The sequence below is a fragment of the Sinohyriopsis cumingii genome, chromosome 5, assembly GCF_028554795.1.
Source record: "Sinohyriopsis cumingii isolate HCF-2022 chromosome 5, ASM2855479v2, whole genome shotgun sequence".
NCBI classification, from domain to species: domain Eukaryota; kingdom Metazoa; phylum Mollusca; class Bivalvia; order Unionida; family Unionidae; genus Sinohyriopsis; species Sinohyriopsis cumingii.
The window spans coordinates 129,490,679-129,562,767 of NC_142965.1; the positions used below are offsets into that span (position 1 = coordinate 129,490,679).

General features: G+C 34.5%; 1 protein-coding gene across 1 annotated transcript; it reads left to right on the plus strand.

Moving 5' to 3' along the window:
- Positions 1-6,240: 6,240 nt before the first annotated feature.
- LOC149800230 (malignant T-cell-amplified sequence 1-like) lies at positions 6,241-35,022 on the plus strand. The gene is made up of 6 exons (XM_089959799.1): positions 6,241-6,340; positions 14,809-14,961; positions 22,883-22,983; positions 23,529-23,662; positions 30,627-30,694; positions 34,807-35,022. Exons 1-6 carry the CDS (start codon positions 6,330-6,332, stop codon positions 34,886-34,888), a joined length of 549 nt encoding a protein of 182 aa, XP_089815925.1. The 5' UTR covers positions 6,241-6,329; the 3' UTR covers positions 34,889-35,022.
- The last annotated feature ends 37,067 nt before the right edge of the window (positions 35,023-72,089 follow it).

Below are 72,089 nucleotides of genomic sequence, written 5' to 3' on the forward strand. Positions count from 1 at the left end.
TGATGTTCTATATAAAATACCATCCACTGATGTTCTATATAAAATACCATACACTGATCTTTATAAAATACCATACGCTGATGTTCTATATAAAATACCATAGACTGAGGTTCTATATAAAATACCATACACTGATGTTCTATATAAAATAACATACGCTGATGTTCTATATAAAATACCATACACTGATGTTCTATATAAAATACCATACACTGATGTTCTATATAAAATACCATACGCTGATGTTCTATATAAAATACCATACACTGATGTTCTATATAAAATACCATACACTGATGTTCTATATAAAATACCATCCACTGATGTTCTATATAAAATACCATACACTGATCTTTATAAAATACCATACGCTGATGTTCTATATAAAATACCATACACTGATGTTCTATCTAAAAGAAAAATTCTTTTTTAGTAAGTGGCAGCCATTATGTAATGATGTTGTTAATAACAAGGTCCACGTGATCCAACCAGCCTTAGGCGAATGGCCATCTGTCAACATAACCATCTGTAGAGTGTGACTGCAAGGATCAGAGAATTGGTCATGTTACTATCACCCACTCCAACAAATTAAGGGCGAAGACCCACCTGAGAGCGTTTCCTTCAATAAACCCTTCTCCGTGAAGCACTTTATATTAGAATGTTTCCATCTCCAACCTACACACGATCGTTACTGTAATGTTCAGCACAGAAGGAACTTTTTGATACGATAGTGTGTTTTGTATTTTAAATGTCTTGAAGGTAGTTAACATTTGTTCTAAAATATAACTTGTGTGCAAATATATTTCCTTTGAGTATTTTTAACCAACATGTGCACTGTTAATCGGCCTAATTTCTATTTAATCGGCCTAATTTCTATTTAATCCTAATTATCCTTTATACACATGATTTGTATCCTCCATTGATCGTGAACCTTCAGATATTATCCTCTCCATTGCATCGTTGTGTTTTTGTACTTTTATCACTCGTTGGTAATAAACGTTTCTTATATATAAGTCTGTATCGTGCTTTTGTGGTATTATAGTCTTGCAGCACAGGTGCGCCGTAAAATCTACAATCAACCAACCAAAAGAGATAACTGGAGTCTATGACACTGTCCAGGGCTATAACATGGCACCTGATCAGTACTCAGTCGATACTGTACATGGTATTCATCACAGTGATCCTATGCCAGAATTTCCTTTTCTCTTTAAATAATGGGGGTGAAATGCAACTTTATACACCATCCACTTATTGTCCAATCTTTGGCAGTCAGTTTGCACAAGACTACCCTAAGAACTTTATTTAGGCTTAAAGGAAGATAACTCAGCACCACAATGAACCAAAGGCCTCAATAATGCCACAAAGAACCAAAGGCCTCGATACTTCTGCAAAGAACTAAAGGCCTCGATACTTCCGGAAAGAACTAACGGCCTCGATACTGCCACAAAGAACCAAAAGCCTCGATACTGCCACAAAGAAACAAAGGCCAATATACTGCCAATATACTGCCACAAAGAACAAAAGGCCTCAATACGGCCAAAAAGAACCAAAGGCCTTGATACTTCTGCAAAGAACTAAAGGCCTCGATACTTCCGCAAAGAACTAACGGCCTCGATACTGCCACAAAGAACCAAAAGCCTCGATACTGCCACAAAGAATCAAAGGCCAATATACTGCCAATATACTGCCACAAAGAACAAAAGGCCTCAATACTGCCATAAAGAACCAAAGGCGTCGATACTGCCACAAAGAACCAAAGGTCAATATACTGCCTCTTCCCTTTGTGTCAATAGTATATTTTGGTTTGATATTCTTCTTCCCTCTGTGGTGTGTGTGTGTGTGTGTGTGTGTGTGTGTGTGTGTGTATGCGTTCGCGTACGTTTGTGTTGATAGTAGATTTTGGGGTTTGTATGCGTGCGCGTACGTTTGTGTGGATAGTAGATTTTGGGGTTTGTATGCGTGCGCGTACGTTTGTGTGGATAGTAGATTTTGGGGGGTTTGTATGCGTGCACGTACATTTGTGTGGATAGTAGATAGTGGGCTTTTTTGATAGTATATATTGGGGTATGTTTTATAGTAGATATTGGGGTTTTTACCCTTCACTTCTGTGTGGGTAGTAGAGTATGTGTTTATAGGCGTGCGTGTACGTTTGTGTGGATAGTATATGTTTGGGTTTTTGATAGTAAACATTATGGTATTTTTGATAGCAGATATTGTTTTGTGTTTTACCCTTCCCTTCTCAGTGGATAGTAGAGTGTGTATTTGTATGCGTGCGCGTACGTTTGTGTGGATATTATATTTGGGGTTTGTATGAAAATAGGAGAAACCCAAAGGCCCTTTGTAAGGATAAACTCATATGCCTCGAAAAGATTTGCTTTCTTGCCTATTTTTTTTGTTGTCGCTTGTATAGTTGTTTGTGTGATAGATTGATGTTCATCAATCTATGTCTTATGTGTTGTATATGTCTGCTTCTCTACTGTATTTGTCTCTACCTAGGGTAGCACGTTTTCGGGTCAGCCACTTGCAACATTGTTGCTAGTTTTCCGCCCAATTGACGTCAGCCACTTGCAACCTTGTTGCCAGTGTCCACTACGGTAACGTCAATTCCTACTGAGTCTAAATATGTTCAATTCCAGTTTGAGGCTATAGTGCCCGGACCCTTTTATAACATAGAAATCTACGTGAGGCTAAAGTGCCCAACTTAACAACTGTCGTGTATGGGGACGCATGCCACGCTTGTTCTACCAGTTGATGTTATTTACATATTAAATTGCTGTTTTATGACAATCATGAATTTAAACAGGGCCGCAAATGATCATGTATGTAATCAGGAGTCTTTAAAATGGCATTGATCACATGACGTTAGTGTTTGCAAGTATACATCCCTTACCTGCATTAATTGTAGACTCCATAAATTTGTTTTATTATACTTTCATTGCAAGAAAATAATAAAAGTTGTAATTTAACATCGAAACGCGTACGGCTTTACAGCCAACAGGATATATATATATATATATATATATATATATATATATATATATATATATATATATATATATATATAATTCAAGAGTATTGAATATTTTTAAATTTCTTTTGTAAATGCAAATTACATGTGTATCTGTCAGACTGCAAGAATCATTTCTTTTGGAGAATTTAGAAAATAAAAAGGAGTCCAAAAATTGCAAAATGAAACAAAATATTCATGTTTTATTATTTTGCAAGGGTGAAATTAAGTCTGGCATGCTGTCACCTGGAGTGAAGCAATTACCGTCATCCCTTTTAGTGTTATAATGGTGTCAGTCCATACATTAACATACTTCTCCCGAATCCAATTTACCCTAGTTAAAAATATAATTTAAAAAATCTCTTCAGGTAAATGAAAGCAAATTGATTAATATATTTATTTTCACATGCAAATCATTTAATCAATGGATTTTCAGGCTATTTAAACACTTAAGGATGAGTTATTAGTTTGTTTGTTTTTTTTATAGCTTTCACACCAAGCCTTTTAGCAGAAATTGTTAGAATAATGATACAAACCTGCTTGACCTTGACTAATTATTTTAGGTAAACATATTTATATGAAAATATGCAAGTGAGCTGTTATATTTTAAATTATTTGATTCAATTTTTGAATTTTTTAAATTTTGCATTTGCAATTTTCAACCTAAATTTATTGCAAACTATATATGCACTATTTTTCAGAATCTGTTCAATCCATACAAATTAAATTTGGTTCATCTATATGCACAAGTATATGACTTGCTTATATTTAATTCTGTTTCATTATTTATTTATTTTATCAATTTTCTGAAAAGGTTAGGGATAAACTCTATTCTAGTGAAGACTTTGCCTATGCTATGCAAATGAATGCTTTGCCTGTGCTATGCAAATGAAGACTTTGCCTGTGCTATGCAAATCAAGACTTTGCCTGTCCTATGTAAATCAAGACTTTGCCTGTCCTATGCAAATGAAGACTTTGCCTGTCCTATGTAAAAGAAGATTGTGCCTGTCTTATGCAAATGTAGACCTTACCTGTCTTATCCAAATGTAGACCTTACCTGTCCTATGCAAAATGAAGACTTTGCCTTCCTATATAAATAAAGCCTTTGCCTGTCCTATGCAAATTGAAATATAGAATTCTGCATTATATAATATGTTATATCTTTAACCATTCAAATAAAATTTCTTATTTTTATTCGGCTTTGTTATCGGATAGGGTCAGTATTTATTACTTTTTATGGTCGCTGACATATACGTCACAAGGAAACGTACAATTTCTTTCATTATTGTTTAGTCTGTACAAATTATGTTGATTATGTAAGATAGAATTAACATCAACGATAAATTGATTATGTTAGATAGAATTAATATCAACGATAAATTGATGATGTTGTATAGAATTGATATCAACGATACATTGTTTATGTTGGATAGAATTGATATCAACGATAAATTAGATGAAACACGAATAAATATCATAACTTGTTTTTTTTATATATAAAATCGAACAGATACAAATTAAACGCTTCCGTTGTACACAAATTTCACACCGCGTTTCATGCGTGACATTTTGCCTGTTTAGGACGATAACTGGGTAAGTCAAATAGGGGCACAAAACAATACTATAGGGCCAACGGGACTACTTTTAGGTGAGCCTAGAAATGGCACGAGATTCAGTTTATACCAATTTAATGTACAGAACTTCCAGTTTAGTGTTCAAAAGTCTGTCCCACATTTAAAAAATAAAACGAAACTCTCAGTGGATCTATTTCCTACAGATTCATAATTCCATGATAGACTGTATATTATTCTTTCAACGTCAAACACTGTGGGATATGTGCTATTGTAATTGTATCCATAAACACTGTGGGATGTGTGCTATTGTAATTGTATCCATAAACACTGTGGGATATGTGCTATTGTAATTGTATCCACAAACACTGTGGGATATGTGCTATTGTAATTGTATCCATAAACACTGTGGGATGTGTGCTATTGTAATTGTATCCATAAACACTGTGGGATATGTGCTATTGTAATTGTATCCATAAACACTGTGGGATATGTGCTATTGTAATTGTATCCACAAACAACGTGGAATGTGTGCTATTGTAATTGTATCCACAAACAACGTGGGATGTGTGCTATTGTAATTGTATCCGCAAACAACGTGGGATGTGTGCTATTGTAACTGTATCCGCAAACAACGTGGGATGTGTGCTATTTGTAATTGTATTCATAAATACTAAGGAATGAAGCACTATGGGATGTGTGCTATGAGTAATTGTATCCATAAACACAGTGGGGTGTGTGCTATTTGTAATTGTATCCATAAACACTGTGGGATGTGTGCCAGTAGTAATTGTATCCCTAAAAACTGGGATGTGTGCTATTTGTAATTGTATCCCTACACACTCGGATGTGTGCTATTTGTAATTGTATCCCTACACACTCGGATGTGTGCTATTTGTAATTGTATTCCTAAACACTGTGGCATGTGTACCTTTGTAATTGTATCCTTAAACACGGTGGGATGTGTGCTATTTGTAATTGTATCCGTAACATAAAAATATCATTTTTATCTTTCTCGCATTTCTGTTGATATGACTTTGTTACAGGTAAAAGCAGTTGGGTCAGTGGAATAAATTAATAAATAACAAATTTAGAGACAATAAGTTACCACAACAAATAATAAAAATCCAACAAATGAACAGGATGAAAAACTGAATCTTTCCAATGATATAAATCTTAATGGTTTTATGGCCCATGAATTTTAGTGAAACCAGAATTGATACAATTTTAGATTTAAAAAAAAAATACACTGCTTTGCTGAGAAAAACCCCTATTCCCCTGATTTACAAAGTCTCGTGCAAAAATTAGCAGTAACTTATATTCGAAGATACTTTTTAGACTAAAAATCATTATTCCTTGGGAAGCATGCAGCATTTATAAATCATTTGCTTTTAACAGGTATTTGTAACAGTAGACACCATCATTTTATTTTTAAATCGTATATCTTGTTTTTAAAAATTAAAATTAACCGATTGGGGGATCTGTACCTTTGTTGCTCATGTAATTTAAATAAAATCAGATCTCCACAGTCCTGCGTACAAAAAGAAGGATATTTTAACGCTTTAACATGTGGAGATCTGAATTTCATCAGATTGGTTCCGCCTGTTGTGGAGCGTTCTCATCCGTGAACGCATTTCACATGATGTTTTGTCGCCAATAGTGTCCTACTCCATTTACGACAAACAAGACAGTTTTCGACAGGAAGTAGCATGCTGTTGATATATGAAGAGTGCTAAACTGTCAAAGCCAACATGTTTAAAAAGTATATTCTGTTCATTTCATTTATTTACAGCCTATAAAACATGTGTCAAAAATCTAATTAGGTTTTGTAACAAATGATTGAAAAATAAGTATCACAGACGATCACTTACAGCATCTCCCTATTATCGATATTATGGTTTGTGACACATCTTCAACAGAGCTCAAGTAATGTTCATCATAAAAATTCGTTAATTACACTATGTATTTTTGACAATGTTGCAGCAGAAATTATAAATTGTACTGAATTCTAACTGCACCTATATGACACTATGACACGGTAACCTGTCTTTAGCGACCACTCCTTCTACCAACAAATAGCGGTCTCTAAAGACAGGTAGTCTCATAATAGGTCTGTGCAGGACGGAGAACGTTTTAAGGTCGAAATTAAAATGGTTTACGAAGAGAAAATACAATTACTGTCCATGTGTTTGTTGGTTAATTCATGTTTCTTTTAGAACTATTATGCATTCATTTCAGAATTATGTTATTTAGCAACAGATATCATAACATTTATTATAAAGCATTGACATTTTTTATTTCTGAAGATGTAAATGTGTCCATTATAAGTTGCAAAAATGAATGTTGTAGTCCTATTCAGACTATATGCAAATATGGAATATTTAGGTGCCATTTAAATCAAACGACATAGCTGATCCAGAAACAAAATAAAAATATTTATTGTCAAAAGTCAAAGACTGACTTTACCAGCCTATAACTGCAGTAACTGAATACAAGGTATAACCAGGATGCTTTGGTGAATAGATGATGGTACTTTTGTGATTTTGTTTGGGTTTTAATAGCTGTAGAGTCAATAAAGCAACAAAACAGTATGCACTTTTACAATGACAACATAATTAACTCTTCCAGAATGTGCTGTTGACTTGAATCATTGAGTTCACTCTATAGAACCATTGCTCTTGAGTGTATTTTGTGTTTTGGATTTTAAATGTAGCTTTAACAATTTTGCAGTCATATCACTGCAATGTCTGCAGTGTGGCAGTTTATAGTGATGTCTTGCACTGGGGCTTCTTGACACAGACATGTAGCATCATGTCCCACCTAGTCACATTATCCTGTTATCCTGACACCAGGCCAACCAGTCATAACACTAACCTCTTAATGTTGAATGCCTAGTGAGGCAGCTGTTGGTACCATTTTAAAAGCATTTGATATGACTTCGCCAGGGTTTGAACCCACTGCCTCCTTCTTTTGAGGTGGACACTCTAACCACTAGCCCACCAGAGCGGTCCCATGCTCTTGAGATGCTAAAGTGAAAGCAGGGTGAAACATTTCAATATAACATTATTATCAGTGTGGAAGTAGCACTTGTTTTAAAATTAGGGTAGTTAGGTAGGTTTTAAAAACAAATAGCATTTTATTTATATATATATATATATATATATATATATATATATATATATATATATATATATATATATATATATATATATATATATATTAGTATATGTAATGTACTAAGTGCTTCAAGTTTAGTGCAGACCTGGCTCAGTTAGATGCCTGATCAATTTCTGTTTTGTTTTGTTTTTAAATTATTTCTTTTTACCCTGGAGAGAAAAATTGCTGGGGTCAGCAATGAAATACAGGGATGGTCAGCTGACCATACACATAATTTGTTTTGCCTAATCATAATGGGGATTTACATGAATTACGGCACTACAAAAGCAGTTTAATGGCATGTATTATGGACATGTTAACAGTGTGTGTAGCCTATGCATACGTGTAACCAAAACAGGATTTCAAACCAGTAGATTAACAAGGTTTGATCAGTAGATTGGTTTATGAACCAGTACATTTTTTTTATCGGCATATATTTTTTGTTTCAAACGGATTGAGAAAAAAAAGTGCAAATTTTGCTATAATATATATTTTCTTGATGCTTTAATTCAAAAACAAGTTTTGAACATGAATTAGATTTAAATACTGATGGAAAATGTTTCATTAATAATTAATCATAATCAGTACATTGTCATTGAGAAAGGAAGAGCTCATATCTTATAGTTCACTGCAAAGATATATTTTTGTTTTTATGAAATCCATTAATATTTCCCATTACAAGATCACTGTCTGTTGATCACTGATGCCATTCATTGTGATTATTAGGCTGCACACTCAATCAGCTCTCAATAGTTCTCTAGTCCAAACTCCCCCTTGAATCATATTGTAAACGTATTTTGTGAAGAACGGAGAAAGCCCTCTCTGTGCTACATGTACCTTTCAAAATTAAGTTTTCTAGTTGCTTGGTTTGTAAGGTTTGCTGACTGCTGTCCTCAAAGCTATGTTCTTCCCAAGGAGGAAGTTCCCAACTTGGACTTAAAATGTGTTCCTGAACCTCACCTATACGGGCTTCTTCTCTTCATGGATGAGATCCAAAGATCTGTTGGCGAGTTTCACCACTGTAAATAAACGAAATATTAAAATTGATTTAGACTTGAAATAAACAACTAAATAATACATGATTTATTTTTGTTATGAATAATTTATCCCATCTGTAAAATTAATTATCTTATGATATATTTATTAACTAATATATTTTATCTTGAGCTTGAACTTAATTTACATGCATGAAAACATACAATAATTTATGAAATACAGAAGTTGCATACCTTTGAAAGATAGTGAAACCCAGGACCTTTGATACACACCTGATATTCACTTAAACTCAGATACCCAAGTATTGTTGAACTTTGTTATAATATTTCCTTGCCAGTGACTTCATAGCATTGGAAGAAAACAAACATTTTGGCATTTTAACTTGAACAAGAGCTCCTTAAATATAACTCTACAACATCTTGAACAATACAATAACAATTAATGAAGCCAAAATATTATCAAAATATTTACTCTAGTGTGTCTGCTGAACAAACTTTTTATCACTTAAAATATTTAATAAAGTCTCACTAAAACTATTGTTTTGTTGTGTCTAAAATTTCACCTAGAATTGACAAGGTCAGAAATATTGAAAAGTTATTTTGATACAACCACTAATGCACACTGCACTGACTGACCCAGATCTCTCTTTGGTAAAAAATGTACAGAGAGCGCAAGTGCAAATGTTTTGACACCATAATTGTCGTATATTACTTACGTATGACACTATAATTGTCGTATATTCAGGACTTAGTCCTCATTAGATTTGAGTAACCCCAGCTTTAAATCAAAATGTTTAAAAGTTCAATTCAAAAGTGTATGCCAATGTTTTGGACTTCCATATTATCTTCTTGTTTTCATATGACACAAAAAATACAGTGTCAGTAAAGTTGCTTTTTTTGTGTTTTTTTTTCTTCGGGGGTAATGCCATTTGTCAGCACAGGATAAGCTATACATGGCAGCCAGTACATCTGGTGGAGGAAGAACCAGGAAAATCAGGAAAATTCTGGGAAAGAGCCACTGACCCACAGAAAACTACTGACAAGATTTTTTCTCACATGCCCACACTGGCTGGGTCTGAGACTTGAGTCCACACTGGTGGAGATGATATGTCAGTGATATATAAAGGCAAGCCCCTAAGACTACTCAGCCACTGAGGGCCCCATCTTAAAAGTAAGAAATAAAAAATCTAAGTCTCAGCAACCAAACACATACATACAATATTAGGCTATTTCTTAAGTTACACAGTAATCACACATACATACAATATTTGGCTATTTCTTAAGTCACACGGCAACCAAACACATACATACCATATTTGGCTATTTCTTCAGTTACACAGCAATCACACATAAAATATTAGGTTATTTCTTAAGTCACACAGCAAAATAATAGCATGTTACATGTAGATCAGTGAACGAAAATCTATTTTATTTGTCTAGATCAGTGAATGAAAATCAATTTTATTTGTCTAGATCAGTGAATGAAAATCGATTTTGTCTAGATCAGTGAATGGAAATCAATTTTGTTTGTCTAGATCAGTGAATAAAAATCGATTTTATTTGTCTAGATCAGTGAATGAAAATCGATTTTATTTGTCTAGATCAATGAATAAAAATCGATTTATTTGTCTAGATCAGTGAACGAAAATCGATTGTCTAGTTTCATCTAGTGCATGACCAGGTGCAGGTTTTACTATTATCCAGAATGAAATGTAAAAGAACATTTTTAAGAATAAAAACTGATTTAAATGGTTTACTCTTTCACTCAAGGGTGACATATTATAATATTTTTAATATTGTAATTTTGGTCTTTACATGTGAGTAATATAGTATTAAACAAATGTTATTCATTATGTCTGTTTCAGCCATTTCATGAATAGTGAATCATCATGTAACTTGTCAAGGCTATTTCAAATGATAAACCTCATGTAACTTGTCAGGGTTGTTTCCAGTGATAAGCATCATGTAACTTGTTGATGCTATTTCCAGTGATAAGCATCATGTAACTTGTCGATGCTATTTCCAATGATAAGCATCATGTAACTTGTCGATGCTATTTCCAATGATAAGCATCATGTAACTTGTCGATGCTATTTCCAGTGATAGGCATCATGTAACTTGTTGATGCTATTTCCAATGATAAGCATCATATAACTTGTTGATGCTATTTCCAATGATAAGCATCATGTAACTTGTCGATGCTATTTCCAGTGATAAGCATCATGTAACTTGTCCATGCTGTTTCCAATGATAAGCATCATGTAACTTGTCGATGCTATTTCCAGTGATAAGCATGCCATTCCTCTGATTTGTGTGAAAATGGTAGTAGTCTGTCTTGCTTGTTTTATTATTGTTTAACTACAGGTATGTTTGAAAACATTTGTGTATAAAGAGGGCGCTCACCTGTTATTATGTACTTTTGAGAGGGTGACGTAAGTAAGGTGAAGTTGTTTGCATTTGAAACATGCACAGTGGAGAAAATGTTCACATAGCTTTATGCTACTTTGATGAAATGTGGCTGACATTGCTTTGGATATTGTACTTATGGAAATTGTACATGATATATGCACACTGCTAACTAAAATGCTATTAAAATAGGGAAAATGAATTTTGCCGCACTAGACAATACTAGCTTCTGAAAGTACAATGAATGAATTACCAAAAATATAAAATGTAAAGAAAGTTATCAGCTCTTTTATACAATTTACCTCTGAAGTTCAGGAAGTGAAGTTGACCAAGTGGAGCTAGCAGTTTTTTTGAAAGTTAAAAGTTGCACATCTTGAGTAAATCCACGCTGTACACTCTCTAAACCATATTACACCCATCAATCATACACCAAAATAAAAGGGAATTTAAGGATCTTTCAACAATACCTGAGAAAACAAGGTCTTTTTTAATTAGCCATTATAACCAGTGAAGCAGCCTTGGGAAAATCTTTTTCTTTAGAATTCTAACCCTATGCAAAATATGAAACTGTAGAGCGCCACCAAATAAAATTGTTTTGAAAAAATGTTGTGTCAGAAAACATTAGTGCATAAGTAAGGTGTTTTAATGTCCAGTCATTACAAGGCATGAAAAATTATTTTTGGCAGCAGAATAACTTGGTGTCCATAAAGAAACCATGCAAGGACATGTAATATGGTAGTCACTGTTTGGTAAAGTTGTAAAAGCTTGCAAAAAATAGACTGTTTGTTTTAGTGACAGTTTATTAAATATTTTTAACTCCTAGCAATTACCATGCTATTGTATATATACTGATAGTAGCTAGAACCATCACAGTGTTCTCTAAACACCATGTTTATTGCAATCTGAGTCCAGAACATTGGAAATTCCCCATGAAATATCAGGTCTACCTGTTGTTTAAAACATTTTCAGTTGTAATTTCAGTGACAAACCTTCTAATTATAACTAAGATTTTATCTTGTAAACATTTGGAACCTTCCAGAATGAAACTTCCCATTAAATAATAGTTTGTTTTTTTAAATAGAAAATGCTCATTAATACCTGAGGTCAAGTGGAGGACTGTATAATCTTGTTTATCTAGAAATTATTCATTTGTACTGTAAGATCTTTGGAGTATTTTGTGTCCATGTGATCATTTGGTCTGGAATTTATTTATTCAGATTATTTAATTCAAGTTATTCTTTGTAAATACAGAGTGCTCAAAAATAACATTCTTGGAAATAGAGACATGGATTTATAGTGAAATCAGCGAAGGATATATTGTAATTCAACGAGAGACTGTTTGCATATCACTATGACAGAGGTCATCACAGGCACATCAGCACTTTTTTCCAGAATTGGAATTATTTTGGAACATCACTAAAGTTTATTCAAAACTTTAATCATTGAGACTTGTGTATGAAAGTCTTAAGATTATTTGGGATTTATTTTGCAATACCATAAGTTCTTTTTACATATTTGATTTGTATTCAAGAGAAATAAATATAATTTGTTGCATTTTACAAAACTTGTTGGTTTCTGTCTTTTCCATTACTTTGTTTAACACCACATAGTCATGACAAAATGATATCAGTCTTCTGTCAAGTATGGCCACCATTACTAAAAACAGAATAACTTGAAAGAAATTCTTCTAAAAATACATTAAATAGAATTGGCCCAAATTTGACTAAAAGCATGAAGGGCTTTCAAGTTTTTATGCATAATGCTCATCTTCTAACAAATATGGTCACCATTGTTAAAGGTAGAAAACTTTTTAATAATTTTGCAACAACTGCCATATTATAGAATGTTATAAGATTTGAAAGGAAGTCTTTCTGCTTTTTAGAAATGATGTTGATCCACCATTGGATTTGGCCAACATTACTTGAAAAAAAAAAGAGCAACCTTTAAATGATGTTTTAAAAAATGCTTGAGACAATTTGATTAACTTTCGCAGAAAGCATTTAAAGTTTTTCAGTATTGGAAAAATATACAGAAAAGCATTGAAGCAGTTTGTTTCCATAACACATACAGGGGCCCTGAGTGGCCAAGTGGTCTAAAGCACTCTCCAGTACGGATCACTGCCACCTCACCTCTTTCTGCATGGCTTCGAGTCTCGGATTCAGCCAATGTGGGTATGTGAGAAAGCTTGCCAGTAGCTTCTCGTGGGTCGGTGGTTCTTTCCCAGGTTCTTTCTCCATCATTATTACTGGCCACCATGTATAGCTTATCATGTGCTGAAAAATGGCATTAAACCCTACAACAACAACAACAACATAACACATACAACGAACAGTACTGGAACAAATTTCCAACAAATATCCTTCTGCCTTAGAATCCTTTTATTCATGAGGCTGTTATGCAGATGTCATAAGGTGAGTGATCTCACTACCACCTGGACCTCAAATTTTTTAAATATAATTTTAATTACATGCATGATTACATTTAACTCGACATCTGCATCATAAATGGATGTTTGTAGGCACTTATGCCAGTGAAAGTTACTTCCAAGATGACTACTTACCGCTCAGAATTATCAGGGGAGATTACTAGTGAAGAAAAACTGTTGGTCTAATCTTCTGTGTGTTTGACATCCAAGACTTCCTGGATTTAACTTTTGTTTGTACTACAGAGGTAGAATTATTTATGTATGAATACAAATGTGTACCATTGTGTTTATTTTAATGAGGGGTAACTATATGCAAGTCATTCAACTTCAAATGCCTGTCAAAATTGCAAGCACAAAATGTAAGCATCAAATGGCAGAGAGAATTAATGTAGAATTTCCTTCTGTTATGTATATTTAATTTGTAGTATTTGTTGGCTGTTCTTAATGGTTATATGTGATGTACATCTGTGTTTTGTACTTGACCTTGTCCCAAATCAAGTTAATGGTATTCCTAACCAGTGACATTTATTTGGTAAACAATATAATACATAGCTAATATTTCTCGAAGGTCATAGATTATATATTCAGATCGTTGTCAATGGAGGTAAGCATGTTTATTTGAATCAGAGTTTAGGACATCAGTTTTTCACTTAGAAATTCCTAAACTTGTTGATAATTTTGAATGTTTTAGAGAGGAGGCTGACCTACATCCTGGCTTTATTATTATGTCTTTGCATTTTATATATTGTTGATTACTTGAAAAATTACTCGTTCTTGCTTTGACATCTGATGCAGAATCAGTCTTTCTGTTTTGTGTTCAGTTTTTCATTTGGGTGGATTTATTTATTCAAATTATTATTTTTCACTAGAATTACAAAGCGCTTAATAATATTCTTAAAAACATTAATTTGGAATTAGAGTGAATTCATACAAGGGCATTTAGGATGATATTATTATGATAAATCAATAGTACTATCCACACTTCCTCGCCATTGGCACATTAGCACAGTAGAGACTACAGGCACATCAACACATTCAGTATCATATTTTATTTGGAATAGTACTGTAATTCAGTTGGAATTTCATACATTTGTCCATGTGATAGAACTTTTAGGACTATTTGGGATTTAATTTACAAAACTGTAAGTTGTTTTTAAATTTTCACTTTTTATTCTCGGGAAATGAATTATTTGTTGAATTTTACAAAACTTGTTCTTTGCTTATTCTCAAGCAGCCTCCTTTTTTCAGATTTGAGGACAAGGAGATGGTGTCAAATGTCAACAATGCCAAGTCTTCTGTCCAAAGAGGAATCCGGCATGCTGTCCTGGAACAGTTTCCCCACATAGACGACTATATAGAGCAGATACTGCCCAAGAAAGATAACCTCAAAATCGTAAAATGGTGAGAGTGCCAACTATATGGATGCAGTATGCTAATCTGCTGAATCACTTAACACTAAAAAAAAAATGAAACAAGAATTAAAAATGAATAAACAGTAATGGAAAACCTGGCATTGAATAGACATGTGACTTAAAGTATTGTAGATGACCATGAATACAATATCAAGGCCATTCTAACAGTCTGGCTGGTTTCAGTTGGTTTGATGCACATAATCAAAGGATAATATACAGGGCTCATGCTGCTAAGTGTAGTGGACATAATAGTTGCACTTATCCATGACATTTCACTTAAACAGGCTGGGTAGCAAAACTGACTTTGCCTTGCCATGAATATGTGCTTATCTCCCCATCCATTCCCCATTAACATTCTGCCCAGAATGTTGGACATTGTTTTTTTTTGTTTTTTTATAAAGTCGATGTTTGTATGAGTCACAGAAGAAAAACATTCTATGAAATCAACTTTGAGGTTAATTTAGTCAGTGCATTTAATCGTGACATGGATATCAACCATACAAATGTGGAACTCAGAAGTACGTAAAGGCCAACCTTTTTACACCCCAAAACCAAAACTTGTATCATTCAAGCAGTTTCAAAACTAAACAAGAGATTATAGAATTTTCCCCATTTTTTTAAATCTGAAAATATAATGATAAAGATAATTTGCTTTCTGCATGTAATAAAGTACAAAATGAACAGGTCATGTAGGCATGCTGTACTATTTTAAATATAGGTGTAATAAAGTACAAAATGAACAGGTCATGTAGGCATGCTGTACTATTTTAAATATAGGTGTTATAAAGTACAAAATGAACAGGTCATGTAGGCATGCTGTACTATTTTAAATATAGGTGTAATAAAGTACAAGATGAACAGGTCATATAGGCATGCTGTACTATTTTAAATATAGGTGTAATAAAGTACAAGATGAACAGGTCATATAGGCATGCTGTACTATTTTAAATATAGGTGTAATAAAGTGCAAGATGAACAGGTCATATAGGCATGCTGTACTATTTTAAATATAGGTGTTATAAAGTACAAGTTGAACAGGTCATATAGGCATGCCGTACTATTTTAAATATAGGTGTAATAAAGTGCAAGATGAACAGGTCATGTAGGCATGCTGTACTATTTTAAATATAGGTGTAATAAAGTACAAGTTGAACAGGTCGTGTAGGCATGCTGTACTATTTTAAATATAGGTGTAATAAAGTACAAGTTGAACAGGTCATATAGGCATGCTGTACTATTTTAAATATAGGTGTAATAAAGTACAAAATGAACAGGTCATGTAGGCATGCTGTACTATTTTAAATATAGGTGTTATAAAGTACAAAATGAACAGGTCATGTAGGCATGCTGTACTATTTTAAATATAGGTGTAATAAAGTACAAGTTGAACAGGTCATATAGGCATGCTGTACTATTTTAAATATAGGTGTTATAAAGTACAAGTTGAACAGGTCATATAGGCATGCTGTACTATTTTAAATATAGGTGTAATAAAGTACAAAATGAACAGGTCATGTAGGCATGCTGTACTATTTTAAATATAGGTGTTATAAAGTACAAAATGAACAGGTCATGTAGGCATGCTGTACTATTTTAAATATAGGTGTTATAAAGTACAAAATGAACAGGTCATGTAGGCATGCTGTACTATTTTAAATATAGGTGTTATAAAGTACAAGTTGAACAGGTCATATAGGCATGCCGTACTATTTTAAATATAGGTGTTATAAAGTACAAGTTGAACAGGTCATATAGGCATGCCGTACTATTTTAAATATAGGTGTTATAAAGTACAAGTTGAACAGGTCATATAGGCATGCCGTACTATTTTAAATATAGGTGTTATAAAGTACAAGTTGAACAGGTCATATAGGCATGCTGTACTATTTTAAATATAGGTGTAATAAAGTACAAAATGAACAGGTCATGTAGGCATGCTGTACTATTTTAAATATAGGTGTTATAAAGTACAAAATGAACAGGTCATGTAGGCATGCTGTACTATTTTAAATATAGGTGTAATAAAGTACAAAATGAACAGGTCATGTAGGCATGCTGTACTATTTTAAATATAGGTGTTATAAAGTACAAGTTGAACAGGTCATATAGGCATGCTGTACTATTTTAAATATAGGTGTAATAAAGTACAAGTTGAACAGGTCATATAGGCATGCTGTACTATTTTAAATATAGGTGTTATAAAGTACAAGTTGAACAGGTCATATAGGCATGCCGTACTATTTTAAATATAGGTGTAATAAAGTACAAGTTGAACAGGTCATGTAGGCATGCCGTACTATTTGAAATATAGGTGTAATAAAGTACAAGTTGAACAGGTCATGTAGGCATGCCGTACTATTTTAAATATAGGTGTAATAAAGTACAAGTTGAACAGGTCATGTAGGCATGCTGTACTATTTTAAATATAGGTGTAATAAAGTACAAGTTGAACAGGTCATGTAGGCATGCTGTACTATTTTAAATATAGGTGTAATAAAGTACAAGATGAACAGGTCATGTAGGCATGCTGTACTATTTTAAATATAGGTGTTATAAAGTACAAGTTGAACAGGTCATATAGGCATGCTGTACTATTTTAAATATAGGTGTAATAAAGTACAAGTTGAACAGGTCATGTAGGCATGCTGTACTATTTTAAATATAGGTGTAATAAAGTACAAGATGAACAGGTCATGTAGGCATGCTGTACTATTTTAAATATAGGTGTTATAAAGTACAAGTTGAACAGGTCATATAGGCATGCTGTACTATTTTAAATATAGGTGTAATAAAGTACAAGTTGAACAGGTCATGTAGGCATGCTGTACTATTTTAAATATAGGTGTAATAAAGTACAAGATGAACAGGTCATGTAGGCATGCTGTACTATTTTAAATATAGGTGTTATAAAGTACAAAATGAACAGGTCATGTAGGCATGCTGTACTATTTTAAATATAGGTGTATAAAGTGCAAGATGAACAGGTCATGTAGGCATGCTGTACTATTTTAAATATAGGTGTAATAAAGTACAAAATGAACAGGTCATGTAGGCATGCTGTACTATTTTAAATATAGGTGTTATAAAGTACAAAATGAACAGGTCATGTAGGCATGCTGTACTATTTTAAATATAGGTGTAATAAAGTACAAGTTGAACAGGTCATATAGGCATGCTGTACTATTTTAAATATAGGTGTAATAAAGTACAAAATGAACAGGTCATGTAGGCATGCTGTACTATTTTAAATATAGATGTAATAAAGTACAAGTTGAACAGGTCATATAGGCATGCCGTACTATTTTAAATATAGGTGTAATAAAGTACAAGTTGAACAGGTCATATAGGCATGCCGTACTATTTTAAATATAGGTGTAATAAAGTACAAAATGAACAGGTCATGTAGGCATGCTGTACTATTTTAAATATAGGTGTTATAAAGTACAAAATGAACAGGTCATGTAGGCATGCTGTACTATTTTAAATATAGGTGTTATAAAGTACAAGTTGAACAGGTCATGTAGGCATGCTGTACTATTTTAAATATAGGTGTAATAAAGTACAAAATGAACAGGTCATATAGGCATGCTGTATTATTTTAAATATAGGTGTTATAAAGTACAAAATGAACAGGTCATGTAGGCATGCTGTACTATTTTAAATATAGGTGTAATAAAGTACAAGTTGAACAGGTCATATAGGCATGCTGTACTATTTTAAATATAGGTGTAATAAAGTACAAAATGAACAGGTCATGTAGGCATGCTGTACTATTTTAAATATAGATGTAATAAAGTACAAGTTGAACAGGTCATATAGGCATGCCGTACTATTTTAAATATAGGTGTAATAAAGTACAAGTTGAACAGGTCATATAGGCATGCCGTACTATTTTAAATATAGGTGTAATAAAGTACAAAATGAACAGGTCATGTAGGCATGCTGTACTATTTTAAATATAGGTGTTATAAAGTACAAAATGAACAGGTCATGTAGGCATGCTGTACTATTTTAAATATAGGTGTTATAAAGTACAAGTTGAACAGGTCATGTAGGCATGCTGTACTATTTTAAATATAGGTGTAATAAAGTACAAAATGAACAGGTCATATAGGCATGCTGTATTATTTTAAATATAGGTGTTATAAAGTACAAAATGAACAGGTCATGTAGGCATGCTGTACTATTTTAAATATAGGTGTAATAAAGTACAAGTTGAACAGGTCATATAGGCATGCTGTACTATTTTAAATATAGGTGTAATAAAGTACAAAATGAACAGGTCATGTAGGCATGCTGTACTATTTTAAATATAGATGTAATAAAGTACAAGTTGAACAGGTCATATAGGCATGCCGTACTATTTTAAATATAGGTGTAATAAAGTACAAGTTGAACAGGTCATATAGGCATGCTGTACTATTTTAAATATAGGTGTTATAAAGTACAAAATGAACAGGTCATGTAGGCATGCTGTACTATTTTAAATATAGATGTAATAAAGTACAAGTTGAACAGGTCATATAGGCATGCCATACTATTTTAAATATAGGTGTAATAAAGTACAAGTTGAACAGGTCATATAGGCATGCTGTACTATTTTAAATATAGGTGTTATAAAGTACAAAATGAACAGGTCATGTAGGCATGCTGTACTATTTTAAATATAGATGTAATAAAGTACAAGTCGAACAGGTCATGTAGGCATGCCATACTATTTTAAATATTTGTGTAATAAAGTACAAGATGAACAGGTCATGTAGGCATGCTGTACTATTTTAAATATAGGTGTTATAAAGTACAAAATGAACAGGTCATGTAGGCATGCTGTACTATTTTAAATATAGGTGTATAAAGTGCAAGATGAACAGGTCATGTAGGCATGCTGTACTATTTTAAATAAAGGTGTAATAAAGTACAAAATGAACAGGTCATGTAGGCATGCTGTACTATTTTAAATATAGGTGTTATAAAGTACAAAATGAACAGGTCATGTAGGCATGCTGTACTATTTTAAATATAGGTGTAATAAAGTACAAGTTGAACAGGTCATATAGGCATGCTGTACTATTTTAAATATAGGTGTAATAAAGTACAAGTTGAACAGGTCATATAGGCATGCTGTACTATTTTAAATATAAGTGTTATAAAGTACAAGTTGAACAGGTCATATAGGCATGCCGTACTATTTTAAATATAGGTGTAATAAAGTACAAGTTGAACAGGTCATGTAGGCATGCTGTACTATTTTAAATATAGGTGTTATAAAGTACAAAATGAACAGGTCATGTAGGCATGCTGTACTATTTTAAATATAGGTAAAGTACAAGATGAACAGGTCATGTAGGCATGCTGTACTATTTTAAATATAGGTGTAATAAAGTACAAGATGAACAGGTCATGTAGGCATGCTGTACTATTTTAAATATAGGTGTTTTGAGAATTTGATTACATAATCTTTAATGATGGCTATTCAGTTGTTGTTTCTGCACATTAATCAAAATTCATAGAATCTTTGGATGGAAGGTTTTCCTGCTTAGATGATGGGTTTCTCCATTACCCCACATCATTCATTGAGATCTCCCATGTACACAAAATTACTTTTTTCACACCTTGCGTCCAGAGTAATATATTCATCGTGATGTGATCATCTGACCGTCTTAAGCAGGGCAAGACAATTTAGTTGCTAATTTCAAGCCGACAATGAACAGCCTTTTGATTCAGTAAGCAAGGTTGGTTGGATTCAGTTTTTGAAGTTTGTTGACATCGATCATACTATGTCTGAAAGAAATGAATTGATTATGGTTCGATTATTTAAGAGATCAGTCAGCATAAAACAGATTTGGCTTTGGTGTGTAAAGTTTATCAATGTCAAAGCGTGCATTATCGTTCCATGGTAATATACTAAGATCTAAGTAACTGAAATGTCCCACATAATTCAGTGAAGGATGAAAATGGCAGTTGCATTCATTGGAATCGAGTTTTTTTGCTGATATAAAAGTCTTGTATGTTGGCAAGAGTATCATCATGCAGTACATTAAAAATGACAACAAATATACCAACACTGAAGGCCATGTTCACAGAATCCGTATCAAATGCAGATAAAGATATACAAGTCGTGACGCTGTTTGCTGACTTTATAGTCAGACATAATCTCCCATTTATGGTAGCAGATCATTTGTCAGATCTATTCCCTGACTCAGTAATCATATAATAGCTCCGATACAAGCAGACAAAAACGGAAGACACTACTCACATATTGACCCAAACTTTGGGTCCTAATTCAGATTGGAAAGTTGAAGACGTGCTGCAGTGAAACATTTGCCATTTCTTATTGAAAATTCTCCCACTTTTTGAGTCAAAATGTGAAGGCATTCTCTCACATCTACTGAGGTTGTCTAGTCACCTGCTGTCCCTGAACAGTTATTCTTTATCTTTGTAACTCATCAGAGGGAATAAGTTTTATTGTAAAAAGTTTATATACCCCTAGCTACCATTGCAAGTGCTTCTTGGGTCATGTGACATCAGATTTACCATCAGTTTATGGTAGGCTACAGTATCATAACATTGTATTAGCAGCTGTTCCACTATTTTACGGATGGCATTAATGTTTAATGCAGCAAGGATTCATATGACTTTATTGTATATTGCAGCCAGTAATCGACTTATGTAATGGCCGAACATAAAAATCATAAGAAGTTGTTGCAAAAATACAGGAGTAGAATATGAAGTGGCTAGAAAATCCTTTTGACTTACTTATTTAATAATTAAAAGTACTGTTTTTCTTGTGTCAACAAAGATAGCTAATGTATGAAACATAAAACTGCTGCTGTCAAAACTTGGGGAACACAGGACAACCAGTTGTTGACAAAAGTTATTTTCCATTAAATTTTGTCCTCTGATTATTTTCCCATCATTTCTCTTATATAAACAGAAGGGAGTAGTCACTTCACCGGGAATACTTTTGTCATCTTGTACCATTACTTCCCCACTCAATTTGACTTTTTTGTTCAATTTTATGACATTAAACATGGTATGGCTTAGCAACCTAAAAGTTCAAATGTCACCAAAATTTTCAGGTAGGTTCCCTAATGGCTTCTGAATTTTGAAATGTAATTGGAGTACTGGTTCAGCTTCTGTGCAGGAAATGATTTGTAATCCATTAGTTGGATGATCATTTGTGTAGGTGACTGTCACTGTATGATTTCAGTAAAGTTCATTTAATAGTGAAAGACTAGATTTGAAATAATAGAAAACATCAGTTTGATCAGACTCAGCAAGGAAATACTTGGTATACTTGATCAACTGAACCTTCATGTAGACAATTCAGTTCACTCAAAATGATCTCTCATTATGTCGAAGTATTTCAGATACCTTGCAAAAAAAATTGTTGGTGGATTGTTGTGTTGGAGACAAGGAACTTAATAAATTTTGAAGTCACAGGTAAAGGTCACTAACTAACCATAGCAAAATGGTTCCTGTGCAAGAACTTTTTGTACTGCTGTACACACCTTATCAAATTTTGAATATTGCTTGCCATATAAAGAATGCAGAAATCTATTGATTTTGAAGTCTAAAGGTCAAAGGTCAAGGTCATCATACAGTGAGACAGTAAATGGTTTTGTCCAATGACTTGAGTTCCACTAAAGATGCCATCTTCAAAACCTGCAAAATATGTTTGTTGCCATTGATGATGCTAAGAAGCCAATTGATAAGTTTTGCATCAAAAAGTCAAAGGTCAGGGTCATTGTCATCTTACAAAAAGAAATAATATTTTGCACAGGGACTTCGCTGATGCTGAATATATCTTTACATAATATTAGATGTGTTGCCCTTGATTTGACAAAAAATGAATTAAGATCGGTAGTTAGTGTATTGTGTACCATTAGCGATATTCATTTACATTTCAGTCATGAACACATAGAAATATTAGCCAACTCGAGTGGTGAGGCTATGTTCTTCAGACAGAGAGATGGACCTTACTACCCAGCACTAAAGCTTATTCACAAATGTAAGTGTCATTCTTATTATAATATTCATAGTGTTTTCTTTGTTTAAACTGTGGTTGTGACATATTTATATGTTGTATATTCTTACATATAAGTTGGATCTACCTGCAGACTGGATAGGCTCAGATCTGCCATTGCATAATGTGCTTGAAGGTCTGGGTCTGTGCAATTTGGGAGGAGTAGTCAGCAGAACAAAAGGCATAGACCCAGATCTGCTGGTGCACTATGTAATGGCCGATCAGGGTTAATGTTGTTTGAGTTGAACCCAATGTGTACATGGATATATATATGGTATAGTGTTTCCTAAATTTTAACTATGGTTGTTACATATTGAATAAAAGGAAAGCAGTTCCTGCCTACAGGCTAAGCAACAATAATGATATGTGTACTTCTGTCATAATTACTGTTAATTATTATGACAGATGCAAATTAGTTTTAAAATTTGTAAATTAAGGAGAAAATCTGAATTTATTACCTTTGTTATCCTGAAATTTAAGGAATAAGTTTTTCCTTTATAAATTTAATATTTGTTTATTTTCCATTTCAGATCCATTTATCCTGCCTCACATGCAGGTGGATAAAGGTGCCATACGATTTGTGCTAAGTGGAGCCAATATCATGTGCCCTGGGCTGACATCCCCAGGGGCCAAAATGACAAAAGTGGATAAAGACCAGATTGTTGTATCCTTTAAATTGGTTTTCTGTTTGTGTTTGCATTGATCCAGAAATATTTTAAAGTGGAATCAGATTTATATTCTAGAACTGGCTTTTTCATAGCCAGTGGACTTAAGTACTGCATATCAACAAATATCATTCAACACTTCAACTCCAAGAATTCCTTATTTAAACTGACAAGACATCTTGTTAGCAGCAGATACCTTGTATATAAAAACAGCTTTGCAGCCCCCAGTTCTTCATCTTGTTGCATGGCACTTCTGTGAAATTTTTTAAAAGATGCCCATGGTATTGCTGCTTTTACACTAATTTTAATGCATTTTGACATAATGTTTTATAAAAAAAACTTCTTTGTAATTTAGTTAGCATGTATACTTGCATAGCTGCCAACCCTCATGATTTTGGCGTGAATTTCATGACTTTTTCAGCGATTCATGGATTCACACCACATGCAAAAAATCATGAATTCCCCAATTCTCAATTATTTTAAATCTTTAATAAAATAACCAATTTCCTGTTAAGCACTAGTCATGATATTGGCATGTGCCGAAATGGTCTGGTACTGCTGGTCACGATGTTAGTGGAACTATAGCTGATTGGTACAGTTGGCCCAGTAGCAAGCATTTTAGAGTATTTTAATCTGTATTTATAAGAGTAGTTTTACAAATGCTTTTGACAGAAACTGGGGCCTAACCGGATTTTTGCTCCGCGCATGTGCTGCAAACACTGATTTGAATTACCATTCAGCATTGCATCTTGAAAATGTCTTCACCAACAAGGAAAAAGAAATGTATTGCACAAAAAGTGAAATTTAGTTTGGAATATGCCAAAAATTGGCCGTGCATTCTGCCATCAAACACCAATGTACATCATGCTTTTTGCACACAGTGTGCCACAAATTTTAGCATTGGGCATGGTGGCAGAGATGATGCGAGGAAGCACATTGGTAGCAAAAAGCCAAGCGATGGAAGACGTGCAAGTTACCAACTCTGAAGCATTGTTTGTGAGTTATCTTGTTGAACACAATCTACCTTTATCAGCTGGAGACCATGCTAAACAATTGTTCCGACAAATATTCCTGGACTTGAAGATCGCTTCACGAATTAATGTCAAAATTCACTCATTTTTATCCCTATTTTCACTAATTGTGAGTCTGGAAGGTTGGCAGCTATGTACTTGCTCAGAAGTCAAGTCCGACTCCAAATTGCAAAGGCCCAGATCTGCCATCGCATAATGATAGGAGTAATCAGTCAAATAAACAATATTTAGACCCTGACCTGCAGGCGCATTATGTGACAACAGATCTGCATTGTTCAAAGTTGGATCCTTTGTCCTGGAAATTAGTTTTGCTGACAATATTTTCATTTTGCTTCTTTTTAAAGTTATGTCCCTTTCACAACTTTGACAACAGCATAGAAACTTTAGCATACTGCATCACTCTGTTGAACTTCATATTGCAGTCAGATAAGGTTAAATAGTTGACCGATGTTAAAAATCAAACTGCAACATGTTAGGTCATCGTAAACCTACTTTTCTCAGAAATCATTGATATTTGTTATGATTAGTCAATAAATGGGTAATGTGAGTGGTGTGTTGAAGAGTGAATTTAATTTTTAAAGCTTTGATTCAAGTTTATATAATAAAAAGAACATTCTTTTAACCTGCAATTCTGGATATATTTAATCATGTGATACAAAAATGATGATTGTTTTTGCCACTTGTTAAAATACACAGTTAAATTATATGGTATTAACATCAGAGAAGAAAATATCCTCTGTTTTTTAATGTTACCTCATAAATTGTACATGCTAGTTGAAATTATTGTGACTGTTAAACTTGACATGTTAACTCATAAACTGTACATAAAATGCTAGTTGAAATTATCGTGACTGTTGAACTTGACATGTTAACTCATAAACTGTACATTTGATTCTAGTTGAAATTATTGTGACTGTTGAACTTGACATGCTACCTCATAAACTGTACATAACATGCTAGTTGAAATTATTGTGACTGTTAAACTTGACATGTTACCTCATGAATTGTACATGTAACATGCTATTTGAAATTATCATGACTGTTGAACTTGACATGTTAACTCATAAACTGTACATTTGATTCTAGTTGAAATTGTGACTGTCAAACTTGACATGCTACCTCATAAACTGTACATAACATGCTAGTTGAAATTATCATGACTGTTGAACTTGACATGTTAACTCATAAACTGTACATTTGATTCTAGTTGAAATTGTGACTGTCAAACTTGATATGTTAACTCATAAACTGTACATAACATGCTAGTTGAAATTATTGTGACTGTTAAACTTGACATGTTACCTCATAAACTGTACATATAACATGCTAGTTCAAATTATTGTGACTGTTAAACTTGACATGTTAACTCATAAACTGTACATAACATGCTAGTTGAAATTATTGTGACTGTTGAACTTGACATGTTAACTCATAAACTGTACATAACATGCTAGTTGAAATTATTGTGACTGCTGAACTTGACATGTTACCTCATAAACTGTACATATAACATGCTAGTTGAAATTATTGTGACTGTTAAACTTAACATGTTAACTCATAAACTGTACTAGCTTCTCGTTGGTCAGTGGTTCTTCCCTGGGTTTTCCAGGGTTCTTCCTCCACCATTAATACTGGCCGCCATGTATAGCCTATCTTGTGCTGAAAAATGGCGTTAAACCCTAGAACAACAACAACAACATAAACTGTACATTTGATTCTAGTTGAAATTATTGTGACTGTTGAACTTGACATGCTGCCTCATAAACTGTACATAACATGCTAGTTGAAATTATCGTGACTGTTGAACTTGACATGTTAACTCATAAACTGTACATTTGATTCTAGTTGAAATTATTGTGACTGTTAAACTTGACATGTTAACTCATAAACTGTACATAACATGCTAGTTGAAATTATTGTGACTGTTAAACTTGACATGTTACCTCATAAACTGTACATATAACATGCTAGTTGAAATTATTGTGACTGTTAAACTTGACATGTTAACTCATAAACTGTACTAGCTTCTCGTTGGTCGGTGGTTCTTCCCTGGGTTTTCCAGGGTTCTTCCTCCACCATTAATACTGGCCGCCATGTATAGCCTATCTTGTGCTGAAAAATGGCGTTAAACCCTAGAACAACAACAACAACATAAACTGTACATTTGATTCTAGCTGAAATTATTGTGACTGTTGAACTTGACATGCTACCTCATAAACTGTACATAACATGCTAGTTGAAATTATCATGACTGTTGAACTTGACATGTTAACTCATAAACTGTACATTTGATTCTAGTTGAAATTATTGTGACTGATGAACTTGACATGTTACCTCATAAACTGTACATAAAACATGCTAGTTGAAATTATTGTGACTGTTAAACTTGACATGTTAACTCATAAACTGTACTAGCTTCTCGTTGGTCGGTGGTTCTTCCCTGGGTTTTCCAGGGTTCTTCCTCCACCATTAATACTGGCCACCATGTATAGCCTATCTTGTGCTGAAAAATGGCGTTAAACCCTAGAACAACAACAACAACATAAACTGTACATTTGATTCTAGCTGAAATTATTGTGACTGTTGAACTTGACATGCTACCTCATAAACTGTACATAACATGCTAGTTGAAATTATCATGACTGTTGAACTTGACATGTTAACTCATAAACTGTACATTTGATTCTAGTTGAAATTATTGTGACTGTTAAACTTGACATGTTAACTCATAAACTGTACATAACATGCTAGTTGAAATTATTGTGACTGTTAAACTTGACATGTTACCTCATGAATTGTACATGTAACATGCTATTTGAAATTATTGTGACTGTTAAACTTGACATGTTAACTCATAAACTGTACATAACATGCTAGTTCAAATTATTGTGACTGTTGAACTTGACATGCTACCTCATAAACTGTACATAACATGCTAGTTGAAATTATCGTGACTGTTGAACTTGACATGTTAACTCATAAACTGTACATTTGATTCTAGTTGAAATTATTGTGACTGTTAAACTTGACATGTTAACTCATAAACTGTACATAACATGCTAGTTGAAATTATTGTGACTGTTAAACTTGACATGTTACCTCATGAATTGTACATGTAACATGCTATTTGAAATTATTGTGACTGTTAAACTTGACATGTTAACTCATAAACTGTACATAACATGCTAGTTGAAATTATTGTGACTTGAACTTGACATGTTAACTCATAAACTGTACATAACATGCTAGTTGAAATTATTGTGACTGCTGAACTTGACATGTTACCTCATAAACTGTACATATAACATGCTAGTTGAAATTATTGTGACCATTGAACTTGACATGTGACCTTATAAACTTCAAGGAATGTGCATAACATATTGACAAAATTATCCTAAATATTCAGACCCACTTAATTTCTAAACACCCTATTTTCCGAATTTGTAATAATATTTACCAATACAAAAAATTTGTGCACACCAAAGTACAGTTTCTTAAAGCTTTCAGAAAAATAAAACATTCAAGTTCGAATTTAAGGTATGGAATGTTTTAATCATACTCAAAAACATGGTTTTGAATAGATGACTGTCAAACCAAGAAACAGCTTTTGAGTAACCATATTATCATGTGGATTAGCTGAAGGTGTTATTTGTAGAATCATTGAAAACAGCTTTAGGCAACCATATCATCATGTGGAATAACTGAAGGTGTTATCTGTAGACAGCCTTGAAAACAGCTGTAGGTAACTATATCATCATGTGGAATAACTAAAGATGTTATCTCTAGACAGCCTTGAAAACAGCTGTAGGTAACTATATCATTGTGTGGAATAACTTAAGGTGTTATATGTAGACAGCCTTGAAAACAGCTGTAGGTAACTATATCATCATGGGAAATAACTGAAGGTGTTATCTGTAGACAGCCTCGAAAACAGCTGTAGGTAACTATATCATTGTGTGGAATAACTGAAGGTGTTATCTGTAGACAGCCTTGAAAACAACTTTAGGTAACTGTGTCATCATGTGGAATAACTGAAGGTGTTAGTTTAGGTAGTATTGAAAACAGTTCACATTCTCAGTAAAGTGGATTAACTTGTTTGACATCATTTTAAAACATGTATGTGGATTATTATCCTTGTTTTCCCATTTTCCAGTAAGCTAAACTGGGTTGACATTTATTTGTGATAAAGCAGTCAGCATCTCTGACATGCGAGTTTTTTTTAACAATGTAGCAATGCAGCCATTAATATTGGCATGATATGAAAGAAAATAATCCATGCAAATCAATGGATTTTACTTTCAACAATAAGTAATGAAAAAAATAAGATTTTCTTTTTACTAGATATGAGTAAATATTTAACTCATGCAAAACATATTGTTATGATGTTTCCATTTCATTAGTGAAATTTATACTTGCATCTACTAAAATATTTTGACATCCTCTGTTTATCATTTAGGATCAGTTTGTTTACATTTATCACTAATGGCAACACGTGTACATGATGAACAGACTGACTTAGTTTTTCAAACAAAAAATAAACACCAGAAGTGCAACTTGAATTCTTGATTCATAAAAGAAAACACTGAAATATGATCATGAAAGGTTTTCTTTATGAGATGGGAACGATGTTGGCCCAGTGGTTTGTGAGCCAAACTCATGACTGAAAGGGTGCATGTTCGAGTCCTACCATTGGACCAGCCTAGTTCAGCTACTATGGTGTGTCCTTGGGCAAGGCACTCTATTCCAATTGCCTCAGCAGAAAATAACCTACCTGTGTTGCTGTATCATATAGCACCAAACAATCACATAAACAAACTTACTGATATGCAAGGATACAATGCCTAGACTACTTCTGACCAGGACACAAATCTAGGCAATGAAGATATTAATTTTCCAAATGTTCAGATTAATTTATAATTTTCATTAATATGGAAATATTTTGGACACAGAGGAAAATAATTATTTTTTAATGTTCATTTATTTTGGTCTGTGATGATAGTTAAAACTGTCATGATTATTGTATTTAACATGTTATCTTTTGCCAGAACTGTGCATAACATGATAGTGAAAACTGTCATGATTATTGAATTTGACATGTTATCTCAATATCAGTACCAGGATTGCTCTGGTGGCCTAATTGGTATGAGAGTCTTCCTCGGATGGGAGATTGTGGGTTAGAACCCTGGCCGAGTCATACCAGAGACTTTTAAAAATGGTATTAGAAGCTGCCTTGCTAGGCACTCAGCATTAAGAGGTTAGTGTTAGGACTGGTCCGCCTGGTTTCAGGATAATGTGACCAGATGGGACATGATGCACCATAAGAAAAATCTCCCCCTGCCATGAAGTAAATATGCACCATGAGACAAACATCTACCAACCAGAAGTAAGTATGCACCATGAGACAAACCTCTACCAACCAGAAGTAAATATGCACCATGAGACAAACCTCTACCAACCAGACGTAAATATGCACCATGAGACAAACCTCTACCAACCAGAAGTAAATGTGCACCATGAGACAAACCTCTACCAACCAGAAGTAAATATGCAACATGAGACAAACCTCTACCAACCAGAAGTAAATATGCACCATGAGACAAATCTCCCCCTGCCATGAAGTAAATATGCACCCTAATACAAATCTCCTCCAATGAGAAGTAAATATGCACCATGAGACAAACCTTTCCTAACCAGAAGTAAATGTGTGCCATGAGACAAACCTCCCCCAGCAAGAAATAAATATGAACCATGAGACAAAATATTGAAGGTAAAGATGTTGCAACAACCTTCCAAAAAATCATGCTAAACAAATAAAAAAGGGTAAATTATTTAAAATACAAGCTCAGAACTTTTCTGTATTTCCAGTTAACATATATAAATAAAATCTGTAACGATTTTAAATGCTTCTCCATTTTCCTCAACCAGTTCTCAGGCAATTATGGCGGAAGGGAAGCAGCATGCTTTGGCTATAGGAGTAACCAAGATGAGCACTGAGGAAATGTAAGTGTTTTTCAGAAGACATGCTGGTTTGCGTTAATATTAATAGTTGTCTTCTTTTTCTGTTTGTGATCTTATCATTCAAGTACAGTACACACAAAGTTTACTGCCCATATTTTATACATTGCCATTGCCCATATTTTATACATTGCCATTGCCCATATTTTATACACTGCCATTGCCCATATTTTATACATTGCCCTTTGCCATATTTTATACATTGCCATTGCCCATAATTTATACATTGCCATTGATGAGGGAAGTTAAATTTAGTTGAAAGCAGCATCCGCAAGAGTTCCCAAGAAAGTTTCTGGGTATTATACCTTTTCCTCAACTGGGTGAACAGTTCACTCAGTTTCTCTTGCATTGCTTTTAAGGAGGTACAAGTTCTCTGGCTTTCCTTAAATCATGCCTTACTATAAAAGCTATCAACAGGTTAACACATTATAGGCACCATGGTATGAGTTGACTGTTGTATAGTAAACATTGTACCTATATGAACAACTCTGCTAACTAAGCAATTATTTATTTAGTGCTGACTAAACAGGCTCTTATTTAGTGGTGATTAAGCAGTGTCTTATTTACTGATGGCTCCGGTGGTCTAGTGGTTAGAGCATCCGCCTCAGATGCGGGAGGTTGTGGGTTCGAACCCTGGCCAAGTTATACCAAAGACTTTAAAAAATGGTACTAACAACTGCCTCACTAGGCGCTCAGCATTAAAAGGTTAGTGTTAGGCCTGGTCAGCCTGGTGTCAGAATAATATGACTGGGTGGGACATCATACTACATCTCTGTGGCATGATGCCCCAGTGCTAGACATCACTATAAACTGCCACACTGCAGACATCATAGCGATATGACTGAATTTTTTTAAAGCTACGTTAAAAATTGAAATCACACACACATTTACTGCTGATTAAGCAGTATTTTATTAAGTGCTGACTAAGCAGTCTCTTATTTACTAGCAGCTTTTACCATGCCAATAGTTAATGATGTTCAGAAATGGCAGGACTTCTTTCATAAAATCCAAAGAGAGGAAACCATTGCTAAACATAACTATTTACATATAACTACCACTGTAATGATTATAAATGTTCATATGCATGAAAATAAAATGAAAAACACCTGTTGGCTTGGGATATATATATATATATATATATATATATATATATATATATATATATATTACCAGGTAACAGCTCATTTAATTAGTATCCATGAATCCATGAGGTGGCCAAAGCTGCAGATATCTCTGGAGATTGCTGAATTAATTAGCTACATATATTTGTGGAATTTTATAAACTGTATTGAATGTTCATTTACACTTTATGTATATGATGCAAAACTTTTAAAGGCTGAAACCATTTTTAAGTATTTTTATTAAATTAAAGCTAAATCAGGATGTTATTTATGTTCCATAATCATTTATGAACAACTTCAGCATTAAATCTTTGCATATTAAACAGACCTGCCAACTCTTATGATTTTGCCGTAAGTCTTACAAAAATTACCCTTAAAATACATTCTTATGGCATAAAAGCAAAAACGGCAAGAACATGATCATTGCCAAAAAATCCGGAAAATTGGTTCATCTGTGTTTGATTTGGATCCAGGTTTTATATTAGAAAGAGTGAAATTGGTCAGGGAACCAGACTAACTTTACATCAGCACATCAGACGCTTTAAACTGTACCTATTTGTTCATGCAAAGCGTCTGCATGATCAAACTGTTGATCATAGAATAGCGTCCAGCAAGCGATGCATGTTAAAAGACAAAAAGGAAAATAAGCCTCATGAAAAGTGTTAATAATGAACACAGGAAAAGTAAAAATAAATATTCAGATACTTGTGAATAAAAGCTGGAAGAGACACAGTTATATTTATTGGACATCAATTGCCAATTTGAGTATGACTCGTGGCGGGAAATATGATCACAGTCGTCATGTGAAATGGAAAAAGAATTTCCAGGAATTACGTCCAAGCTGAGAGACAGCAACAAGCCATTGAGCTGCATAGGGTTTTGAACTAAAATTTGTGCACTGTACTAGTGGCAAATAAAGTCTATGCATGCTTTACAAACTTTAAAGTTGAACATAATGTTTATTGTTGCTACACACTCTGAATACCAAACATTTATGTTTTCCAGCTTTATAATAGCAGTTTATGATATTTTGTTACATCTTACTGAAAACTGGCCGAACGTACGGAAGAAAATCAACTGCCTTACTGAGATGGACTCGTCAGGGTTTGCAGGTCTGATATTAGTGTATTGTCTAGAAGGGCTGTTGTTCTAAATATTTTTTAGCTTCAGTAATTTCAATAATTTCTTCAGAACCTTTTAGTTCTAAATATACGTCTTCATTCAGTGTTACAAAGTAAATGGTTACTCAATCACATACAGGTGCATATGAAGTGAAATATGCCTGATGCCAGAGAATGAAATTCATCACTCATTTGTCAGGACAAATAAATGGGTTACATTAAGAAAAAACAGCTACAAATTGCTCCCAGCTGGTCTCACCATACAATAAGTTTTATAAGCAGATGCTATGTGTGAATATGTTGACTCTTATGTGTTGTTTTATTCTTGGACATCAGATAGCAACATTTTCAAAACATTAATGCATGGACAGTTGCATCATTTCAAAATATAAAACAAACCACAGAAACAACAAAATGTCAGCTTTACAGGTAAAACATTATTAATATATATTTCATGCAGTTGTGTGGCTTAACTCCATGGATGTCATTGTGTCATGCTCAGTTCTGTTGACATAGGCATGTTCTTCATACAACTGTACGGCTTAACTCCTTGGATGTCATTGTGTCATGCTCAGTTCTGTTGACATAGGCATGTTCTTCATACAACTGTACGGCTTAACTCATTGGATGTCATTGTGTCATGCTCAGTTCTGTTGACATAGGCATGTTCTTCATACAACTGTATGGCTTAACTCCTTGGATGTCATTGTGTCATGCTCAGTTCTGTTGACATAGGCATGTTCTTCATGCAACTGTACGGCTTAACTCATTGGATGTCATTGTGTCATGCTCAGCTCTGTTGACATAGGTGTGTTCTTCATGCAACTGTATGGCTTAACTCCTTGGATGTCATTGTGTCATGCTCAGTTCTGTTGAGATAGGCGTGTTCTTCATGCAACTGTACGGCTTAACTCCTTGGATGTCATTGAGTCATGCTCAGTTCTGTTGATACAGTCATGTTCTTCATGCAACAGATATGTAATAAGGGGGGGATTGATGTATTTTTGAGCTAATTGCTTTCATCCAAAGGCACAGAAGGGCACCCATTTTCAACAACCAGGTCTCCGACAATGGCATTCATTTTATAATGAAAAAGAAGAGTGTAACTTAGTGACTTACATGGTCACTAGTGATACTTGGTCAGTAAACTCTGTAACTTACATGGTCACTAGTGATACTTGGTCAGTAAACTCTGTGGCTTACATGGTCAGTACACTTTGCAACCTAAATGGACACTGTAGATGCATAGGCAGTATGTTCAATGCATATTGTATATGCGCATTTTAAATTTTAAAAATCATCTAATTTAGTCAATGTTTTAATCTATTATTTTGGCATTAATACTATATCTTATTTTTATATGGGTGTTTATCAATTCTATCTATCCTTATGTATTTTGTCATTGAAGGTATATTTCAGGTTGTACCTTTTTACCATGGGTGTTGTATCAGTTCTCTCTAAACATGTATTTTATCATCACAGGTATGTTCAAGTTATACCTTTTTACCATTAATGTTGTATCAGTTCTATCTAAACATGTATGTTATCATCGCAGGTATGTTTAAGTTGGACCTTTTTACCATGGGTGTTATATCAGTTCTGTATAACTATTTGTATTTTATCATTGCATCTTTATGTTGAGTTGTATCTTTTTACTGTGGCTGTTCTATCAATTCCCTCTAACCATGTGTTTTATCATTGCAAGTATATTTCAAGTTGTACCTTTTTACCATATGTGTTGTATCAGTTCTATCTAAACATAAATATTTTAAGTTAAAAACATATTTTACCATTATTAATTATAATGACATACAGTATGAAATATATTATGTTACTTCTCTCTTTTTCTTTACAGAATTTCAATCAATAAGGGTATAGGTGTTGACAATATCCACTACCTCAATGATGGCCTATGGAATATGAAGCCCGTAAAGTAACATACACTATGATACATCAAGATGTCATTAATTTATCAGTGCCAGCTCAGTTACTTGTCTCATCTTAGATTAGAGGATGCAAGATTAAGTCAGTGACTTATTTAAACTGTCAGTAAATAAATACTGTATAATTGCATTGTTGTTAATTACTGTCTTCCCTGCATTAGTGGATGGCAAGACGTTATTTATCACTTTCACATATCAATGACATTATTGTTAACAAGATTAGTCTTGTTTATTATGATAATGAAACTATTCATTATTTTTTATGGGTATCCCCATTTATATTGATTTCATGGTTATACAAATTACAAATTTAAACAGCCAATGAACAGTGATCTTTCTGTAGAAAAAAATAGGACCTATTGCTCAGTCCATGAATTTAAACATCCATTGACCAATGATCTTTCTGTAGAAAAAAGTAGGACCTCTTGCTCAGTACATGAATTTAAACATCCATTGACCAATGATCTTTCTGTAGAAAAAAAATAGGACCTCTTGCTCAGTCCATGAAGTTAAACATCCATTGACCAGTGATCTTTCTGTAGAAAAAAATAGGACCTCTTGTTCAGTCCATAATTTAAGTACCCATACAAATATCATTTTTCATGGAACTTTGAAAGTTGACACCAACAAAAATAATTGAAGTCATTGTACTGTATTATTTAATATGTAGTTGGAGAGTTTATTTTCAAATCACTGTCAGGGAATTGGATTGTTTAACATGAAAGTTTATTTTTAAATCACTGTCAGGGAAATGGATTGTTTAACATGAGAGTTATTTTTTAAATCACTGTCAGGGAAATGGATTGTTTAACATGAAAAGGAATGCTGTACCAGATAAGAACACTAATGTAAAGTTTTTCTTTATATGCTATATTTTAGGTTTTTGTAGTAGTAGATTTCCAAGATCTTGTTAAACATGCCTTTACAATATTGTTAGTGATAGGAATTGGTCAGAATTTCATAATCGATAATTGATTCCACTTAACCAACTTATAATCGGTTATTAAGAGCAAATTTTACTTTTTGTTTGTTATACAGTTATATCTTGGCTTAAGAGTTCAGAATGTTAATAAATGTAAAGGAGTTATCTTTTTTAATGACATTTATACTTTAGTCTGATAAAAATATTACATTTTCTTCTAATATGTTATTTTTGTTCCATAACTTTGCTAAATGAAAGCAACTTATGGCTGATTAGTTTTATGTATCTGAAAAACTGTTGCAATCCCCCAAAACCCTTTCATTCATATATATGACGTTTCTATCATTTAAAGAAAAGAAGGACATGGTTTTCTTTTTTGTCATTATTTACAAATACATCAAAGGATTTTACATTTAAACTGAAACAAATCATATTTTTAAAACAATTTATTAACTCTACAATTTAACAGCAAAATTAGATTTCCAGATCTTGTTAAACATAATCATGGCTATATGCTCTTAATTAAGTTTGCAGAGTATGGTATGGTTTTATATTTGTGAGTAGTGAAGGGAATAATTAATTCAGATTGATGGTAGTAGATTGCAAGTCCTATAGGAGGTTTCACGGTTGCAACAGAGTTACTGATCGTAGCTCCTAAAATTACCTCCCTTAGCTCCAATGCACATGCCCACAAAACATTTCCAGTTCTGGATAGTTCACGCTTGGTTAGCAAAACATAAAGTCAACAAAGGAAGGAATCTTAGCTGTACTACAGATCATTATGGTTAAGCCAATTAATCAACTATATATGTCAAACAACTTTTGTTTATACTAGGAGAATAATTATAGACATTAAATCAGTAAATAGATTCAGTGTCCATAGTTTCATTATATCAGATAATTAAATAATATTTACGTTCCATACTTAAATGATGTCAAATAATTAAATTAAATACACTGTCCATACCTGATAATATAGATTCATTATCCATAATTTCAAATACATTTGCAGGAACATTACACTTTGCTCTCCGATTTTAAACATTTATTGCACATTTTTGGCTATATAACATTAACGAAAACAATCTCAACAATTTGCATTTTTCATATGTTGATATATCCTTCTTTCTCAGTTATTTTCGCAAGGCTAATAGTTCATTTATAACATGAGTTAAGAAAGTTATAACACAAGTTCAATAAGAAAATTATAACACAAGTTCGATACACCAGCTGATTTGTAATGCTGAATATTTTAAACCTGAAAATTTTTTTTAAAAATGGAACACGATATTTTAATGTATTCAGAGGACCTTGACAAAGCAATAATTACATTAGCTATCATAACGATAAAGGAGTGTAATTAATGCAGGCAGAATATTTATTCATATTTGGGTGTATTTTGTTTCATTTTCTTTTTGACTTTTGAAACATCAAGTATCGGACGGTACATGCAATAACTTTCAGCATGATTTTTCTTTGCTTATGCTGACACGTAATAACTCTAAAATTTGCTGGGGTCTTTAGACAACATTTCTGATTGCCACCAGCAAATTCATCTGGAACAGCCTTCTTAAAATTAGTTTAATTCTGTTTAACTTTCCTTGCATCAAATATGTAAGTTTTAAAGATCCAATTATTTCACAGATTCCATCCTATTACTTTGGTTCCCCTTTTAAATCAATATTGATCCACATGACCGGATGTAAAATTGCAAACAGTATGATTTAAAAACAAGACTGTTTGTAAGAACATGCTCTACAAGTCAATAATAAATGGATACTCACAAATATTCATATTTGTTGTCTATCTATCAGTCACTCTTTCTGTCTTGGCACCATTATATACTTTTTTTTTAACCAGAAGTATGTTTATGTAATATACATATGCAAACACACATTCTTTTGAGGATATACATACCCATGCACCAGATGAAAGGAGACAGACATACATACAGAGAGGCAGATAGGTGAAAGCCACAAATATTCTATACATGCATAGTGTGTCTAACATTGATATTTCTCCAAACTGTATACTCTAAAATTTCCAACCATTCAAGGAAATAAAAGTGAAAAAAATCATCAAGGAGACTTGTACATGCGCCTGTCTGTTCAAGCGTGGTTGACATTTGTGCATTTTGAAAAAACAAGTTATTTCATGAAAAATTTAATGAACATTAATAGAAAAGTAACAGCCTAAATCAATAATAAAAGAACCTTAAGCAGTTAGAATTTTATTCTCATTGTAGTTCAACCTCCATTAACTGCTATGATTGAAGCTGTAAAAAAATAAACATATTTTCGTTATTCTTCGAGCGAGATAATTTGCAAGAACTTTTTATGCAGTGATACACTTTCGCACAATCAAATAATACAAGCTAGAGCATAAGGTAGTAATGGAAAGATACTGAAGTTCTGAAATGGGTAGAGAATATTTATTTGAAAACTGGGAGCAGCGCAAGTTAGTGAAAAAATAAATAAAAGATATAAAAACAAGTGATAAAATATTGATAGAATTTCTTTTTAAGATAGTGAGATATCGATCGTGCTTGCATAATTTGAGTAGTCTGTCACATTTTCTTGATCTTCATCTGCCATCTTAATTGATTGAACTATCTAGAAGTGAGTTGCACCAAAATGCCCTCTGGTGTTTTCAAGGGGAGATACTAACCGTGAAACCCCCTATATACAGCTTACCATTTACGCATGAGTTTTACTAATCTTTGTATTTTGCATGCATCTGAAAAGAAGTAGTCTCCCTTTGTACACAATTGTGGAGTTTCACAATCGATTATCTTATTGGTTCTCTCAACCAACTGATGATCGATAATAATTGATAATTGGAACAACATTAAATATTATGGTGCAATTACATTTAGAGCCTTATTAAATGAAACGGCTTTACTGTGATCAGGTTTTAAAAAAATAAATTTCCATATAACTCGTTTGTTCAACATGGATTCAGAGGGTAGATCAGAAGGCTTATAAAAAAATAGTATATGTACCAATATTTTATTTGTAATTTTTACAAAGTAATAATGTTTTATGCTTAAGATTTGTACAATTTTTATACACTGTAAATTTGTCCAAGCACTGTTTGAAGGCATGGCAGTGTTCCACAGAACCACATATTTGTTTTATGTTATCCTTATATTTCCTCACAATTTTAGACGCATCTTTATAAACTCGCAATATACCTAAAAGATAATCTTGGAATTTTGTTCATAAGCAGGAAGAAATGGGGCTTTTTGACACTCATGGTAGACAAACACAGCAACTGTTACTTAATGAAGAAAAATGGTTCCAGGGCAATAAAGTGATGTGTGTCATCCAAAAACTTTATGGATAGCTAGTACTTGATGTAACATAGAAAATCATTGATTTTGGAATCAAAAAACCAGAAATCAAAGTCACAGTAAGAAGAATAGAAACATTTTCTGCATAATAACAGTAGTTATACATGACATATCTTAGTCAAATTTTTTGGAATGGCTTGAACTTGGTAAGAAAGAAAACTTGATTTTGGGGTCAAACGTAAATTACGCCAAATGAAGAAAATTGGTTTCTGCACGATAACATTATTTCTGCATTACAGACCTGGTCCAAACTTTGGATGGCTGGTAAGGAAAAAGCCTGTCAATTTTGGGGTCAAAAAGTCAAAGGTCAAGATCACTCAGAAAGAAGAAATATGGTTTACTCACAAAATTTAAGTTACTGTTATTTAATACTATAAAACATGGGGAGGAAATGTAATATGCCATTCATTCTTGATGGTATCCTTGTACATCTAGTAACAGTTAGACCTGAAGTCATGTTACTTTATGAGGAAATGCATTTTAAGGTACATAACGCCATCACAAAAGTAGGTCACTATAACTATATTTCACACTTCACTGAGTTTAAATTTTTCGTCTCAATCCCTCATTCCAGATGTAGTTCATTATAGTGTTTGAAATGATTCACTGATTTTAGTTGAAGTTTGTGTTTGATATTTATTTCTCAGGCTGGAATCATGAAATAGAATTACGATATGCAACTCTCATAGTACCACACCCTAACAACAAAGGAACCTCATAATGACCTCACGACCAGTATTTAATTGTTAGATTTTGGACTTAGCTCATAACCATAGAAGTCACTGGCATGCTGTATGCATGCCATCCTTCCTAGAATTATGAAACCTTGGCATGGGTATTTGTGTATATTACTGAGTAACATAAATCACATCCGTGTTTTTGTGTCTGCCTTGAAAAAATATCCGAGCTGGATTTGATTGTTTGTCCAGCATCACATCATCGTATACTATGAGATTATTAATAAATCCACTGAGGTCATCTACAGATGGGGCTTCTTCAATATTGGTGATAAAATCAATAATATCATTACCATCCTTGTTCAAAAATTTTGCATTTTCATTAAAATCTTTGAGCACATTGTAGCATCTCTGATCATCTACAGATGGTGCAGCTAAATATAACTTATCCCACTTGAGCCATCTAATTTTCAGATTAAACAATAATTGCATCTTACCAGACCCAGATGGACCTATGATAATTGTTCTGATAGAAAATAGAATTTGGTAGCACTGGATTTTGCTTGACTGGCTCTTGTTTTCGTGTCACTGACAAATCAGTGACGCACATATTGTACAAATATGATAAATAATATGTATTTATATTGTTTGTGATGCAGAGATTCCACCCCTACAAGTGGATTAACAACAATAACAACAACAACAACAAATAAAAAGTGTGCACTTACAGGCAAGTGTGTAAATTTATCTCCCATGACAAGTCAAGGAAAACAGGTGGTGATATTGCTGTTTCATTAGGAAAATTACTAGGAACTCCATGGGCTAAATACCCAGGAGAACAACATCTTCCTGGATATGATTATTGTCATCCTGGAAGCTGACTTGGTTTCCGATATGACGAGCAAGATCAACCAAGACCTGGAGAGTATTCAGTAAATGTGATTGATCAAGCGTGCTATATTTATGATGTAGCATATAAAAATAAGGATTTACAACAACAACATATTGCAGATGTGAAAAAGATTCACGTGTTAAATTCCATAAAAGATAAATCTCTCTGAGAAAAACTTACTAGCTTCCTAGCAAAATCTGTGATGAAAGGTAACCTAGTATTAGGGGCCAGTAATTAATCAACCGATTATTATATTGGAAACAATTTATTATAGCGCACAACAATATTGGAGGGGTAGAGCATTGATTAGTAAACTCGCTGATGTAGCAAATGTTACATGTTCTGTTGCTGCAAATTGGTTAGCATGACAGGCAATATGGCAAATTTATATACCACCACCTAAAATAATTCCACATTCACATTTTGATGTCAGCACTCCCAATGAATCATCAAGCAGATTTTTGTTTACCGCATGATACTATTAAAATTGGTAGACGTCAATCACGCACATACAGATATGCGTTGACATTGCAAGTAGATAAAAAGAAGCAGAACCACTATCAACTAAAACAGCAACTGAAGTTGCATCTGCTTTTGAACGAATTTATCAACTAGGACACTTGCAATGGCCACAGTTGCTACAGGTTGATCCTGGCAATTGATTTCTTGGTGCAATATCATCTCTAATGAAAAAACATAACGTCAAAATCAGATGAGGACAGACCACAATTTATTGCAATCAGGCAATTGTTGAACGATTTAGTTGAACACTTGCTGAGCGATTGTTTGGATATCAGTATGCAAAGGAAATAATTCAGAAAGACAAGAAATCTCGTGAATGGGTTGCAAGACTACCAAGTGTAATAGCTGCATTAAATAAGGAAATTACTCGTGCAGTTTTTGTGAAACCCATCAATACAATCACAAAAAACATATACCAATACAACGACATGACTCATCAAAATAACCAGTACTAGGTAATGTGACTGTAAGATATTTATATGAACCTGGTGAACTTGAAGGTGGTTAAAAAAAAGAGCAACTGATCCTATTTGGAGTGTGATGACACATAACATTTCCAGTGTGGTAAGATCCACGGGTACACCCGCAATCTACAGACTAGATTCAACTGCTCCTCAGCATGGATTTGTACATGAACAATTACAAGTAATTCCTGAAGACACAATTACCACTGCATTCATTTTTGTAAACTAGCGCCTTGACGTCGATTACATTCAAGACAGGTCAGCATCATATTTTCACATGTGTGACCAAGACTACTATTAATTCTTCTATGGTAAACTGTCTTGGATTATTATTTGCATATTGCCACAAAATTACTATGTTACCACTCGCACAATGATTATTCTGTCTTTGTTTCAGCAGCATGTTAAATTCAGCATCAAGATCAAAGTCACGTTTATTTTTCTTTTGTCACATTGTTAATAACCAGTTAATTTTTTTCTTACTACATCATCGTTAATTTCCTGAGTTTGATTATTATTTTCTGTGAAGTCTATGATAACCCTCCGCATTTGAGATATTCTTCTTCACTGCAAAATAAACCAAATTTGACCATTCAATACCATCATCAACAATCAAAATATGATTATCCGATAATCCTTGTGACGAATGAATCGTTATAGCATATCCTAGTGTCCATGGAGTGTTGTCCATTGTTAACGCGCTCTCAACAACACTGACAGGAATTAAAACAATATCATTTAACACAAGAGTTTGTTTACTACCACAAGTTGGAATTTCAACGTCTATATTTTTCCATCACGTATCTGCTGGTCGATAACACACTGGTTCAGGTAGATTTGAAAACTTTACTCTATGTACCAGAAATAATTGTTGCTGAAGTGTACCACGAACTGTTGTTCTTCTTGCAACTATCAAATCTTTTGGCTCCACTTATTCCAAAAATCATTCGAAAATTATCTCGCGCATTGTTTCACACTAAATTTTATTTAGTTGTAGTCTGATTAATTTCTTAAGCTCTCTTAATTCTGGACCAAGCGTTCCATGATCATAAGTTATTTTTTCATAATAATGGACGAACTTTATTAGCCACTTATGTGGGGATGATCCAACAAAAGGTGATGGTTGACCATGATCGCCACACATGTTAACGGCAGTATTTTGTGTCAACAACGAGTCAAGAAATATTTTTAATGTCTCCAGCGCCACTGTACATATTTCATCCCAGATAATAATCTTTGGAATATATTTTTCACCCATTCGTTTAGGAGTCCATGTATCTCCCTTCCATTTGAAGAAGCTGTGATAAGTATGTGATTTAACTCTTCGTTTGTTCATTTCTCTGGTGAGTCTAGGTGTAAAGGTTAACACAATTATATCAAGTAAACGAAATAATTTGATCACACGTGTTGTTTTACCAGAACAACCCGATTCATTAAGATAAACAGTCTTATGTCTGGTCATAGGATCATATACCAATGGTGCTGGTGACAATATTAATATTTGATAATTTTTGTAATAAATATCCTTAATTTCAATGTTGGCAGATTCAGAATAAATATCTTTTTTTTTTTGTTTTATTCTCCATTCGCCCCAGCATCAGCGCCTATATGTAATTGTTCTAGAAATCCTGTAATTTGTTTTATTGATATAAAATGAATCTGTGGCAATTCTAACCATGGTATCAGGAAATCTGTTCATCATAGATAATACATTTATTGAAACGTATGCGAGCATTGAAGATCTTAAATGAGTAAACTGCAGTGACTCGCCATCAGTGTAACTCACAATTGAATCTAATTTAGTTCCATCCGATAAGTTAAAATTACTTCGACTTATAAATGTGTTTCTCTCCGTTGTATCAGCAATTATAAAATCGAATTCAGCTTCGATAATTAATCTTGTATAATGTCATTTATGATCATATGATCCTCCTTGTGTAAATTTACCAATTATTTTCCTTCCATGATCCTTTGCGATTTTATTCTCAAATCAGCTCTATCAGAATATTTCTTTTGTTGTTGTAACCAAACTTGTTTCTGCGGACAATATGCTATAATTGCTTCACTTACAACCAACGATATTAATATTTTTTACATCAAGCAAATATCGTAATAATTATTGGAGCCCAACTGCGTTGGCCAAACAAAACAGCGACAAGCAGATGAAGACCTTGAATTAAGAAATTCGTTCAAATCCAGTTCTATCAAAATCTGGTAGAGGTCCATTTATCGATACTCTGGTCATCTCGTGTGTTAGATGTCCAAATCGCTTAAATATTCCGAACATTCGCTCATGCCGAGAAAACTTAGGGATAACATGCAACCATATCAACCGAGATAACATCCTTATAATCGTATACGGTATTCCATAACCCACCGTACCCGTATTCGACACAACTTGATGTTATATCATCGAGAAAATCAAACCGAGTTGGTTTCCATAAATTTTTCTCGCTAGCAAAATGAGCGCGACTGATGGAATCACAAAAGAATTACTGAGTAACTTTCATGATCATTGGTGTATTTCGATACAAGATCTTTCATTTTTGTATGAAGAAATTCTTTTTGATATATCTCACCATTATGTCTTACAAACTGACTTAATTTGTTTTCTTTGATACAGATGCTTCCATCAGGTTTAATTAATTCGTCGTAGTTTTCTTCAGAACTCTGAAATAACCACACTGATACAGGATCATTCTTACTTATTTAGTTAATAAAGTCAAATATATATCCTTCGTAAAATCTAACGGTTCTATCTCTTGGGAATATTGTTATAGCAGAAGTCCAAGCATGCGCATTATGATTAACGACATTTATCTGAGCTCCTTTCCATAAATATTTCGGTTTGTAAAATACTTCTCCTGTTATTGTTTATACCATTTTGGGGAATTGTAGTATTTTTTCTAACTTTGCAACATCATTTATTGTAGCTCCTTTATCTTTTGACTTATTCAGCCCATTTGTTAATTTTTTCATACATCTGTTAGTTTATTTACACGTGTTATATAAAATAATGCCGAAATATCATCAGCATGAGATCACCAGTATTGGAATTTTCATTTATCGGATATATTGCATACATAACTGCAGTCACAGGATATGCTCGTTCATAATACGGTTTGTCAATACCAGTCAATATTTCTGGTTTGGAAATTTTATTTAACATAACAATATTTCCAGTGTGAAGACGGACAGGGTCACGCTTGTCACGGATAATCCAAGTATCGTTTACTTCTGCGGTATCTACTGTTACAATAAATTTTACTCTAAGAAATATCTTTGTCAATATAGTTAATAATCGTCGCCGCTCGTTGGTCATTCATTGTAGCATCGATAACACCTTTGGTGTTGCCCATGATTCTGAATGTTGACCACACATGAGATGCACCATCGTCACGAAATTCTTTCTTGTCGCCACAAATACTTTTAATCAGAGGTTTCGTCGGTTCAACCAGAGCTCGCCTCAGCAAGTCAGGGGTTCTTCTGTCAATATTGAATCTTGCTTTAAAAGGCTTGATTGCAGATGATCTCTCAAACTCTTCCATATTATTATTAAGGCAAATATATATTTAAATTGAACTATAATTAAATATATAATGAATCAAACAAAGAATAACTGTAAATGGCTAATGCTCGCTTCTTCCTTTCTTCTACGACTAAAACCGTGGTAGAAGTGTGGTGTTAGGTTTTAGAGGAGAAACGCAATTGTGTGTGCAATGTGGTGATAAAAAATAGATGAAAGGATATTATGATTTAAATATGCCGGAAATGACAAGGTCATACAAAACGCCGAAGACTATCTTGACTCATTTTCAAAATAATTGTTTAGACAAAATAAAATAGAGCAAAATGAGTTTCTAAAACATCCTATCATCAAGGATCATGAAGCCTCTCGAGATGGTGTAATTAGAAACTGTCGACTAAAAAACCAGTTGGTAATGTCATTATTACTGTTTATGTTATATTTAATGGCGGGGGGAGGGGGGGCTAAAATGTATATTTGCCATAAATAATTTACTTATGAATGTTTTCATTGACTAATCCATAAAGGTTTTGTGATCGATCATATTAATTCAGATCCAAAAGATAATTCCTTGGGTAATTTACGAGCTATTCTACAGAGTGAAAATAGAAAATTTGGTTGTGCTGGTAAATATAATAAAATTCTTAGGGTGGTTAAATCTACAAATGTAGAGATTGGTGAAGAAATAATAATTCGATCAATAAATGCAGCTGGTAAATATTTTGATATTTTTCCAGCTTCGGTACACTTTTTCGCAAATAATATTACCAAATCGGCGTATTCTAAAAAATATAAACAATAAATAATACTTCAGTATCTCCAGTTTTTGAGTTTTATACAAACACTCCGGATAAAGGGGGATAAATATGTCAGGTAAAAGAAGGAACGATTAAAAAGTTTTATCGCCTGTATTTTACAATGGTATTCGCTTATAAATAAAAAAAAATTTGGTTAATTTTTTTCCCATCGTGTTGCAAATAATAGAAGCAAATCGGTATTTTCAAAGGAATACAAAGCATCATACTTATGAAGTAAAACTCTATTGTAAGACAGAGAAATTCAACGTCAATAACTTTGTCATTGGTAAAAGTCAGGGGATATAACTCTGTCAGGTGAAGGTAGAGCCTGTATCTTATAAACAAGTGTTATTTACTGATGAATAATGTTTTCTTTTGGGTTTTTTATTTAAAAAATCAACATTATCCTTATTTTTCTGAATCTGTCAGGTTTCTTGCTTCCTCTAGATTTTGTCAGCGATAATAATTAAGGAAGAAAGAAAAATACAAGCAGCGAATAGGCCACGCTCGTTGCGTTAGCCACTTTGTATTCGTTAGATTATATAGCATATAACCCGTGTTGTCATTGGGGTTTGCCCAATGCTCGAACTTTAAGATAAAAGATTACACCCTCCCACAATGATCTTTTGCACTCCCCGGGGTTGATTATGGGGAGGGGTGCAGAAATATGTTAAACGTAGAGAAGACCCTGTCTGTATATTGTGCCGTCCATAGAATTAACTTGGTGTCGTGTCGTCCTTAGAATTAAGATTTAATATAATGCTGTAAAGAGCTTGATATATGTTGTGCCATCCTTAGAGCTAAGATTTTATATACTGTAAATATTTTGTATCGCCCTCTGTATATAATGTTGTAAATATGCTTCTGTATGTTCTGTGCCGTCCTTAGAGCTAAGATTGTATATAATTCTGTAAATAGTTTGATATATGTTGTGCCGTCCTCAGAGCTAAGATTTTATATACTGCAAATATCTCATATCGCCCACTGGAATTGCTAGAATGTCCTTTGGCAATCTGGGATTTCACAAGGGGGTTGTGTCGTCCTTAGATCTAAGATTGTAAATATTTCTTATCGCCTTCTGGACCCGCTAGAATATCGGTTGGTAATCTAGGGGTTTACATGGTGGTTGTGTTGTGTTGTTATTTCGTATCGCCCTCTGGACTTGCTAGAATATGGTTAGGTAATCTAAAGGTTCATATATGGTTTGGGCTGTCTATAGAATTTAGTTAGTATTGTGTAAATATCTTTGTAATTTTAAATATATATATATATAATGAATTTCGAAAATATTAATGCTATTATTTCTGCGATTACAAAATTACCATATGACGGTATAAAAATATCTGACCAACTGAATCCTAAAAAAAAAATGTGACTTTGAATCATTACAACAACGAAAATTTGAAAAAACATATACCCTACCAGCAGAAAAGAGATTCATTAAGCTGATTCAACAATATGTGTTACAATCCTTGGCGACAGTCAAAGATACAGAAGTTTAAAAATTCGTTTCTCTCGCACGCGCGATTAAAAATAATAGGTCAGAATTATCTCACGAATAGAAAACAAAACAAATTATGGATACGCGCGTAAGGCAGTTGAGAAAGATGATGTCAGATCGTGAAACTATCCTTTTAAAAGTGAAAATGAAATTAGTGACAAGTCACTAGTGGCTTTCCAAGTAGTGAAAACGTCACTAAAGGGATTGTAAAAGTGAAAGTTATGGCAACAGTGAGCGTTTCAGCTTTGTCTGGGTTAACCGATTGTGAAAATGAAAACAAGTCTTGTCACTAGCGATTGTGAATGTGTTAACACCAAATAACAACATATTTATTCTGACTGTAATATTTATTTTAATTCAGATTTATTTTTATTCAGATTATAATATTTATTTTAATTCAGATTTATTTTTATTCTGATATAATTTCTTTTCATTCAGAAATTTTATTTTATTTTGCAAAATTAGTATGTACTTTTCTGTTTTCAGAATGATTTTCATTATTTTCAGTACCATTTACTCCAGAAAAATTATGAAATGTGATCGATGTTCACAATTTTGAGTAACATTTACACAAGTTATGAAATCTGAATGATTTTCATAATTTTGAGTATTAGTTACCTGAAATCTGACTGATGATCACTACAAAATAAATTTTGTTATAATTTATTTATAAAATTGTAATTTGTTTGGTTTTCAGTCTGATTTTTACAATTTGAATACCAATTACAACATCAAATTAGGAAATCTGATTGATTTTTTACAATTTTGAATAGCACTTATCCATCAAATTACCTGAAATCTTGACAAGAATCAGTATGGAAATTTTTTTATGTTATAATATATTTTATTTTTCCTGATTATGAATCAGGATTGAAAAATAATCACATACTTGAAGCTCTACGAAAATATCTTTATGATCTTTATGATCTTACATACAGATTGATATTTAGAACTTCATGTCACAAATCAAGCAAGTGTCCGGTTTTGTCAGTAAGCTTGAAATATATACTTGATAATATTGGATTATGATATCGCAGATAAACCGAATTAATGGGTAATAATATAATTTTAAAAAATCCAGGGGGTGCTTTAGATGTAATTGTATATAAAATATTTCCCTGTTGAACCTGACTATATTTATCAAAATCTACTTGACAACTGCCATCAATTGCATCACATACAATATTGACTGCGCTCGTTGACGTGATATTAACAACACTTGGCGAAATATGACGACCTCTACCGTATGGATCATTGTTTTGTTTAAAACAATTTGATGGCGGGGATATTTTTCTCCATGGGTCAACAATTTTAGGAAAGTTTTCATCAATAATATCATTAGCAGTTTTCTTTAGTTCATCGGCATTAAATTCTGGTAATACAAAGTTTGGTAATTCTGCCTCGGTAATTTTATAATGATTGAGAAATAATTGTTTTAATTTGTACGTAGGGTATCCGAAACCGAAAACTTATTCTTCGTCGAAAATTACCTATTCAATGATAATCCAATTGACATACTTGAGGTCTGATGTAACCTGCTTTAGACGGTGTATCGTTTCAATGATCTGTTATGTTTCGTCGTTATTGTAGTATTGTGCGACACCAGAAAATAAATTTTGTAGGTCAGGTGCTTAGGTTTAATATCGTCAGTAAATTGTTTGATAAACTTTTCATCGATAAATGGATTACGGGTTTTGAAATCAACATCATATAAAGTTTTTCTTAATTTAGGAAGTTTTGTACCATCAGATGCAGTAAAATAAATAAAATTCGTCAGAAATTATATTACCGTCCGTATCTCCCCGTGGTTCTATAAACTTCCATGGTTCTCTTTTTAGATATTCTGAAAGCTTCAGAAATATTTTCTTGTCAGTGGAGAAATCGACAGGATGAGGTTCTAGCGGTCCTTGATAAACAGGTGGTATCTCTACCCAGCCTAATACTGTTTGGATTAACGATTGATGTATATCGACGGCATAATCTAGTGCGTTTATTTCAATTGCGGTGATAATGTTGGCTCGTGAACAGTGATAGTGATTTTTGCTTCTTTTCCACTAATATATTTATTTCTGCGCTGGAATTCACTATGTATCTGTTCAATCTGATAGCTACTTGTGGGAATACTAACAACTTGTCATTTAGGAGTTCAATCTTGTTTATTTTTATGCGAAAATACCAGTTAATTGTTTGCTGGCAACCCACGTTATGAATTTGGTCCAATATTTGGCCAACTATGATATACTCATAATTGTGCTAGTGTTATTTCTTTCGCTGGAATTGCAGTTGGAAAGTTGACGCTGAACTCAGGATTGGTTGAGCTTGCTGATATCATCGTGTTCTTTGACGGAGTGGTATTAGCGACCATCTGTTGTAGTAATTCGTTCGACGTTGACATTATTATTAACCCCTAATTTTAAATCAGGATTCTAAATCCCGGTTTTCTAAATCGGACGTAGATTCTGACACAGTCATTGCTTCGTTGCAAATCTTAATCATTTATGTGAACTCAGTATCTGATATCATTCCATCGTTAAGACCTGATGATATCAACGAAGATAATTTGGAGTATGCTAGCGTCGCTACATGCAACTTTGTTGTATACTCATGCAATTTTGTATTTGTACATGTATATATTTTTTCCATGATATTAAGAACACCAGCAATTGTTATTGCAGCTGAAACACCAATTGTTACAACTGCTGGTCATGTCATTGTTATTGTTGATATCAATACGCCGGTTCCAGCGATAACAGCGGACGCTGAATGTACAATTATGTCAACAATAACTACACGTCTGCGATATTTGTTACTTTTACTGTATACTCGTCATCGATATTTTTCAGTTTGGTTTGCCACTCACATACTTGATTGCATCTGTAATGCTGAACGTCGATTGATGAACTTATTATATTTTAAGTAGGTGGTAGTTTTGCGACTTATTCAAGACACCAATAATACAACAAACCTAAAACGATTTCTTCGAGTTCCACAACAAATATGTTTTCGTCGATTTGCTCCAACACCACTAACATAGATCCAGAGGATCCAGTTAGTGGACAACGCCGTGAAATTGGGGTAGATATCGTAAATGTCGTAGTATCGAGTACTGAGAACCTGTATATACCGGTAACCTCAGCGCGATGTTTGATGGATTTGTTGAGTGGTGTTCATAATGCTGATCCAGACGCTACTGCATATACTACACTGACGGTGATCTTTTTGATGTCAGAGAGTTTAATACAGATAAATGTTGGCTTTCCAAAGAAATCATCAACAATTCCATTTATTATTTTGCGAAAATGTATAAACGCTTGTACATGATTAGATTATTCAGATCTAAATGTGGTCATTTAATCATTTATTGTCATTAACGAGTTCATCATCGGAATGTTGCTATCATCGACGTATTTTTTCGTTACAGCATCATCGCTTGATTCTGGTTCTCCAAGACCAGTAGTTTTTCATTATTAGCCATATTGAGAGAACCATTCATTGTATCACCTGCGGTTAGTAAACGATCATTGATCTCAGTTCGTGTTGTTGTTGCTGTCTACCTATTTTTTGTTACCACATCATCATCTGACTGTGGTTCTCTCACATTAATAATTGCATTTTTGTTCATATTGAGACATAATATCTCCAATTCGTCTGATGCGTTCAGTAATCTCTCCCATGAGTGTTAAGACTGGTACTTCCGATTTTTTAATTTTACCGTTTTCAGCAAACACCACTAAGTCATCTTCGTTGGCATTTGGAATCCGCAGAAAAATATATGTCAACGGGATATTACTCGTCTTTAATTGTCTTTGTTTATCCTGAAAAACAAGGACTTAAATTTGGTCAACATTTGCGAGACTCAAAAGATTAGCAAGTTCATCCTTGACCTCGGCAAGGGTTGCATATTTTGATAAGTCGCCTTGAGGTTTTCCCCGAGTCTTAGAGTAGATCTTCCGTAAATATCTACTATTGTACTTTAAGATCTGTTTAAAACGACGATGGACGGCTATACCGTCTACTTGTATACTCGTGGACGACTTTTTGAGTTGGTGTTGTTGATGATGACACAAACTGGAGGACAGCAATTACTTCTCGGCCACATATTGGCAGATCAGTTATTGTCTGTGTTGATAATGTTGAATACCATATTGGCGTGTTTTGAAGTCCGCCGACCATAGTTTAAAAATTCTTTTGGTGGCGCCAACCGATATGAATCGAAATAGATAATTTCACGTGGATCAATTGCGTATGCAACCCAATGAGTACCTGGACCAGAACTTCCATCGAGTTTAATGATACTTTTCAACACGGTTTAGTTGTTTTGGTCATTGATCACGCATAAAAACATCTCTGAAATTTTTCATATTTAATTGATTCTCAGCATCAATTGAATCAAAATTGGACATAGGAAGAGACGCTTTACTTCTAACGAACTGTCCCGGGGAGTCCTAGACCTTTTCCGAACCACGTATGGGGAGTTCCTTATAGTCTTAGACCCTTTCCTTTTTTTGGACATTTTTATTCCGTGACTTGTTGCATTCGTTAGTGCCATCCCAGCAGCAGTTCCAACAGCACCAAGTGCAGCTGCTTTTTCATCAGCTGGAGATGCAGCGGCTATTAACGCTACTATAGCTGCAAGAAGTGGAAATATGCCACTCGTCTTGTGTGCGTCTTTAATGGCACCCGCAGAAAGATTAAGTCATACACCGATCTTTGATTATTTGGCTACACTGAAGTGCCTGAGTTGACGTTCTGTCAGTGATAGTTTACTTGGACCACCTGCCATCTGTTCTTGTTTTAGTGCTATTTGTGTTCCGCATTTATTTGCTGATTTCGATTGTAGCTTTTTAATCTGATCATGGAGTCAGACTGACACTAACATGATGGTATGACTTTAAAATATCATGAGTGATTTAATCATAGTTACATATTTTATACCGGGGCATCAATAACCCATTCGTCCACCAACACCTTCAAGATGCATTGCCTTATCTGAGAGCATAACAGGGATTGCTCTGTAATCACCAGGAATAACTGGTGGACCAGGTATTCTTTGTGGTGATCGTGCTACACGAGTTCGGAAGTGAATGTCAACGACAGATTGCCTGAATAAATCTAAATGCTCCAAAGAAAAGTAATAGATTGGATACAGAGTTGTAAAATCACGCTGAGATATCTGCAAACTAGAATCAACATTCTGATCACGCCCCATAAATGTCATCAAAAAATGATTATATGCGCATGCTACATGATTGCGATCAAGACTCGGCAATACTTCATCGGATGGTTCCTGATGCCCATTTATCCTTAAAGAAACGCCAGAAACTCCAAGTGTGTCAAATGCCATTGAATTTCATGTTTGTGTTCTTTCTCGTGTATTTTCCTGAAATGCGATAAATATATGTCGCGATACGGAAACACCCTGCTGTGATGATATCTGCCATGTATATAAACCAGTAAGTTCGCTTGAAATACTGTATGTTGTCATCGTCAACCATGACAATGTTTATTTACCACCTTGACTCATAAAAGAGAGTAGATGTTCTTCATCAGGTATTGCTGGAGGGAGTCATTACTGGCATACAAAACGAAAGTATTGTTAGTCATTACTATACATTCACCAGCTGCGCCGGGTCGCCAGATTGCATCATTGTCGTTGTCTTTTCTAACAAGCACAACTGTATTCTTGGCTCATAAAATAACCTTTCTGACATGTCTGTAAAATCCAAATATATGTGATAGTGGAATAAGCACATGAAAATTCTTCTTCATCATTTAACATCACTTTACGGTCGGCAAACCCTAAATTGAATTCTGGATTAGTATCATGAACCACCGGCCACACATCAGCGACAGCGTTGTCGGCAACGTTTCCTGGTCGACTTATATCATACTGTCTGCTTTCTGGATGATCAGTTGAATCCTTTGCAAACATCATTGACGAACCAGCTGATCTTGAGTAATCATCGCTGTATTTTGCAAGGCCAATTATCGTCGTGGCAACATCGACGTTTTCTAGGTATGATTCAGTGGGTCTTCGGTCAATCATGTATATGGCACTTTTAAATAACGCCATAGTACCATTGTTAATAAAACCAGGTCGATCACCAATTTTGGTTCCTGTGCCATCTGCTTGTAAAATTCTACATTCTACCCCATTGAATGCCTCAGCGGATAAGAAATATATGCTTGTATCCTGAAGTTGCAGTTCGATTCGTCCACGCTGTTTTGGCTCTAGTGCGTCATAAAAACAATATTGATAATCCTTGAGAACTGGTGCATCTATGTCAAATGCTGGATCAGATAGACGTTTGAACATTGTATTATAATTGTTATAATATAACACGAAGACCACTTCCTGCTATCAGACTAGCAGTTATTTTTATTTTGTTTATTTTTCTTACATGGTTACACCAGCCAACTCTGATAGTTTTTGATTTGCAGCCAGTTTATTATTTTACCAACATTTGCAGGCATAATTTCAATGCTGGGTAATTTTACTGGATGTGGTTTTCGTCGTATTAATCGTGCTAGGCTATCTTTGATTGCTGAGAATGCTTTATCAGCAACATCACCAACAGCACCAATACCTTTATCACGAACAACGTCAATAGCTTTCATTGATAATTGTTTTGCAATCGATATTGCTTTGGGGGAAATTCTTCTGAATAGACCTTGAACAACATCACCGAGTCCATCACAGCAGATCGCTTTATAGGATGGTAAACGTAAATGTATAACCCTGTCAATTACAGGTCCACGTTGAACATTGTGTATGATCATCTTATTTTCTTGTCACCGGTCTAATTGCATACTCTTAATCACTGTGGTAATCATTAACGATTTCATCGATGAGAGGCTGATAAACATTAATGTCCATGATTCCGCCTGTAAATAATCGTTGACAAATATCAGCTGCTTCATTGTCACTGCTTATGTGCCATCTTGACGTATCAGTCCCCAACCCTCCACCTTTATCTGCTACTAAGAGAAACCTCCGTATGATAAATAGAACCAAATTAATGCATGACATACAAGCAAACCTAACAACTTCCTTACCTCCTACAGCAGAACAACTCGATAACTGCTTGCGTTCTTTGCTCGACAAACATACCCCAGCTTCCAAGTGCATAGTATCAATTAAAAAGTGCTCTCCATGGTATAGCAGTGTTAGGGACCAGCTTCGCACTGCTAAAAGAGACCGCCGTAAAGCTGAGAGGCTTTGGCTTTCCAACAGACTCATTAATCATAAGTTAATCTATGAAGTCGCTAAGAAGAATGTCACAAATATAGTCCATGCAGCGCAATCAGCCCACTACACTACTAAGATCATGGAAAGTTCCAGCTGCAAAGAGCTCTTCGAGATTACTAACAAGCTAATGTCAAGGAACAAATGTACACTACTTCCAACTACCTTCTCTCCAGTCGACCTTCCGGACATGTTTGCAAATTTCTTCCGTGACAAAGTACAAACCATTAGAGATAAGCTTGACACCACAATTTCAAGTAACTCGTCGTCACCATGCAGTTGGGATACATAATTTCAGCGGCAACCATTGCAGTATTTGAACCTGTCTCTATGGATTTCGTACGTACAATCCTGATGAAGAGTGCACCAAAGTCATGTGAAGTTGATCCAATTCCAACATCACTGATGCTTGAGTGCTTAGATCCAGTATTGCCTTCACTAACTGATGTTATTAATACCTCTCTCTCATCTGGGGAATTCCCATCATTTTTCAAAACTGCCATTGTAAAGCCTCTGCTGAAGAAACCAACACTAGACCATAACGATTTAAAGAACTACCGCCCAGTTTATAATCTCCCATTCATGTAAAAAATCTTAGAAAAGGTTGTTCTATCCCAGTTTGTATCTCATCTAAATTCAAAGTTTTTTTTAGCAATGTACAATCTGCATATCGCTCTTGCCACAGTACTGAAATTACTCTTCTAAAAGTAGTTAATGGCATTCTCTCTGCTTTGGATAGCGGAAAGATTACAGTCCTCACCCTCCTCGATTTGTCTGCAGCATTTGACACAATAAACCATGGTATATTACTTCACCGTCTCCAGCATGTATTGAGCATTCATGATACAGCCCAAATCATACTTGGTCAACAGGACACAAATTGTATCTGCAAATGGAATACACTCCAGCCCAGTTAATCTATGTTGTTGTGTTCCACAGGGGTCTGTTCTTGGACCTGTTCTCTTCATTCTATACACTCAGCCGCTCTCAAGTGTCATAGATCATCATCCAGTGTCTCACCAATTATACGCTGATGACACCCAAATATACAAATATAGCCATCCAACTGAAGTTGATGCTACCATCCAAGGTGTAGAGAGGTACATTTCTGATGTGAAATCATGGATGACATGTAACAAGCTGCAGATGAATGATGATAAAACTGGGGCCTTTCTGATCACAATACAAAGACTTTCTCATTCAGATCCTTTACCACAAACAATAAATATCAGCAACACCAACATTAAATTCACACAGTAAGTACGAAACCTAGGTGTTACTATGGACAGTACTCTCACATTGCACCAACATGCCATGAACATATGCAGGGTTGCATATCTTGAGCTGAGACGCATCAGCTCCATTCGCATATATCTTTCATTTGATGCCAATAAAACACTTGTGTGTTCATTAGTACTTTCAAGACTGGGATATTGTAATTCAGTTATGTCTGGTTCATCTCAATATCTACTCCGGAAACTTCAAAACGTTCAAAACACAACTGCTCGGATCCTACTTAGAGTACCACGATCAGAGCACACCTCCCCGCTGCTCTGTACCATACACTGGCTATCCATTCGATCCAGAATCAAACATAATATTTTTTCTCTGTGCTACGTTTCACTGTCGGACTCTAGCCCAACATACCTATCCGACCTCACCCATGTGTACACACCAGCAAGATACTTACGCTCCTCTTCTGACAATCGTATACTCATTATTCCCACTATAAAAACTAAGTCATATGGACAGCGTTCTTTTGCATACCAGGGCCCAGGAAGGTGGAATGAATTGCCCACTGAACTTAGACACAAAGACACAGTGATCCCATTCAAGAGTGCTCTTAAAACTCACTTATTTCGACTGCAAGAACAAACTTAAAGACCTAATAATGTTTCCTACCTTAAATATTTCGGCATGTTTTTTTTATGTTTTCTAATTTCATGGTGTTTGTTTTTTTGTAATCATATCATTATATGTTTTTTATGTTATAGGTGTTGTCTAAAGTTGTAAAGCACTTAGAGCTTCTAATGATTAGGCTCTATACAAAGTCCTCATTATTATTATTATTATGATTATTATTATTTCTGGGGAATTATTACCGGTTTTCCCCAATCAGAGTCTCTAGTAGTTCCACATCGGCAAGGATATTGCTGGAACATGGGTAATAAAACAACTTCCCCTGATACCTGAACCAATGTCACTTCCAGTGGCGCACGGGGTAGAGCACGCATCTTCCTCACTTGTTATTTGGGCTAATTCCTGTGACTGTAGTTGTTGCTGTAACAGTGCAAACTATTTATCTATTTCATTAATAAATGTAACATATCTTGTATCACTATTTTGGGCCTGATCAACTCCGTAGTGTAAACGAAATATCCATTTGTACCAGTTATCATGACTTACAGTGTCATTAACGTACTCGGGTTTCAAAACTTGTTTTCTTTGATCAAAACTGCGCACGGCAAACGCAGATAATTCATCCGTGTTTTTTATTTCTTTTTTTGATGATGGTAATACTTTCTTCTGTACATTTACTAGTTATTTCAGTTTTCTCTCTTGCTTGTTCTGGACCTGTTTCTGGTATAAGATCCTTTATATCGGCTACTTCAGAATGAAGCTGGTCAATACCCTCAAGTATTTCTTGTGTTTGTGGTTGATAATTAGTGCCAGCTATTTCACCTGGAAGTTCTCTTAAAATCTTTTTGGGTTTTTTGTGTGTTCTTTCTGCTATTTTTCCAGTTGCTTTAGCGGTTTGCTCCAACGTTGGAAGAAGATCCACGGTAGCCTTTGTAACCGATTTAAATAATTGTTCTGCACCTTCTGTAAATTCCACCTGAGACTCCTGACGCTGTTGTAAATGTTGCTTGACATAATAACGAACAAGGAGATATTTCCTAATTGCCTCTAGTCGCTGTCGAGCTAGTTTAGATGTGTGAAATTCCATTATTGATATAACAATGATTTAATTACTCACACACTAAGGCAGCAGGGTGGGTGACGACTTACACTGAGTGTCCGGGTGGGTAAAAGAACACACAAACAAATTTGAAAACTCAAGCGACAAAGATAGAGTAACCATAATGAACTAACCAAATTAGAGAAAATCTCGGTCGGTTAGAGGCTTCGGTTTTGACGTTATTGACCTTGCATTTTTCATTTTCGTAGGAAGTTTTATTTTATTTTTTTAAAACTTGCTCCAAAATTGGTCTGTACACCCTTCCTGCTGCTGGGATGCATTTTCATATGTAGGTCATCCTTATTGCAAAATAGGCTTCTGTAATTTTATTTCATGCTCCAGGGAATATTTTGTAAGTTTATTTCATACTCCAGGGAATATTTTGTAAGTTTATTTCATACTCCAGGGAATATTTTGTAAGTTTATTTCATGCTCCAGGGAATATTTTGTAAGTTTATTTCATGCTCCAGGGAATATTTTGTAAGTTTATTTCATGCTCCAGGGAATATTTTGTAATTTTATTTCATGCTTCAGGGAATATTTTGTAAGTTTATGTTCAAGTTCGTTCATTGTAAGCTGTTTTTGTTTGAATCACGAAACTTGATAACTTGATGCATCCCTCTTAATAATATATCCTTATAACAAAGAAAAAAGGTCACTGTGACCAGGAATGTATGCCTTACAAAATTCGATAAAGTATTTGTGTTTAGGTTATGACTACGTACTTTCAGGTTGTATACATCCTTGCCTAAAATGAAAACCCTTTCTGAGCATTGCACTTGGATGTAGGAATCAATAAGTTCTTCAGTGGCAAGCTTTCCATATTTATGTGCATTGTATATTGGGATGAGCTATCCAGATGAAAACAAATCTTTTGCTTATGAAATACCTCAGGACATGCGCTTATGACATCCCTCAGGACATGCGCTTATGACATTCCTCAGGACATGCGCTTGCTGCATACAAGAACACCAGATGAAAACATATTTTGCTTATGACATCCCTCAGGCCATACGCTCATGACATCCCTCAGGCCATACGCTCATGACATACCTCAGGCCATACGCTCATGACATCCCTCAGGCCATACGCTCATGACATCCCTCAGGCCATACGCTAATGACATCCCTCAGGCCATACAAGAGCACCAAAACTGCATATTTTAATTTAAATGTCTTGCTATAAAAGACGTAATCAATTAAAAGAAAAAATGGCATTCTTGATTTAAATATATTGTAAATGTGAATGAATATCTGAATTAGATGAGTGGGCTACACATATGTCAATAAGTATAATAATTATATGAGTGGACTACACATATGTCAATAAGTATAAGCATTAGATGAGTGGGCTACACATATGTCAATGAGTATATGAATTAGATGAATGGGCTACACATATGTCAATGAGTATATGAATTAGATGAATGGACTACACATATCAATGAGAATATGAATTAGATTAGTGGGCTACACATACTTCATGTGAGGTCTCTGCTATAGTGGCTAATCAAATTAATTGATGATGCATGCATTATTCTTTTCTCAATGGCTATCACTGCATGGTTACTTAGAGCATGTGACTTTCACCTAGTAAATAACGGCTTTTACTGGTGGACAGTGATAAATAGCTGATTCTAAGACAGCTGTTTTAAAAATACTTTTTAAGCTCGAAGAAAAACAAAATCTGTTTTTTGTAGCTTTCATGACCATAAGGTTAAGTGAGCTTATGGTGTGATCCTTCGGTTTTCATGCACTTGTTATTTACAACTTTTCAAAGGCACTCAAAAGAATTTGTCTAAATTTCATGAAAAGAATCATTGCATCAAGATCCCTTTTTTTCTTTCATACAATGCTGACCAACAATAATGGGATCCAAACCTTTAAATGTCTTCTAAAAAACCATGCAAGAAAATTTGATAGAAAACATAATACCACAGGTGACTTTCAAGTTTGTACATATGATTCAAATCTGCTCCCAAGTATGGTACTATTTACTAAAACGTTATTAAAATAAAATGATTTCTTCTCAAAAGCCACACAAATTATTTTTACTAAATTTGAGGAAGACATAATAGTATGGTCTTCAGGTTTGTTCAGGTGATGCCGATCCATCATCAAATATTGCCAGTGCCAATCTATCCATCAAATATTGTCACTGCCAGTCCACCATTAAATATTGTCAATGCCGATCCACCATCAAATATTGTCAAAGCCGATCCACCATCAAATATTGTCAATGCCAATTCACCATCTAATATTGTCAATGCCGATCCACCATCAAATATTGTCAATGCCGATCCACCATCAAATATTGTCGATGCCAATCCACCATCAAATATTGTCAATGCCAATCCACCATCAAATATTGTCAATGCCAATCCACCACCTAATATTGTCAATGCCAATCCACCATCTAATATTGTCAATGCCATTCCACCACTAAATATTGTCAATGCCAATCCACCATTAAATATTGTCAATTCCGATCCATCATCAAATATTGCTAGTGCCAATCTATCCATCAAATATTGTCACTGCCAGTCCACCATTAAATATTGTCAATGCAAATCCACCATTAAATATTGTCAATGCCAATCCACCATCAAATATTCTCAATGCCAATCCACCACTAAGTATTGCCAATGCAATCCACCATTAAATATTGTCAATGCCATTCCACCATCTAATAGTGCCAGTGCCAATCTATCCTTCAAATATTGTCAATGCCAATTCACCATTAAATATTGTCAATGCCAATCCACCACTAAATATTGTCAATGCCAATCCACAATCTAATATTGTCACTGCCAGTCCACCATTAAATATTGTCAATGCCGATCCACCATCAAATATTGTCAATGCCAATCCACCATCTAATATTGTCAATGCCGATCCACCATCAAATATTGTCGATGCCAATCCACCATCAAATATTGTCAATGCCAATTCACCATCTGATATTGTCAATGCCGATCCACCATCAAATATTGTCAATGTCGATCCACCATCTAATATTGTCAATGCCAATCCATTGTGAATGCCAATCCACTATCTAATAGTGTCAATCCACCATCTAATATTGTCAATGCCAATCCACCATCAAATACTGTCCATGCCAATCCACCATTAAATATTGTCAATGCCATTCCACCACTAAATATTGTCAATGCCAATCCACCATTAAATATTGTCAATTCCGATCCACCATCAAATATTGACAGTACCATTCTATCCATCAAATATTGTCACTGCCAGTCCACAATTAAATATTGTCAATGCCAATCCACCATCAAATATTGCCATTGCCGATATACCATTAAATATTGCAAATGTCGGAGATGGTTTTCAAATTTTTAAAAATTACATATTATGCCAATCTGCCATCCCAAATGGCTACCATTAGTATTATTAAAAGTAGAACAATCTTTAAACTTCTTCTCATAAACCAATCAACAGAATTTTACCAAGTTTGATGGCATCCTGAATTCACTTTTATATGAATGATGCCAATCCACTGCCAGATAAGGCAACCATTACTAAAGATAAAAAAAATTAAATGATTTCTCAGAGTTGGATCATCTTTTACCAAGTTTGACCCAAAAAATCGGTCCTGAAAACCTTCCAAATTTATACAAATGTTGCCGATTTTGTACCAAATATGACCACAATTACTAAAATTCGAAAATCCTTTCCATGACATCTCCAAAAACTTTCCAAAGAATTTTACCTGTTATTCATATGTATCATCTTCACATGAAGGCTACAAATGATGCCAATCTAACATAAAGTGTGGCATTTCCAACTCAGTGTATACAAACTTTTAATAATTTCTAAAAAGCTGTTTCACAGAACTTGACCAAATTTGACAGAATTTGTTCAAACTTGAAAGCCTTTCACATAGAAATAATGTTTATTCGCCATCTAACATTGTGGCCTTTGCTAAAAATATGTATTAAAATATTTTGTTGAAAAATTAAAACATCTTGATCTCAGATAATTCATAACATAATCTGATTATGTCAGACAATAAGCATCCTGGTATATACATTGGTAAATATGGTACAGGGTGACAAGAGGACTATACACTGGTAAATACGGTACAGGGTGACGAGAGGTCTATACACTTGCAAATATGGTACAGGGTGACGAGAGATCTATACACTGTTAATATGGTTAATATGGTACAGGATGAAGAGAGGTCTGTAAATGTGGTACAGGGTGACGAGAGGTCTATACACTTGCAAATATGCTACAGGGTGACGAGGGATCTATACAATGTTAATATGGTGCAGGATGAAGAGAGGTCTGTACACTGGCAAATATGGTACAGGGTGACGAGCGGTCTATACGCTGGTAAATATTGTACCAGATGAGGCGACTATACACTGGTAAAATATGGTACAAGATGACGAGAAGTCTATACTCTGGTAAATAAGGTGCAAGATGATAAGTCTATACACTGGTAAATGTGGTACAGGATGAAGAGAGGTCTATACACTTGTTAAAAAAGGTACAAAATGATGACAGATATATACACTGGTACATGTGGTACAAGATGAAGACAGATATATACAGTAGTAAATATGGCACAAGATGAAGAGAAGTCTATGCTCTAGTAAATATGGTATAAGATGAAGAGGTATATACACTGGTAAATATGGTACAAGATGAAGAGGGGTCTGTACACTGATAAATATGGTTTTAAAAAGACATTGGGCTATACATAGCTACATTGTTGTAGCCTCAACATGGTTCAGGTTATGATTTTATCCTATACTTTGCAACGGAGCACACACACACACACAAAACTATTTCGAAAGTGAAAAAGATGAGTGTAGTTAAAAATCTGCTACCTAAGTAGAATTGTTTTTCAGGAAGTTTGGCCAACGATGAAGTTATGAAGTCTATATCAGGTCAATTATATTGGTATCTTTCTGCTAACCATACTCTGTCCAACATGACAAATAACATGAGATTCTCTGGTAATTCGTTTGCCAAATACGACCAGCTACGCCATATTTGGTTATTATACAATACATTATTCAATACATACCACATTTACCATATCTGTTTACATTTCCAAATAAGGCAGCAATATCATTATATGGCACATGACAAGGCTGAAAACAGATGTACTTATCAGGTGAACTAAAATGACCAATGGTATAAAAGAAAATATTGTATAAAGAAGGCAAACGATATTGTACATGTCTTTCTACACTGATTTGCTGCCGTTCTGGTATTAAATAAGAGAAAAATTTAATTTCTTTAAATAAATGTAAGGAACATGTTAGAAGTTGTATAGTTGGCTGAAAAAAGTGATAGGTGTAAATCAGCTGCTTGATTGATACACATTGACTAATATTAGTACCGTGTCACCAAAGTAGGGTTACTATTATTAATGTTGGACTATACACAGATACGCGCGCGTGTGTGTGTGTGTGTGTGTGTGTGTGATTTTTAATGTAGCTTGAAGAAAACAATTCAGTCATATCGCTACGATGTCTGCAGTGTGGCAGTTTATATTGATGTCTTATAGCACTGTTGCATCATGCCGCTGACATTTAGTATCATATCCCAACCAGTCGCATCGTGGCACCAGGCCGAAAAATCCTAACACTAACCTCTCAATGTTGAGCGCCAAGCGAGGCGGCTGCTAGTACCGATTTTGTAAGTCTGACTCTGTCTGGGTTTGAACCCGCATCCGAGGCGGACGCTATGACCACTTAGGCAACCGGGGAGGTCCACAGATAAGTACAGTACAAGATAAAAAGACGGATTATACATGGCAAATATGGTACAAGTTGGAGAGAGAGAGAGAGAGAGAGAGACTATACATCGGTAAATATGAGAGGACTATACATGATAATATGGTACAGTTTGAAGAGAAGAACTATACACTGATAGATTGGTACAATAGAGGGATTTTACAAAGCTAAATACGGTAAAAGAAGAGTTTGTATACAAGAGTACATAAGAAACGAGTTGGAGAGGATTTGTTCAACGTTAAATACGGTAAAAGATACATAGAGTGGCTGTTACAAGCTGAAGGTAGGTTTTACCTACAGGTAAATACGATAAAAAATGAGATAAAACTGTTGGTTTCAATAAGCCTGTTATTTCCCATTGGTGTCTTCAGCATATAATGGCACATTTATAAAACTTAGGATCGATAAGCTATCAGTACCAGTACCAATATAGCCTTGACACTGCTTTTGGCGCGTGAAATTATTAGTTGTAATTTGATCCTTGATGTTCTCTAAAAAATCAATAAAATCGTCTTACAAAAAGGAAATGTGCAGAATAACAACCATATTCGCTACCCAAGGTTCAGATATGTTAACCCTATCTACACCTTGGCTGAACGAACAGATATTGATGTGCTTCGGGTCTGTGAATTTCATTAGATGCCATTGCATCCAATCAAAATTACGTTGTTCTGTCCTGTCCGTGTTTGTACAATACCTTTCAGTCAAATACACTGTCATGTTTACCCCGACCCAGAGTAGCCCAGTTTGAAACATGTATAATCAAGGTAGTTCTGACGGGTCATTGTTTGATGTCGAACATTGCCGGAGGCTAGCACTAATCCGTTACGTAAGACTGTTGTGGCTAGAATCGAAAAACCGGACATCGGAGTTGCGAGGCGCCCGATAGCCAATTATCACCTAGGTGTCGAAATGTTTCCAAGATCAAAAGAAATTGCCTGAAGAAGTGGGAGTGTCCTAACTTCTTTCCCCTGCAAACAGACAGACAGGTTGAACTGGCCGCTAAGACGATTGGACAGGGGCACAGCGCCACCCAATCAGAATCGAGATGGGGGAGACCTTGATTTAGGTAGAATGATATCCCTGCGTTTTCCGGCAAAAGTTAGTTCGCTGAGAGAAATTACCCAGAGAAGAGGTTAGCGTAACTCCGAATAGCCATTCGTTATTGGCGGGAAAATCTTAGAGCGGGAAATTCTAAGTACAGAAAGCTTCAAAAGGAAGCTTTGAGGGACAGACCAGTTAAAGTTTGGTCCCGTTGTCTCAAATAGAGAGACGGAGGAAAGGAGGGAAGGAGAAGAGGGTGGAGTTGAAGTCTGGGAGCGGAATTGTAGGAGGAGATAATAGAGAGGGAAAGGAGAAGAAAGGAGAAGTTGAAGTCTGGAGCGAAGCTGGAGGAGATAGTAGAGAGGAAACAGAGACAAAGAAGGAGTTAGAGGAACGGAAAGAAGGAAGAATCAGCGGGAAGAAATAGATGAGTAGATGCAAGGACAGGGGGAAAATCGAACTCACACTGTAAATCACGGGATGAATTAGGCTGTCACTTGGTCGAGGGAAAGACGAGTGATTGGAAGTTATCGTTTTTAAATTATCACATTTATTAAATTGTTATTGATTGAATTTCATCTTCGTGTTCTCTATAATTTAACCGTCGGCATTACTGACTGGGGGCTCAGAGCTGTAAATCTACATCATCACTAAGTTAACTTTCTAACCTAACGAGCCAGGGTGGAACTTTCAATTTACTTTAATTAAATTATATTGGGAGAACCCCACCCCAATACGACAGAACGCCACATACACCTTTAATGGCTTATCTCTGGTACGTAGTCATACTTTTGATGTTAAACTTGCAAAGTATCCTTTTGAAGTTAATTGCTTTCACCATTTTCGGCTGTTGTACAATGCACCGCTAGTACACACTATTGGTTAGCTGGTATTACATACTAAGGGAGGCCACTCATGCAATCCAATTGATGTCGCAGGGAGAAAGCACTAAAATAAATTATCAATCTGCCAAGTTGTAAATATGATTAACATATCGGAAAGTTGACTAGTGAAGATGAATAACAACATTTGACTAAAATATATATGTGGGAAACGAAGATCCATCGGTTTATAAAGACTGGTTATTAAATACGCAGTTCTGGATTTATGCTTTCCCATGTTTCATATGAGTCTCATAATTGTTGCTAGCTAGTTATTTACAAAGACTTGCTCATCATCCTACAGAGGTAAAGAGAATCATGACTAAACATGTCTTGCCATAAAGCAAGTCAAGAAATCGAGCGATTTGGAATATATCGCCTCCATATAATATTGATCTGCAATGAGGCACACAACTTTAGAATAGATAATATGTTTCAGCACGTGGAAGAATAGAGCGGCACCTGTGAATGTAATAACTTCAACGCTTGAAAGAGCAGAGAGGCACCTGTCAATATAATATAAATGATTTCAATAGATATTCAGAACTGTGAATAAATTAAGTGCATTAGAAGGAATGTATAGAGTGTATTACACAAAATCATTGAAACTAAAACATATTTGGCATGGTAACAGAATATTATGTCTCGTTGCACGATTCTGGTATCCAGGTAAATTCAAGTTCTTTATTGGCAATGACGTAAAGCAAATCAAATAACTCGACAAAATTTAGCATGTATTTTATGTCAAATGTCATATTCGTGCAAATACTGTAGAATAAATAGTGATTAAATAAAGTGTGGTGGTTTCTTTTCAAAATAAGTTACTTTTTTAATTAAAGGCACAATAGTGCAGCTGAGAGTAAATTTTCGTATGATCGTATTGTTACATTTATGTATATTAATTGACTAAATACTTTGTAAAATGCAGTTTTTGATTAATATCAAGTAGGTAGAGTATCTCATTATGAAATATGAGCGCTCAGATATATTCGTACTTAGCGTAACTAGTCTAATGTCTCCATCTTGAAACTCGCGCTCGACAGTGATCGGCAGATCTCGCGAAGAACTATTTTTACCTAAATTTGCATAATTATATGCTAAATATTGTGTACATCGAAGATGATGACGTAGAAAACAACCACCCAAACCTCGCAACGTACGATATTCTTCTGTTTCTGATCCCTTTCCAATTTACCTTCTATTTTGAGAGGAAGCATTTAAATTTATTTAGAACTACTTTTCATAGTTATATTTAAATAGTTTTGTCGTGCTTTGTAAAGTATTGCAACAAATCCACTGACACTCGATTTCTTATAGTTTTAGAAAATGACATTCCAGCTACGTAAGTGAATTTGTACATTTTGTAAAAACAAAAATACCGATCAGAAGTAGGTCTTGTTATATCAGCAAATGAAGAGTAACAAGGAGATTGCTCACTTATGATGACACTATTGATTATATATATATATATATATATATATATATATATATATATATATATATATATATATATATATATATATAGAGAGAGAGAGAGAGAGAGAGAGAGAGAGAGACAGAGACAGAGAGAGATTATATGTATAGTATGTACGCTGTATCAATGATATACCACGAGAAGTATAAAGTTTTCATTTAAAGGAAAGGAGGCTTGCCATAGTGTTTCCTTTTAATGAAAAATTTATACAACGAGTGGTATATTATTTATACAGCGTCCATACTGTACATATATTTTATTTATACCACATACAAATACTCATATTTGCACTCGAAATGGAGTTACGATATGCTCTGACAACTGTGTATTGACCGAGTGAATGAACTCCTCACATCCCTGCGGGTGTGTCAGCTACAAAATGTAGTTCTACGATTTTTCTTCTTGTTCACAGTCACGTATGCAAATTGATAAGTTGATTGTTATCTTTTTCAGTTTCTATTTTTATTCACATTTATTAAATCAGTATAAGACACACTCATGATTTAAACATGAAATATGTTGTTTTTTTTATGAAGAAAGAAGTGCACTGCACTGCATACACGGTTAGCCTCTTGTACACTGAACCTGTACTGTCATGAATTCACGTACATGCGTATGTAAATTAGCGTTGAATAGAAACTAAGTTAAACGACGAACCAACAAGAGGTAATTAAAATATTTTAATATATTGACAGTTCATCTAAGTCGTTATTCTGCTTTAATTAACATTTCTAAAGTCTATACAATTCTCTCTCTCTCTCTCTCTCTCTCTCCTTTGGACGGCTTGACTAACATTACCATCATTCATAGGTCCAGAGACATTGTCGTATGACACAAGCGAAAATCCCCAACGCTCGTATTTTCATGGATTTTCGGCCGTATCTAGCTACGATAATCGGGGGGGGGGGGGGGCAGGGCGACCATTTGGACATTTTTGCATTTAATTAATAATCGATTTTTAGAACATATAATAGGTTTAAGAAACAAGAACAAATGATTAAAACACAATACAGTATGTCTGCCTCGTAACCGACACATTTAACATATAGGCCTAGTGTCACTGTTTATTGCAACTATGTAGCATTGATATTATGAACACTGTAGATGGATCCCAATGAAAGCGTAAACATACCGTTACGATGAACAAGATTATATTAGATTACTTCGTACAAGTTTAGTTTTAATGTTTTCGTCCAGCGCAATATGTTTTTCTCTCTCAGTCCAGATTTGTGCTTATTTTGTCATTTACGCACGAGAGGTGAATGGAAAAAAAATTTCTTCCGATGAAATTGTGTACTATTTTAATTTCATTTAGAAAACAGGGACTATTAATACTTTTTATCGTTATTTTCATCTGTCATTTATGATTAATGAATGAGTAGAAATTCATCGTTGATCTATAGGCCTGCGGTTAAAAGAATGTTTATATATTCGTATTATTGCCCCATGGGCAGATCACAGTTTGATATCCCAATAGTACTGGTATATCATTTTGCTTTATACCAACACTTTAGATGCCAAATTATTTTTAATGCATGTGGTATATATATATATATATATATATATATATATATATATATATATATATATATATATATATATATATATATATATATATATATATATATGTGTGTGTGTGTGTGTGTGTGTGTGTGTGTGTGTGTGTGTGTGTGTGTAGTGTAGTGTAGTGTTTCGCTTTCTTCAGTTAATATCTTACAAACACATAGTACTCAAGTACAGTTTGCCTGGGGTAGGAAAGGAGTTGAGTAATTAAAATCTGCGACTGGAGTAGGATATCCGGTTCCAATACTTCCATCAGGTCACAACCTCGGATGTATTAATTTCTGACTGTCCATTAGCACTATATTCATTAAAGTTTGAAAAGTACTCATGAATATACCAGTTAAATATAAAAATTCATTGCTGAGACAAATGGCCTACATTAGCAGTTATAATGTTTAATGGAGAAGATACCCTGTAATAAACTCAAATCTGTAAACCTTGTTATTACCCAGACTGAAGAAATCAGCTTGCTTTAGAGTTCAGTCCGGAATGACCTATAAGAAGGAGGGGAAGTCCCCTGTCATGGAGCAAGAACCAGAGGGCGAAGAGGAGGTAGACATGCCGCGCAGCCTGAAGATAAGAGAGCTGACTAAATTCTTCACATTCTTTAAACAAGGTATACAATAATGAGGGTAATTGTTTATTTAAATCATGCAATACAAATATTGTGAAAAGTGTTCGATAATTTGCACAAATTAACATATATTTACGAGAGTAGCGCTTTGCACAAGTTAGTGACTGGATATTTCCATGGAAGGACTATATATTTTACCCTGCTTTACTTTTGGTAGCCACTCGCCCCACCCCACCCACTCCAATCGTACAGGAAATCCGACATTATGTATTTGATACAGCGACTGGTCCTCACCTGCCTCCACAACAATATTTCGTTCCGTGCTCGTCACGTCACTGGTCTTCAAAACGATTTAGAGGATGTTTTTTCTAGCCAACAGGTGCACAGATTCCTCCAGCTCTCACCTTATGCAGAGGAAATCCCAGAACAGGTCCCGGAACTACCGACATTAACAGACTGGGAGCAATACTGTCCATGTTAGTACAAAGTGCTCTTTCTCATCCATCGGTGGAAGCACACAGGCGCAGTTGGAAATATTACATCAATTTTTCAACCGCTTTACAACTCACAGCACTTTCCCTGTTTCAAGTACCGATTTGGCCCATTTCATCTCGTATACTTTTGAAAAACTATGCACCATATACCATATCTACCTACGTCTCTGCTCTTGGCTATGTGCACAAACTGAAGAGTATCCCTGACCTTTCGTATTCAAAAACTCATGCAAACGCTTCATAAACATTTACCGCACACAGATGCCAGACTACCAGTTGATAAATGTATTCTACAAAACTCGTTCGTTCTATTCCTGCCGACATTTACCCACAATGCCTTTCATGCGGCTCTGTTTAAGTCCATGTTTTTCTTGCATTTCATGCATACCTGCGGGTAGGGGAAATGACCGTTAGACAACCTGGTTGCAGAATGTCAAACTTGCTTCGGTTCTCTCAGGTTCATATCAGTGACGATAGTTTAGTTGTCCAGTTTACAAATTTACAAAGACTCCATGGGTACCCTTTTTCGCCTATGAGTCGTGCCCCAAAAAGCACAAGACCAGTTTCTTGTCCACGTGCTGCGTTAGTATTTACAATTACGGGGTTGTCATGCGGGAAAATTCTTCCTTAACTTCTGTGGGATCGCCCATAACTAATCAGGAGTTCAACCAAGCTCTGCCCATATCGCTCTTGCTATGCGGTTTTAATCCTCAATTCTTTAAGAATCATAGTTTTAGCATGGGGGCAGTAACAGAGGGTGCTAAAAAGGGTCTCTCAGACAGTCTTATACGGGTCTTAGGTAAGTGGCGGTCGGATGCCTTTAAGAAAAATATTCGCCAGAGCGATAGAATGTCCAGTTTGCAATTCATTGCTGACTTCGTTCGTTTCACACATCACCATAACACTTCCTACTGCCTGGTTTTGCTTTCCAATTTTTCTTCTTCCATGTCTCGTGGGTGCACAGACCTATACAGCCGTCCACATCGTACGGACACTGCACTTCATATGGGTTCACTGAAGAGCACTTCACTTCATATGTGTTCATTGAAGACATGACCATCTTGCAACACATTCTTCCAGTGGCGTTATGTGACATGGAATGCAAACATTTCGGGATATTGTGTGCACAACTCGATATTATACTTTCTTTTTGTTCCATGTTCGTTTGCCTTGCTTGATTGCTGCAGGTCTTTCTCCTTTTTCTTTTTTTTTTTTTCTATTTTGGGCTACACAGAGAGAGCTGGATGTGTCTGGTCCTCTCTGTGTTGTGGCGGTTATAGCCCAAAATTTAAAGTACTTTAGTTTCATTAAGTATGTAAAATACGGTTAAAGAATGTACGAAGTGTGCAAAGAGAAGCTATGCCATTACAGTAATAACTTTGATATGCTTTTGTATACCTTTTGAATTGTGTTTTCTTTATATATGTAATCTATACTGAAGTCACTAAAATTGGCCTGCAGCAACAATCATGGAGTATGTAACTTCTTATTCCCTAATTCGGAACTCTAACAACGTTCAGCTTGCAGTGCCATTCTTGATTCAATTATCTGTTCCCTCGCTCTTGCTGTCCCTTGTGCAATAAGCAAACTCCTAACCATAAAACTACTTACGCTTGCGTAAGTATATTTATAGGTGGTGTAATGAGGTTGGGTCAACGTTTTACTTTACTCTGTTATGATAACGAGCTGAGCCCAAAAGGGCCAACTGAATTGCCCCTTAGTGGTCACTTGGGTTTCATTGGTCAATCATTTGTCGGGGCTTGCAACTGCGCACAGTTAACTGAATTTTAATTAGCGTCACTTTAAACTGAACTGCAGAGGAGTAAAGACGCAATCCTTATGTGAGAAAAATAAATTGTGAAATTTAAGTCCTACTTCAGTTTCTTCACATCCTCCTCTTTTAATATAATTGCATGTATTTCTATTATTTCTATGCATGTGTGCGTATGGCTATGAATTATATATATATATATATATATATATATATATATATATATATATATATATATATATATATATATATATATATATGCCGAGTGGTCTAAAGCGCTGTTCGTTACGGATCACTGCCATCTCACCTCTGTCTGCGGCGGTTCGAGTCTAAGATTCAGCCAATGTGGGTATGTGAGAAAGCTTGCCAGTAGCTTCTCGTGGGTCGGTGGTTCTTTCCGGGGTTTTCTCTGGTTCTTCCTCCACCATTAATACTGGCCGCCATGTATAGCCTATCATGTGCTGCAAAATGGCGTTAAACCCTCAACAACAACAACAACAATATATATATATATATATATATATATATATATATATATATATATATATATATATATATATATATATAGCAATGCATTCATTCTCATGATGTGAATATTTATGTATCTATTGGGAGAAATAGATTGGATGATATTGTACTGCACTGAATATCATGAGCAATGCTGAAATTTGTTCTGTTGATTGATTCAATCTCCTGGCTGACTAGTCATTCGTTCTTTCTTCATTGTGTATGTCATTATTGATCTTTCATAGTGGTATTCAGTTTC

Bases quoted from the DNA above. Each gene is read 5' to 3' on its own strand.
- LOC149800230 (XM_089959799.1), top strand. The intron at 14,962-22,882 runs GTGAGAGTGCCA...TTTACATTTCAG, and splicing joins AACCTCAAAATCGTAAAATG to TCATGAACACATAGAAATAT. The intron at 30,695-34,806 runs GTAAGTGTTTTT...TTTTCTTTACAG, and splicing joins AAGATGAGCACTGAGGAAAT to AATTTCAATCAATAAGGGTA.